We start from the raw sequence: 63,027 nt of genomic DNA on the forward strand, positions 1-63,027 counted from the left end.
GGAGCAATATGGCCTTAGTTGCTAATGCTCCAAATAACAAACAAACAACCAGGGACTGAAGCAATTCAAAGGTTTGCTGTTACCACGTTGCACTGTGCATCAGATATAACATTCCTTCAAATGATTGAGCTTACTTGAAATGGCAATATTAGATATATTTTTTTTATTTTCAGTTATAATAACAATGCTTATATAGCAGCTCAATTTAGTAAGGAAATAATTATCAAGACATCTACTGATATACCTTTTACCCTAAAGTATATTGAACCTTGTTACATGTAGCACTTTGACATTTTCAAACTAATGGAAATTTACTGCTTCCTTTTATCTTTTGATAATAAGACTACATCTAGCACCTTCTCTAGTGAAGGTGGAGATTTCTGTCACAGCAGAGATGATACTCTCTCCTACCACTTTTTGGATGACTCCTTGTATCCATTGGCCATTCTCAAAACAAGATGCTACTTTCATCTTGTTTTGAGAATGGCCAATGGATACAAGAGTGTCTGCTTGCCTTAGCACATCCTACTTGCAAAAAAACTTAATCTATGTGGTCTCAGCACTTTCCATTAAGTACTGATAATTGTGTAAATAGTTCTCATCCTATCTTTCATGGTGTTCTATTGGGTGAATTTGTGTGCTTGAAGAAATGTCACTGCCTTCAAAGGAATTAATTTGGGGAACTTGCCAAGAAGTCAACTGCTTGCCTTAACATTGGAGCCTATCCCTTGTGCATCTAGCTGCACGTGCAATTAGCACAAGTAGGATGTGCTTGTCCCACAGGAGGTAGTTATTTCTGGAGACTACAATCAGGGAAACTGGGAATATTTTATGTAACAAGGATAAGTGGATTTAGGACCAGCACAAGTCTGCCAGCTGCAAAAGTTGATATTGTTTTAAAAGTTAATAGAAAAGTTAATTTTAAAAGTTTTATTGTTCAAAAGGTGATATTTAATGTTAACACTAATATTAAGAGTAAAAGATCTGAGGAGTTAACAAGTACAAGGCATTTCTGAGAAAAATATGCAAGTTAAGATTAAATTCATTTGGCCCTAATGAGGTTCATTAGGGCCAATTCAAGGTTCATGGAGTAAACTTTTTTTATTCATATGAATTTTTCTTCTGTGTTTGTTAACAGTGTTTTTAAAGAATGAGACCCTTAAATGAAAGGGATACATGTTTGCTGATGCTATCAAGGCAGTGTTAGGCGGTTTGCAACACTACTAGTTTGGGGGATGTATGCACTAATAGTTTAACAGCAGCCACAACTAGTGAGACTGATTTTTTGCAGTACTTCTATTGGGATATCCAGCAGCCTGTAGGTCAAGGTGTGTGGGGGTACAAGGCCTGCTGGGGATTTTCATGGTAAGTGGATAACCAGCTGTGTGTTATGAGTGGTATAGATCTCACCTCTCTTTTGAATAAATTAAAACCTTTATTATTTGATAAAACCAACATTAGCCTGGTTTCCTTTGTTGTTGGTAACTATATTAGTTATCAAACACCTGTATTTTAATTAATAACCTGTTAATTCTACCAACAAGGACTGAAACCAGTAGAATCAAACAAATATTATTCAAAATTAGAGTTACAATATTAAAAACCTTAAGAAAAGCCCACCCACTCGTAAATAGCATAGAAGAAGCCACGTAGATGTACATGCCACATAAGCCTAGGCTAGCATGCACAGTATAGCGGTAGATTTCCGTTGTAAGGTCAAGAAAGGGTCAAGAATTGACTATCTTCCCTCGTAAACATGCAAGAGCTCCACGAGTTTGGGATGACACCAGAACGGGGGTAGAGTAGGGAAAAATTGTTTTCCCACGTGTACAGCAAATACCTTGAGCTCTCTAAAGCGTTTTGATGTTAAGTAAAACTCTTGCTTGGTCAAAGTGGTGCATGTGATGCGCAGAGCCACATTGGTAACTATACGAAAGGAGTCGTGACATACCCATTGTTCAGTGGTCGTGAAAATTCCTGAAAGATGAGGCAATGAATTCCTTATCCATCACGTGCTGTTCAGACCACCTGTTTGTTTGTTTGTTATTTGGTTTTTAGGAGCATTAGCAACTAAGGCCATATTGCTCCGGGAGATGCGGTGGTCATTTCCTGACCTTTCCGCATCTTCCGTATTTGGTGGTGACGGGCTCGAACCCCGGTCTAATCAAGAAGCGTGTGCTACGCACCGCTGCTCCTTCCCACCTGGCTACGGAGGCGCCCTCAGACCACCTGGGATCGGACCCTGGACTTACAACATCCAATGAGAGGGAGTAGTCGTCAAAACATAGAAGAGCTGCTCCTGGTTTAAAAAGGGGTCCTTAACGGGACCAGAGAGAGGTGGTTGTCGTGATTATTGGTAATTGTGCTAGTGGGTAACAAGCGCTAGTCAGTGAGTGCCAGTACCAGCGGCTTTGCAGAGAACCAAGCAAAAAGGAAACGCCCAAGTTAGAGAAGTCAGCTCAGAGAATCAAGGAAGAAGATAGAAAAAGGGTAAACTGAAATAGTACTAGTAGTAGTGGTGGCATGTGATGCAAGAAAGCAAATGTATGAGCTTATGCAGCATCAGCCAAAAAAAAAAAAAAAATCACACCATTCCCTCCAAATGCCTGTCCAGTTCCTCCTTAAATTTATTCAACCTATCAACTTCCACAACGACAGATGGAAGTTTGTTCCAGCAATTAACCACCCGCTGGCTAAAGGCAAATTTCCGCACATCTATTCTACATCTGTCCTTTCGTAATTTGAATTTATGCCCTCTTAGGTTCGTAATCTGAACAAGTGGAAGGATTCCATCAGAATTCAGTGTGCTGAACCCATTCAAGGCCTTATACACCTCAATCAGATCACCGCGCAGGTGCCTAGTCTCCAGCCACTGCAATTTGCAGAACTTAAGCCTCTCTTGATAAGAGGATCCCTTCATTCCCCTCACCAATCTTGTTGCCCTTCTCTGTACACGCTCAAGTAAATCTACATCCTTCCTAAAATGAGGAATCCAGACCTGTACGCAGTACTCAAGGCGTGGCCTGACCATTGCCTTATACAGAGGGATAATCACCTCCTTTTCGCTGCTAGCAAAATTCCTATATATCATTGACAAAACCCCATGACCTGCGCTGGCAGCCTGTCTGCATTGCTCAGAAAACTTCATATCTGCCTGCACAATTACTCCCAGGTCTTTTTCATTTTCTACCACCTTAAGTGTAGTACCACACAGTTGGTACATTTCTCTGGGGTTACTTCTACCCATATGCAGTACTTTGCATTTGTCAAGGTTAAACTTCAGTTTCCACTTCTTAGCCCATCTTACCAAATTATCTAGATCCTGTTGCAGTAGCACACTGCCATTACTGTCATTAACAACCCTGCCAACCTTTGTATCATCTGCAAACTTCGACATTAAGCCTGATATACTTTCATCAATATCATTGATAAATATACAAAACAACAGTGGACCTAACACCGAACCCTGTGGGACTCCACTAATAACATTAGTCCAAGAAGAGCAGCACCCATTGATTACCACCCTCTGTCTTCTCGCACTTAACCATCCTTTTATCCATTGTAGCAACTTACCCTTAATACCATTCTGCTCCAATTTGTACAATAGTCTTCCATGCGCAACAGTGTCAAAAGCTTTCCTGAAATCCAAATATATGACATCAAAATTATTTTTTGCATCCAGTTCCTTTGTAACCACATCATAATATCCTATCAAATTTGTTAGACAAGACTTTCCCTTAACAAACCCATGCTGTGTCTGAATTATTGCTGCAGTCCTGTGTAGATGATCCTGCAATGCATCTTTAACCAGCGACTCCATTATTTTACCCGGAACAGAAGTTAAACTAACTGGTCTGTAATTACTCGTGTCACCCTTCGATCCCCCTTTGTGAATTGGGGATACATTTGCACATCTCTAGTCCGTGGGAACCTCCCCTGAGTCCAAGGATGCTCTCATAATTATGGCTAAGGGTTTGCTTAGTTGCTTTGCCGCCTCCTTTAATATAACTGGATAGATCCCATCCACCCCAGGTGCTTTTCTTACGTTTAACTTCAACAATTTCTCTTCCACTTTGCTCTCAGTTATTACAAAATCATTAAGTATCCTGCTACAATTTGATAACCTTCTGCCATTTTCAAACCTTAATAATTCCTCACGTGTGAATGTAGATGCAAAATACTCATTCAGTTTGTTTGCTATCTGAGCATGATCATCAACATTCGAACCATCGATGTCAAGTGGACCAATCAGATTCATCCCCTTCCTTTTAGAGTTTATATAAGTAAAGAAATCCTTGCTGTTTTTCTTAGCATCTTTTGCCAAGGATTTCTCGTAATCTGCCTTCGCCTGCCGAACCTCCTTTGTGACCTGATTACAGATTAACTTATATCTGCCATAGGCTTCTGAGTCGTTTGATAATTTATATGCATTCCATGCATTTTTCTTCTCTGTTACGAGTCATTAGTTCATTTGACAACCATTTAGGCCTAAACCTTGAACAATATTTCTTAATAGGTATGAAACTTTTAGTAGCTTCCACGATTAATTTCTTGAATGCTTCCCACTTAGAATTTACTGTTGATAACATCGTCAGTTGATCCCACTGTACAGAATTTAAAAACTGTCGGAGACCACTGTACTCGCCTTTACGGAAGCAAAAACCCTTTCCTTTACCCCTGATGGTAATTAAATCTTTAAGTAAATCCCACGTCAGTACACTGTGATCACTGCCACCTAGTGGTTCTTTTATCTGCAAATTCCTAATACATGAATGATCACTACTGATAACCAGATCAAGAGTATTACTTTCTCTGGTTGCCTCTCGAACATGCTGCTGCAGAAAACAATCATCCAATAAATCCAAAAAGTCTGACTAGTGTGTGAGTGCCCAACCCACAAGTTCCAGTCAATATCTGGGAAGTTAAAATCCTCCATTATAAGACATTCCGATTTACTAGCCCACTCTATTTCTCTGTACAATTGTTCATTGTACTCATTCGAGTCATTAGGCCTATAACACACTCCTACTCTTATTTTTGCTTTCGCAGTGCTTATGTCACACCAAACTGACTCAACAGTGCACTGTTCATCTATATCAACTGGACGCACTTCTTTTGATTTTATGTTTTTCTTTATTAACAGCATAACACCTCCTCCCTTCCTATCCTATGTTTTACTATGTGTGTGTATGTGAAGGGCAGATCTTTAAGTGGAATAATAATGGAATGACTTAAGTTTTAAAAGAAGATGATTTCTTTCTATGATATGCATGATATGTATTATATGTCGCAATAGAGTATTTTGGTATTATGGATATTAATTGTTTAACACAAAAGTTTGATTATCCCATTTGCCTAAATATTATACAAAGGGATAAATTGAGGGAAAGACGCTGATATTTAGCAATGACGATGGCCACGTATATATACATATATAAGAATTTTATATATTACTATGTTAATGGTATGACCCTTTGTAAAAGGGGTGTAATCTTAATAAAGGAATCATTGTAACGCTATACTGATATAATTGATGTCTTAATAACCTAAAAAGAAAGATAATAAGGGATTAAGAGTGGTGTATACATGTGTTTTTTTTTTTTTTTTTTTTTTATAGCCAATAAATGCTTATGTTGAAATTTTGCCTCATTGCTAAGCTCCCAATCACACCAGTAATTGCCAGAGTTGATTAAGTTCATGACAATATCGGTTATTACATTAACGGAACTTAATTCCATTAAGTTCCTCCTTATTTACACAATGCAAAAAGGTCCAAACTGCGGCATTGGGGGGAGGTGTTACTCTTCTCTCTCTTATGTTGAGGGTATACGAGACCTTGTCCTAATCAAAACCACAGACACATTACGCCGAATCTGCACTGAGGGTGTAAAATGACTGGGGGTTTCCCATTTTTCTGAAGTGCGAAGGTGTAATGCAAGTGCCACATCAGAGGGTCCAGGTAACACCTGTGGGTGGGGTGGATCGGTTACCTAAAATATACAGAGGAAAGATAATGTAATTCCAATAAATTCAGATAGTAGATATACTAAAAATCTAAATTTCTTTCTTCACCCCCCCCCCCACACACACGTGTTAGAGTTACTAAGAGAAGCCAGGTAAACATGTACACTGATAAGAGGTGCTCAGTAAATAAATTTAACCTTGAAATACTGTTTGTCATTAAATGTCATCTTGAATATGCTGTTCTGACATTGTAGTTGTGGAATTTAAATATGGTGTTTGTATTATGTATGAATAGTTATGTTTAATTTTCTAGATACTGATTGGAACTAGTGCATTTGTAGCAGAAACACTTCTTGATTTGATGACCCTTAAATGAAAGTACCCCATGCTTTCTACACAAATATTAAGGAAGCAACAATAGAAAGCATGATGAGCAGGTCCATCCCTGATTCTGTCTAAGCATTATGTTATTACATAAGATGGGGGTCTTCATTTGCCTTTAAACATGTCTCCTGCAAACAGAAGCATGCAGGCTTATGTCTATGGAGGAGGGCCTTGATGTCATCAACATTCCCTCTGAATCCACAGCAATTTAGTGTATGAATTTGGCTATTTGCACTTTATGGGTCCATCAGACTGCTTCCGAAGTGCTAAGGACTTTGCTTTCTCAACCTTGAATTTACCCTTTTTGAGGAAGTTTGCCAATGTCCACTCACATAAATTTCCAAGACTGTCATCGTCATTTGTTTCTATCTACCTCTTTGCATTTGTTGAGAGTCATGTTTTTAGTTTTCTCCATATTATTTTGTCTAGTTAGAGGTGGAGCAGTAAGTGGCATCAATATGGGAGTGGCAGCTGATTGAGTATTCTGTACTCCTTTGAGTGTTCAATAAATTAGTGTGCAGTGGGAGTAAAGGATTCTTTTGGTGGAACTGTCATATCAGTTTGGGTTCCATCAGATTGTTTTCCTCCAGTCTTCTGAACATGTGGGCTTATTACCACTTATTGACATTGCCAGTTTTCTTGCCTCCTGATAAGGAATATCTCTAGCTCTGCTTTGTGTCATTGTATTTGCTTTTGTTTCCACTGCTGGAATGCCCTTGAGTAGTCAGGATGTTCACCTTGACAACCTAATAAAATTAGGTTTGGTGCCTACAGGCTTTTGTAGTCTTTTGCACCATAACAAGCACATGCAAGTACTCCATGGCAGGCCATCTTTAAATTCCCATATTTCTGGGATTTGAAGCATTGTAGTGGGCTTGGGAATGTATGGCGTTATGTTGCAATTTATGTATCTGGCATTTATAGAATTCGAAAATGTTGGAGAATTGAATGTAAGGATGATGTTTCTAGTTGTTACTAATTTTTCATCCCTATATGCAGAAACTCTTCTAACAACTATTGCTCCCTATCATTTTAGCTCAGAGCAGATTTCCTCAAGGAGCTCCCACTCTGAGATAACACCTCTTGGTGAATTTAATGTTCTGTGCAGTGTCACAGTAATTGGCATTCCTCTTGTGTTGCTTGAAGTGCCTGTCATTTTTGGTTTCAATTTAAAAGATCTCTAGCACAGTCTCTTAACTGATTTCAAGGAACCTGTTAAACCCTTCTGTATGAAAAATGCAACTTTTTTTTTTTTTTTTTCTCGATAGGTTTTCCAGTGTTAGACTGCATAATGAAGAATCTTGGTATGGGACCCGAGGGTACTTCAGTTTGGGATTGCATTGATGTCTGGATCTTTTGTTTTTATTTTGAGATAGGGACTCTTGGGATCCCCTGAGGAAATAACTTCCTATCAGGATTCAGTGTGCAAGCTCCCCCACCTACCGTGGAGCCAAAATGGGACAGCAAGTAATAAATGTGCTTGGCAGTGGGATTCCAGGGCTACCTAGATACCATCCCAGTCCCCACTAATAATGAACCATTGGGCATCACACAAATGTGGCAAATTCCAAAAAAAAATGCATTTTGTTCCACATTACAACAAGAATAAACATTTAGCAAGCACACAATCTTGACCTCCATAATGTCAATCTTTCTCAGATGCCGACTCTGAATGTTATTATAAACTTAACTCTGAAAGTATTATTGAAATAGCAAACATCCTAAAATAGTGCTCTATATATAACTTTGTTTTTTTAATCCAGGGATATTTAGGAAACCTACTATAAATGATTTCATTGGGAACACTTTCTCTATTTCTGAGAATGCAAGTGCCCTAACATCCATTGCTACTTCTGTACAAACTACCTTTTATTACTAGATCAAAATTGATAAATTCCTCCCAATATACAGTACAATCCCTAGTGTAGAATACATTCCCTCCAGGGAATGGAAATACTTTATTACCCCATTTTCTTGTAAGAAAGTTGGCAGAATGAGTTGTCCATCTTTACATACCAAATGCATTACAAGGGAATTTTTTTTTTTTTTTTTGTGCAGCCTGTAACACGTAATCTCTCCTATGCATGTACTCTAAAATCAATTAAGAAAGCAAGAAAGAGAGAGAGAAGCAATGTGTTTAGAAAGGAAAGGTTCTGGCTATTCTTTAGTCTAAGATATGCCATTCCATTGGGAGGCTGACAGAAACAGCCACCTGGAGTAGCCCTGCCCTACCCAACTTACAACTTCATTTCAGACTAACGCTCTATTGCAAGAGGAAATCTTAAGATTAATCATAAAAACAAGGTAATAAAACAAAAATTTGTAAGAATCTCAAAACTATTACTTGAGGTAAATAAGTAACCTTGCTTAATAATAATAAAATTCTATTTATTAATAGAAATGTACAGGGACATTATTCCTGCTACAGGCAACCAGAGAAATAATTAATTCCAAACGTTACCTGCAAAAAAATGCTAAATGCTAAAATTTATCATCACGGTATACCTAGTTAATCTGCAAATTATTGGTAGCTGACACAATCTACACATGAAGCATGCAGTCACCAAAACTTCTAGCCTAATATAGATGCCTACAAACATTCAACTGTGAAATTCTTGCTGCCAACAATTTTTTTTTATTTTTCCTGACTAATTCTGAAATTTTAACTCGTTGATTAAAAACCTAATTAAGTGTGTTCTTTTTTTCTCTCATGGCTTTAGTAAGCTATCCCTTTTTCCAAACGTGCTAGGAGTTATATTTTTTGTAAAAGGTACAAATCTGATTTGCAAACTGACACAAGTCCAAAGTTGTTCTTTTGGTACAAAAAGAACATTGTTTCTGGTTCCCTTGAAATTTTACTAATTATATTTTACTTCATTTACAGGCAAGTTCTTATAACCAATTCTCACCTGGTCAGATATTTCTTAGTTGAGGGAAGTGGGCCAGTTGTGGGGAGCCCCATCCCATGCCAAAATGTCAATGAATAAAATGCAGATTTTTTGCCATTTAGGAAAAGAAACTTTAATTTATATAATTTTTTTTAATCATACTAATTAAGATGCTTCACAAGTTCTTTTATTTACATTTATTTGAGACATCAGCCATTTTTCATCCACTGCAGGATTGAAGGCCTTTCGCATGAGGAGTTATTCAGGAAGGAGAATGATGTAGGTAAAGTAAACATTGACAGTGAGCTGGATGATTTTGTAATAACTGAGAGGAAAGTGGAGGAGAGATTGTTGAGGATAAACATAAAAAAGGCACCTGGGGTGGATGGGATCTATCCAGTTATATTAAAGGAGGCAGCAAAGGAAGTATGCAAACCCCTAGCCATAATTATGAGAGCTTCTTTGGACTCAGGGGAGGTACCCATAGACTGGAGATGTGCAAATGTAACCCCAATTCACAAAGGAGGATCAAAGGCTGACACAAATAATTATAGACCTGTTAGTTTAACTTCTGTTCCAGGTAAATTAATGGAGGCACTGGTTAAAGAAGCACTGCAGGATCATCTAGACAAGAATTCAGTTATAGCTCAGACGCAGCATGGTTTTGTTAAGGGCAGGTCTTGCCTGACCAATTTGATTGGATACTATGATGTAGTCACAAAAGAACTGGATGCAAGGAATAACTTTGATATTATATATTTGGATCTTAGAAAGGCTTTTGATACTGTTGCACATGGAAGACTGCTGCACAAATTGGAGCAGTGTGGTATTGGAGGCAAATTGCTGCTATGGATAAGGGGATGGTTGAGTGGCAGAAGACAGAGAGTGGTAATCAATGGACACTGCTCAACGTGGACTAATGTTATTAGTGGAGTTCCTCAAGGTTCAGTGTTGGGTCCGTTGTTGTTTTCGGTGTTTATGAATGATATTGATGATGGTATATCAAGTTTAATGTCCAAGTTCGCAGATGATACAAAGATTGGCAGGGTCGTTAAGGACACTACTGATGCTATGCTGCTGCAACAGGATCTGGAAAGGTTGAACAGATGGGCTGAGAGGTGGCAAATGAAGTTTAACATTGACAAATGTAAAGTACTACATATGGGAAACAGTAACCCCAGAGCAACGTATCAACTCTGCGGTACTACACTGACAGTGGTGGAGAATGAAAAGGACCTGGGGGTAATTGTGCAGGCAGATATGAAGTTCTCTGAGCAGTGCAGACGAGCTGCAAGAGTAGCTCATGGTGTCTTGTCAATGATATACAGGAATTTTTCTAGCAGGGATAAGGAGGTGATTATTCCCTTGTATAAGGCAATGGTTAGGCCACATCTTGAGTACTGTATACAGGTCTGGAGGCCTCATTTCAAGAAGGATGTAGAGCTGCTGGAACGGGTACAGAGAAGGGCAACAAGATTAGTGAATGGAACAAAGGGTTGCTCTTATGAAGAAAGGCTTAAATTTTGCAAATTACAGAGTCTGGAGACTAGGCACCGGCGAGGTGATCTGATAGAGGTGTATAAGGCTTTGAATGGTTTGAGCATGCTCAATGCCAATGGGATTCTTCATCTTGCTCAGAATAATCACCTCAGAGGGCATAAATTCAAATTGAGGAAGGATGGATGTCGGATAGATGTGCGGAAATTTGCCTTTGGCCAGCGGGTGGTTGGTTGGTGGAACCGACTTCCATCACTTGTTGTTGAAGTTGATAGCCTAAACAAATTTAAAGCTCAACTGGACAGGTATTTCGAACGAACGGAGGGGTGAAATGGGAGTGGGTTTTTTTTTTTTTTTTTTGGCTGATGCTGAATAAGCTTGCTTTCTTGCATCATATGCCTCTACTAATGCTAATGCTTCTCTTTTGTGCAATAGCCATCCATTTATTACCCACAAACTCATGAATTTCATCTGTCCATTGCCGTTGTTGTCTGCCAGGGTTTCCTCTTAGTTCCTCTTGGGTACCATTCTGTTATTTTCTTTCTTAGTCTATCTGTCATGTCTTCGAGCTATGTGTCCTGCCCAAGACCATTTAATTTTTTAGTTTTGATAACAATGTCCCTTACTTGAGTTTGTTGCCTAATCCATGTGTCTCTTATCAAACAATCTGATTCCCAATATAATTTGTTCCATTCTTTGATGTGTAGTTCTCAGCTTCTCTTCCATTCTTCTGGTGAGTGCCCAAGTTTCACTTCCATAAGTCATGGTGGGGAGTATACATTGGTTCATTATTTTGTTTCAGACAAACTGGGATATTGCTCCTCAGTATGTGACTATATTTCTTGAATACTATCCATCCAAAATTTATTCTTCTCTTGACTTCTAGCCATTTATCATTATTACAGCTAATGACTTATCCCAGATAAGTGACTCCACCTTTTCAATTACTGCCCCTTCGATCATTATATCCCTTTCTGTGGCATACTTGTTCATTATTACTTTTGTTTTAGCCATATTCAACTTTAGTCCAAAATCTTTGACTGCATAACTGATTAAGATTTTCCTCTAATTCTTTGGGATTGTGGCTTATGACCACAATGTCATCTGCAAATCGTAAATGGTTTAGGTACTCTCCATTCACATTGACTCCTTTTAGCAACCAGTCTAATCTTCTGAAAGCTTCCTCAAGGGCAGCAGTAAACAACTTAGGAGATATTGTCTCCTTGTTGAACTCCTTTCTCAATTTTAAATTTACTACTGTCTTTGTCTAGTCTAATAAAGGAGGTAGCATTCTCATATTTTCTTCAAAATCATAATATATGGGGTATCTATGCCTTGTCTTTCCAGTGCCCGAAACAGTGCCTTATGCTGTATGGAGTCAAATGCCCTTTCATAATCCACAAATGCCAGACATAACGGTGTTATATTCATCTGCTTTCTACATTAGCTGTGATATTACGTGAAGGTGATCCATAGTTGAGAATCCTGTCCTAAAGCCAGCCTGCTCTTTCGGTTGATTCTCATCAAGTATTCTTTCTAATGTGTTAGTAAGATAGTTGGAAACAAAGGTATAATGTAAGTAGGAGTAATCTACAGACCAAGTGATTGTGAAGATTATGACAAAAGCCTCTACATGCAAATGGAATGGGCAAGTTACCATCAATGTCTTATTATGGGCGATTTCAATTTGTCTCTAATTGATTGGAGTAAATGGGAAGGAAACTCTACATGGGGAACAAAATTTATAAATAACAGTCAATCAACTAGTTAAATCTAGTTGATTTAACACTCAGTGAGGAATCTACTAGAGAAAAGAATATCCTAGACCTCATCATCACCCATGAATCAATGATATTGTAACAAGGCTGACAGTAGAGGAACCAGTAGCAGGAAGTGATTGAGTTCTACGATGGATGATGAAGAGAGAGGTAGCAGTAGTAAAAGGCAAAGGAATGGGTTATAATTTCAGAAAAGAAAATTACGATGCCTTAAGGTGCTACATGGCCTCTATTAACTGGGTAGATATTGCACAGAGAACAAATACAATTTAACTGTGGCATGCTTTTAAAACATTAATCACAGACGCCTTGAATGCATATTTACCATTAAAAAAAATACTCCACGAGGAGGGTTCCAAGTTGGATGAATATAGTGAAGTTGCCACATTACTTGAGCAGAAAAAGGTGGCATGGAAAAGTTAGAGCAATAAAAAGTACTGAAGCCTATAACAGCTACAAGATGATCTGTAATAGAACCACAGAAAAGGTTCGACAGGCAAAGGCAGTTTATGAGAAATCACTAGCAAACAGAGCAAAGAGGGGGATAAGGAATTCTTCACATATATAAATGCTAAGAAGAGCAGAATAAACTAGATCGGACCTTTACGTAAGGGAAAGGGTATAGTATTAAATAGTTCAGCTGCTGTTACAGATGAACTCAACAGTTATTTTGCATCGATATTTACAGATGAAAAACCTTTTGTGGCAATGGGAAATTGTGGGAGCGAAGTTGAAAAATATGTAATTAATGATACAGAAATTTCGCAAGATTATTTAATGAAAACATTCGAGCCTACAGGCCAGTAAGGCTCCTGGAGTTGATGGAATACACCCTATAATTTTAAGGTAGGCGGCAAGTGAGACCATTGAGTCTATGCAAGCATCACCAGACTCTGGGGAGATTCCGTTGGATTGGAAAAGTGCCAATGTATCTCCCCTTCATAAGGGTGGTTCTAAGAGAAGTGAGAAATTATCGACCTGTTAGTCTCACTTCAGTGGTAGGGAAACTCATGGAGGCAATGATCAAGGGTGGAATTCAAGATCATTTGGATAGAATTAATTCTCAAGAATACTCAGCACTGACCCTTTTGTTTTGGCATAGTTTTTTATAGCCGGGTGCCCTTCCTGACACCAACCCTCACCATTCATCCCAGCTTGGGACCAGCACCTACTGAGGCTGGCTTGCCCCCTCGGTGGCTGGTTTCCTCCTAAATTTACAATATATTTGGCATTGGCTTATTCATTTCCATAAGCACTGTAATTGTGCCTATTTTTTTTTTTTTTTCACTGGGATATTTTTCATAGCATCTTAAGTTTTATTTCTATCACTTTCCCCCATTTTGACAATATGTTTTTCAAAGGTTCATCCAATATTTCTGATGGAAAGCAGTCAATGGTTATCAACTTACAAAAATTGCCCATTAGTTGAGACACCAACTGCCTCTTTTTAAAGATCAGCCCTTCTAAATCCAGATCTCTGATCCTGTTTGAAAAGACTACATGAACTTTATTCCCTGGTAAAGGTGTAAATTCCTGCACGTTGTTTTCTCCATAAATATCAACCAAGCAATCTAGGAAGTCTATAATTTCCTTCTCACTATCTAATAAAAACTCTACTGTTCTTTCTCTCTGAACAAGATAACTCCTTTTTGAATACTGATGTTAAGAATTTTAAACTTGCTAAACTGCACTACTTGTGCAAAAACAAAAGAGAAACTCCCTCCAGCAGCACCAATGTTGGCTTAAAAAAAAAAAAAAAAAAAAAAAAGGGCTTGGGAATACCCTTAAAATTTACTAAACAATTGAACAAACAACTTTATCAATAAATTCAAATGAGAAATGCAGCTGATAAGAACAGACTTTATTTGAAGATATAAGTTTTACTCTTTCCTCTAGGGTGTGATAATTATGAATTTCTTTTATTGCGTCGGCCATGTCGATGTACCACCTATACTGATCAGAATTACATTAACAATGACCAGCTTGCCCTGGGACAACTAATGAGACAGCTTTAGGGACTTACAGTACATAGGAACATAAGTTTAGAACAGTGTTTCTCAAATGTTTTTTTTTTAAATTATCGCCCTCTAAAGGACTTTTTTTAGGCAATTTTTTTTTTTTTTTTTTTTTTTTTTTTCAATTGCCCCCATGAAATTTTAAACAAGAAAATACTTTATAGTTACACTTTTTTTTTATTCAATGGGATCTCTGAGCCTGGTGCTTCTTAGCTAAAAGTTCACTGTTTGGTATGATATTAGTAAGTTTAATTCTGTCTCCTCTTGAACTAGTCAATTCTGTTCCTTTCCTTTGTTAATACATGTATTTTATTTACTGAACTAAAACAACTTTCAACCATATAAGATGTTGGAAAACAAAGAAGTACTTTGGCCATTTCAGACCACACTTGGATAAAGAAGTTGTTTTTGATCCCTACAACTCATCCATTCCACCTTTTTTGAATTTGTTTACATTCTTCGTTACATTAATTCAACGAATTCATCATGAATTTCTTCACTTGCAGACCTGGCATCTCATCCAATTGGATCTAACATACATGACTTCACTTCAAAAGAAAAATCCATCTTTAATTTCACCTTTTAAAGAACACAAATGATCTGAATAATCCTTAAGACCATTCTCAGTGAGAAATTTCATTGATTTCAGCTAACCATACCATGAAATTGTTTTCAAATATTTCCAGTATTTCAGTGAATGCTTTTAATACGCATTTGCAATCTATCACCATAATTAATTTCTCTTGAATTTGAAGTGATACTTCAAGTTTTTGAAAAATCCAAGCCATATAGTATAAGTTTTTTTTTTTTTTTTTTTGTGTGTTTGATGATTTCCTTTGCTAAATCTGTCTCCTTTGCTTTCTAAAAAACTAATTTATCATATCAAAGATTTTACAATTGTTAGTTTTCTTTAGAAAGTCATCTGACTTCTGTATGTAAAAGAAGCCTTACATGCTGTTCTTCGTTATAAACAATTATCTGAAAGGCAGCCGACCGGGCTAGCCGGGTAGGTAAAGTGCCTGCCTGGCAACCCAAAGGTCGCGGGTTCGATTCCCGCCTCGGGCTGGATATCACGATGGTGCCGAACCAACCGGTTGGTTGGATATCCTGGCCACAATACACGAAAGAAGCAAGAAAAAAACTGGTTCCTTCGTGTATTGATCACATCATACGAAATAAATAAATAAATCTGAAAGGCAGTCATATTTGCTATGTGACTTTATTTTATTGATAGTTTTTATAACAATACTGAGAGATTGATAAAGAACTAGGATAATATTGGTGCACAATGCATTGAAAGAACTTTAGACATATTTCCTTTTAAGTGGGCTATAAAACCTGTCTTCCAACCATGGAGGCAGCACAGGATACCAAATTTTCTAATGGTACTTGGTTTTTCACAAACCATGTTTTCACAGCAGCAAAAATTGGTGCACCAGTACAATCAGTTTCTATATATTTTACAAACATCTTTTTGCAATTCACAATCGCCATCGAAATAAGTTTGCCATTAAAGAGCAGTTTTGTCAGTAACTGTGGAATCATCAATCTGAGTACAAAATTCTCTTTTAGTTTGTCAATCAGCTGCTCTTCACCGTTAACTGACATCTCTTATCCTTAAATGACATCCTTATCCGACTGAAATTCTTATCCTTCCTAGTGCCAAGAATGGTGCTAGGAAGAAGGATAAGGATTTTCATAGAAAATCCGATTGTAGAAGATCAACAAAGTAAGCAAGTCCTTTTCAGGTAACTGCTTCAGCATAATGTAATGAATACCATCTAGGCCTACGGCACTATTGGATGATCTATTTAATGATTCTTTGAGTTCTGTTAATGTAAAAGGATGGTTGTACGGGAAGGAGCACCATGTGAAGAAGTTGATTTTATGCCATTCTGCAGCTGCTTTGATGTTTTGGAAGGTGGATGCGTAGGAAGCAAAGCAGCGATTGTGGCAAACAATTCTGAAAGTGCATTAGCAACTTCTTCAGATGTAGACAAATCTTTCCAATGAAGTATTTGAGAGGGCAGCAGAGCAAATTTGCTATTTAAGGCCTGTATCTTTCTCCAGATGAACTGGGTGTCAGTGTCTTTGGTGATGGTTGAGGCAAAGGCAATCCATGAATCGCGTTTTGCTTTCCATCTAATTTGCTTTGTTTAAGCTTTGTCTCTTATAAGTGATTTAAGTTAGTTGTGGTAGGATACTTTCAGAAATTATTCCACGCATGGTTTTTCTCCTTTTTGGCATGAAGGAAGTCTGTATTCCACCAGCGATTCTGGTGAATGCGATATGCCTTGGATTTTGAAATAGATCCATCAAATGCTGTCAGAATGATTGGTTATGTATGCAGTTACATCATTAATGGGTTGTTTTTGAACATAAAGTCTGTCTAGATATATTTGGGCAGAATAGCTAGAGTTCTAAACTTCCAAGTGGATCATTAGTCTGGATTTACAGTTACCTCTTTGTAATGTGCAAATGATCGCTATTAAAGGGATCAATTAACACAGACCATGTCATGATCGTGAAAAATGGACGGTGAGCAAGTTGACAAGTCAATTAGAGAATTGGATCCTGTAGGTATGTGGGAGATCCAGAGTTTAGTAAATTTAGATCATTGTTATTCAAAAACTCCTCAATCAATTTGCCTCTTGCTTCCATTGTAGTGGATCCCCCACAATGAACGGAGGCCATTAAAATCACCGAAAAGGCAAATTGGTGTTGGGAGTTGTGTGAGGAGATTGTCCAATTCTGAATGAAGAAACGGCAGAGTGGAATGTAAATAGAAACAAGGGTAACTGAATTACCAACTTCAATACAAGCTGCCACAACTTCTAGGGAGGTTTGTAACTGGATGAGCCTCGAAGGAATATTTGAATTAACAAGAATAGCTACTCCAGATGCAGGAGATTCTGATCTATCTCGTCTGTACATGATATAATTTAAATTTTGGTGAGATCTGCGGTGACAGGAATGTTTCCTGTAGGCATACACCTATAGGATTAATTGGGTGAGTAAATCTTTCAAGTCATCTGAATGGCTTCTTAGTCCTCTGCAGACTGGTTCCTCATAACCTTAGTGTTCATCCACTTCCATACTGTTAGTGGGTGCTTCGGTTTTCTTAGTCTTTAGCAGTTTAATTTTTCTATGTCACTGGAGACTGTTGGAATACTGATTGGAGTGTTAGTGGCTTCACTTCATTAATTTATTTTTAGGAGTGTCTTTTCCAGATGTTGATAGGGTTGCCTTAACCCAGTTAGCAAGAGAAGTGCCGGGCGGAATTGACTCATCTGTTTGAACTGCAGTTGACTAATAGCTCTCCGTGCGAGATACATATGATCAACTAGGCATGGTCAACATAATCTGTCTGTGTGCCTCAAGATATTTGACTTTATACGTTCAATTTTGTATTTTTGAATTTTTTTTTTCCAGTTTTTCACATGCTTTGGAAAAAGCGAGGTGGCTTCCTTTGCAGTTGGGGCAAATAGGAGTTGAGGCTGAACAATCTGTGTATGGTGTTTTGGTCCACAAATTGGACAGATGGCATGCCTGCTGAGTCTTCATATTTCTGCCATTTAAAGCAATGAATCGGGTTTGGGATGCAAGGGCAAATCCGGCAACTTAAATAGCCAGCTTTTACTGTGGATGGCAATTCTGGAGTGCTAAATGTTATGATGGAACTAGTAGGAATGAGATTTCCATCTTATTTTTGTCATTATTCGTTTGGCACTGATCACTTTTTGACTGCTAAGCTCTTGAACTAGTTCTTCCTCAAAGACTAAATAGGTCCCACTCTGTGATAACACATTTGGATAAATTTAAGGTGTTGTGGAGAGTGACAGATACTGTCAGCCTGCCAAACATCTTTGTTTTTAGAAGCCATTCAGAATGTTTAGAGGAAGCAGTTTTGATCAGGAGGTTTCCCAATTGCAGTTGTTTTACCATTTTTGGTAATCCGGAAATGGATTCTAAATATCTTTGAATTAGAAATGGTGATAGCTTGCCTACAGGCTGTGTGGATAGGGAGTGTATTACCAAAATGTCTGGCAAGTCATGGAATGTTCTTCCCTCCATTGGTTTCTGTCATTATCGGTTGCTGTGTCTGGCCTTCAGTTTAAAGCCTCTAAAAGTAGATACTCATTTATATCCATGGTTGCTCCTTTTTACCCTGGAGGATAACTTTTCCACCAGGTTACCAGCCCCACCCCGTGGAGGCAGGAGCTAGTGCCACCTAGTGACCAAGCAGCTAGCAAAATTAGTTGGTTAGCGAGAAAGCTAATAAATATAAAAAAAAAGAAAGGTGGTTTCCCTTTCTGGGTTCTCACTCAAAATCTGTTAAGTACAGAACCACTTACAGTGAACTGATAATAATAAAAGCACTAGAAATTAAACAAAACGAAATTGCTGTCAAAAATCGCTCTATATATCGTTTGGGAAAAATCGCTTGCTTGGTACTCGGGGCCTTTTTCAGATAAAATTGTGTTGTAGCATTCAGTTGTGTCTTTAACTTTGGCTTAACTTTTGTTGCACGATCATGAAGATCATTCTTACAAAAAATATTCAAGTGCTTGGTCAATTTTCTCAAGGGAAAAGGTTTAATTTTCAAATCCTCGTAACTGCGTGTGCTCGGATAATGAATACTCGAATACCGGGAGGCCCCCTGTATGTAGGGGGTCTTAAAACTTTTCAGATTTTTGAAGGAGTCTGTAAACCTCAGTAGTTTGGGAACCGCTGATTTATTTCACTTATCTATAATGATTTTACTGTTTGTTTTAAGTTATACTGAATTCATTTGTTTGTCCTGAATGCAAATGTTCTAGCCCTGCATATTGCACCCGCATTGTAAATAAGAGTGGCATACAAGATGTACATAAAATAAGTAAAAATTTATGAAAAACACAACGAAACTGCGTGCGCTATGCTGCAGACACTTAATTTTGCTGGAATATATACACTATTACTTAAAAAGTAATAGTACCAAAGAAATAAAACTACACAGATATAGTAAGAGGGTAGAGATATAGTGACCGTAAAACTTAGTTATACTTAGAAAAACAAAAGGAAAAAACCGAGAACGATTTAGAATCAAAGATTCTTTGATTGGCGCGCAATTTTCTATGGAGAACTGCGCGCCAGGTGCCACGGGAATAGTAATAAACAGAAATGGCGCGAAAGAAATTAGTGACGTCCATTGCGGGCTACAGATGTCGGAATCACCAGAACCATCTGAGTAAGCCCACATCCAAAATAAATATATATGAAATTTATTTGATTCTAGATAATTCTCGGTTTTTGCATATGTTCACTATACCTCTGCCTTTTTAATATACAGTATTTTTAGTTTAAATTGGGCTTATTTTAAACAATTCCAAACTGTTGTTGGATGACTTTAGTTTTAACAAAATATGAACACACTTACTTTCATTAGGCATGTTTCTGCTGGGCTGAACCTGCTTGCTTATTCCGATCCTGGGTATTCGAAGAAATGAATATTGAACTTGCACTATTTATAGGCTTTTTTTTTTATATATATATATATATATAGCGAGCGTTACCGCCACTAAGGTGGTTGTATGGAGAGTCTGCAAGTTTTTCAGAACTTGTGCTTCTTCGTGATCACATTCTAATGTTATCCAACTTATTTATCTCTATAACAATTTTCCTTTATGAAAATGCCTCGCTGTGCCATCAAGAATTGCTTTCACCTGCTCTCATCGGTCTATACAAACTAAGAACAAAACCAATTGTAAGTGCATGCGATATTGCCTCAAGCCACGTGTTTTTTCGGCAAATATCATAATCCGCACAATTGCACGGCATGAAGCATAGCAGATCCGACCGTGCAGGCGCCTCCGTGGGCAGGAGCAGCGGTGCGTAGCACCCGCTTCTTGATTAGACCGGGGTTCGAGCCCGTGCCCACCAAATACGGAGGATGCGGAAAGGTCAGGGAATGACCACCGCATATCCCCGGAGCAATATGGCCTTAGTTGCTACTTCTCCTAAAAACCAAACAACCGACCGTGTATGGTACGGTACGGCGCTGCGCAATTAATTTAAAAAAATAATAATAATTAATAACTTTTCATACTTTATTGTGGGGAGCGCTCGCATTCAAAATATTTAACTTTTCAGTGCTCTATATTATTTGCTGCTTATATTTCCCATTACTTACCTCTTCCCCACCTCACCATGCTTTCTTCCACCGACTTTTTAAATGCTCTGTGTTATTTGCTATATATATATAACCCCAGGGGCTCACATCTGGTGAGTATGGGCTTGGCACACCCAGGGTCCTCAGCTGGATATCATCATTCTTCTCTTTCTTGGTGATTTCCTTCTATCTCTCTCTCTCTCTCTCTCTCTCACACACACACAGTGTAACTCAGAAATTTATTTTGGCTGGTGCAGCATAAGCCTCAGGCTTCCTTGCACCATATGGCTAATAATAATAATATTGGTTATTTTTTCCTTCTCCCTCCCCACACGCTCTCCTGTAAATGAATCCTCCCGAAAAGTTTTCTCATAAAACAAAAACCCTAAAGATTAATTCTCCTGGAAGAAATAATAAATGAAAATTGTTGTTATAATAAAGCGACATCAACATTTTTTTACTTTACAGTAGTTTACACTTTTATCATGTACAGTTATCAGTGTTTGAAGAGGTTATAAAATAGAGGGCATAAGTATAGTTGAGTCCAAAGAAGAGTAATTCCGATATATATTTCTGATATTAACAGAAATATTTATCATAGATGTCATAAAAATTATACATTTATTAACGTAGTATACTGCTGGAATGGAAGGGAAGGAATTTTTTTTTTATGTATAAATACATATATAAAATGTAGTTGGAAGGACGTTGCGTGGTTGTTATCCATTGAAAATTATTACTATGTATATAATTAACCACTCTTTTACCACGTGGAGGTTTTAATATATACAGTATTTTATTAAGCATAGCCTAAACTAATATATACATTAGTGTGACGTTTCTGTTATCTTGCCTGTACCCATCATCAGACCGTGCTGTTTGGGAATAGAGAAAATCAAAAAGGTGAAGGTTACTAATTAATTTACATTGAGCAGTTCTAAATTACAATCAATTTTTTTAACCAAGAATCAGTTATAAGATGTATTAACAATTGGTCATTTCTAATTTTCAATAAAGCCAGTGAGTAGATATACTATATCTTATAAAATAGGCTTAAAGTAACTTAAATTGTTCAGTGTAACCAAGTTCTGCTCATATAGTGTAATAGTTACATAGAAATGCTCCTTTGTCATCCTATATTCCTAGAGATGCTAAATTTGTTATTATAACTTAGAATTATTTATCTACTCACGGTCATTATTGAAAATTAAAAAGACCAAATAACCTTCACCTTTTTAATTTTATCTCTATTCCCAAACAGTCCGGTCTGATGATGGTATCGGCAAGATACCCGAAACGCCACACTATTGTATATATTAGTTTAGGCTATGCTTAATAAAATATATATTAAACTCCACGTGGTAAAAGTGGTTAATTTTACATATTAATAATTCCTTAATGCATTTATAAAATTATTTTTTATAAATATAAACTAAATGTAAAATATAAATCTCGTGAATGATAGGGAAAGTGAATATTTATAGTACTATCTTAATTGTTAATATGCATAGTAATGTTATCTGTATACCAGCAATTAATTAATCTAGAGCAGCGGTTCTCAAACTGTGCGTGCCAACGCCCTAAGTAGGCGCCATAATTTACCAGGACGATGTAATAGTTTATTTAAGATTTTCATGGCAAATATTGAGAATGATATTTTTATTTTTTTTACTATCAGATATCTACTACTATTTGATCTGTATTATTAATGTAAATAAGTGTAGAAAATATTTGGGTTATTTTTGAAGAGAGCGCATTATTTTCCCTGACCATATTCTTGGGATCCGGTTACTACGAGCAATTGGAAAAGAAGAAACTGCACAATTATAGATGTTTTATTTCAAGGGAGGCGCTGGAAAAATTTTACAGGTCAAGGGAGCCGTGGGTTCAGAAAATTTGAGAAGTTAATTATGGAATTACTGATCTACAGTAATTCCATAACTACCATGTTCTATTAATCTTGAACTATTGTTCAAGATTAATCCATAAGCCCTACCATATTTTTCTTTCTTTCAGGTGCTGGTTTTTAGTATTTTAGTAATAAATAGAATATTTAATCTATTCTGAATACCTGCAGGGTATTTATTTGCCGCTGTTTTAAAATCGGAAAACGAGTTCCCGAATTTAAAACAGTGGCAAGGGGGAGGGATAACACCCTAACTAAGACTAACAACGGCGGGCTATGCATGTCAATTGGAAGGGGTACCAGATTGTAAAGACTAACCTTAGATTTATTGCCGATTATTAAAAATAAATTTAATTATTAAAAATTAAATTTTAAAACAAAGCCTGAAAAACTTTGATGCAATTGCGCTTAACCAAATCATTACTTAAATAGTATTAAGGTCTATATTCAAGTCTCTTTGAAGATTTGGGGGACTGGGTAGCCCCTTAAACTCCCTCTCGTCAAGCCTGTTACGTGTTCTAAGCAAAATACAAACAAGCGAAAATATTATTAGTTGGAACAACGCCTGACAACTTGCGAACCTGCAATTTTTAGACCTATTGGTGAATTCTGAACGATTTTTGGAATTCCACCTAGTTAATTAATATTACACAAAACTCTTAGAAAAAATGAAATCCAGATGAATTTCCCTCAGAGGTGTTGAGTTGTTAAAATGTACGAAAGTTATCTGCTAAGAACACAACATTACTTAATCCTATAACCAGCGCCGGCCACAAGCATGTTCAACTGGTTCTGCCGAACAGGGCCCCGCGCACAAAATGATCTAAATAATAATATCATCTGTCTTTTAACAAAGAATTTCCATGTAACGAAAAAGAGCGGATTACGAGAGACTTAACTGGAAACGCGTTTTTTTTTTTTTTTTTTTTTTTTTTTCACACGTCTGGCCTTCAGGCAATTAGTGTTCCTGCTGCTAAGCATGAATTAAGAGTCAATGGGATTACCATGCTGCAACTTATTAGTTTAGTGGTATTGATAAAACTTATCCAACCGCCTGTCCCAGAAGTCGCGCTGGTCGGATAACATTTACCTGTATTCAACACGGCAGGCAAATAATTTATTTGAAATAAAAAGTACATGAAATTGCAGACTTGCGTTAATTTTCTTATTATCTGGATCTGTTTCCTATTTATATTTTTGCAGTTACAAAATAGCTCGTTTATACCATATTTCAATTTTTTCTCAAGGTAAGTAATTTTTATAATGAAAAACTAGGGGGTTCCACTCGCTTTGCTCGCCAACCTCTGTGCATGCTTTTCTACGTAATATGTAGAGGTATGACGGAGTAAGTCGAATGTTTTCTACGTAAAAGACATGTCGAAATGCACTGATCGATATCTAATATATAAAATAAAATAGGAAGTGTAAGAAATAACTATGAAAAGTAAAATTGTGAATGTTGAATGACAGTTATTAATTGCATGTTTTATCTTAGCCTCTTCACCGCACATCCTGATGGCTATGTGGTATTCCGATAAATACCCTTTTGCCTGGTGGCTCACCCACCACCCATTTTCAACTCCCACCCTTTGGACCAGGATGGGCATCCTGTACCACCCATTTTCAACTCCTACCCTCTGGACCAGGATATACCCTTACTCTCTCCCCTTTCAAATCAGGCGGGTGCCTCAACTACTTCCCCCTTTAGTCTCTACCCCTTTTATCCCACCTCTTCCTATCTTCTTTCCAATAAAAAAAAAATTTGGTAAAATCCAGATGAATTAAACTCCAGCAAAACAGTGATTGACAAGTTCACTCCGCCCATTGTCCGCCTAGGGTGTCCCCCCCCCACTTGCTGCTGTTTTTAGATCACGAAATCATTTTCCGATTAAAAAACAGCGGGATGGGGGTAAACACCCTACATAAGCTAGGCAACCCCTCCTCGACTACACAAAACAATCAGAAAGAAAACGCCTCCACAATAGTCACCCAATCACAGAATTCCTCCGTATAATCTGTTCTACCACGCCCACTAAATGAGTACAATCACAGCACTGAGTGGGAAGTACCTTCACCCGTCAATCACAGCCCTCTTTCCTCGCTTTTATCTGTGTACTGGATCCAGCCAAATTTTTTTTTTTGGGTTACCCTAGGGTTCGCCCCGCCAGAGCTTTCTTCTCTCGTAATGTATCCTGGCCCCCCCTCCCCGGGGCGGTGACAGAAACTAGCCCTAGGCTGGCTAAGTGGCCAAAGGAACAACAAACCCCACTAACACGCACTCTGGCCTTAGCAGAGTACTGTACTGTACTGTACTGTACTGTATTGTATTGTATTCTACACAGTAAGAACGCGGAGTTTGTGGGGACCCCCGGTGCCGCCTGGCAAAAAACACTGTCACTAGGATCGATATCTAATCAGGAAATGACCTATGTAATTATTTACCTGTGCACTTGTAGTGCGCGGCATTCTCAAGGTCAAATAAATATCAATATGTTATTATTTATACCATGTACCTTATTTACCTAGTTATTATTTACATAGGTCACTTAGGAATAGACCTTTTGCTTCGGGTTCCACAATGCGTGAGGAATATTGTTGCATCCGAAAGAGCAGGACTAAAATATTTAATTGAAATATTTACAAATATGCAATATTCATTAACGTACAAAAAACATTACAATGAGAAGTTTGATGCCAATTAGATAGTGAAGCATGTGCACGAGGTGGTGAACATTATGGAGACAGTTGTCAACAATTAATTGCATTTGTAGTGATGCAATTGCCTCGCTCTCTTCTCCCATTGGCTCGAATAAATATTAAGAGGAAAACTTTTTTAATGTATAGCGATTTATAACGATGTGAAACTTATTTGTTAGCATATGCTAACAAATTATTTACAACTTCTCTATGCCGAAATTTAACGGATATTATGCAGCATGCAATAAATTTTTGAATTGCTTTGTGGCACACTACAGAAAATGGTTTACCACCACTGATTTAGAAGAATGAAAACTTGTATAGATGCAAGGGTGGATACTTTGAGAAAGTAAAACTTTGTATGTAACTTTAAATAAAATTATCATTGCCAAAACTTGAAGTCGCCCTTGTATTTGCAATAGTGCTGACAATGATTTATAATTGTACTCATATTTTCATCCGAAGTGTATCAGTAACCACTCATTTTTGGTGTGAACCTGTAAGGTGTTTATTTATATTTTGAGGCTATTATTTCATGCAATTAAATAGCTCCATGTGAGAATTATTTTGTGATTTTTCTGTTTGTTTTTCTTTTTTTTAAATAAAAATTTGAACTCTTTAGTCAAAGAAACGATATTAACATTCACAACGAAAGAACTTTGCCTTCACAACGCGTTGCAGTGGTATTGTACTACTTCAAATAAATGGCATCGGAAAGAAGGCAGTTTAACTCATGCTGGCTGTAGAAAAGTATGAAAGGACAAGATGTACCTGGCTACTTCATATGACTTAAAAGACCTAACATTTTTAATAATGCAAATTAACTTTTTTTAAAAAACAGAACTATGACGTTGTGTTTGATTTATTTCTTAGTTATAAATATTTTAGACATCAACAATTTTGAGAGGCATTACTTCGTGAGGGGCGGAACTATAAATTCCCATCCCCTCGCTACCTGCTGTCATACTTAAAAACATAACGAATTCCTTGCTTTTTGTAACTTCAGAATTAAGTTTCCTATTTTAAGCATTTGGACTTCAATACGATGACGTATCTGCGCAATTAAAACCACATTTTGCCAAGCTAGATGCTCGTAGTTATATACCTAGTGGCAGGGGCGTTCCTAGGGTTTGTGGCGCCCGGGTGCCAATTTAAATTTGACTCCCCCTTTAAAATTTTCTTCCTACGTGTATGTAAGTTTCAGATTTTCAGGCGCCCCTTGAACGTTGGCAGCCACGGGAAGGCCTATCCCTGCCTAGGTTGAGCAGTTTCAGGGGAGCACATTTCAATATATACTTAACACAAATACATGAATTTTATTGTTCCCATTACAGATTGCTTGATATCTAATGAGAGAGTTATCCCCAGAACAGCTTATCATAGTAGTCTCGTCTTCAAATGGTGCTCACAGCAGAACAAATTAGTTGCCTTGATATTGCTACTTTCAAACTGATGAAAACTTATGCCATTATATATGCAATTGAAATCCTGCTGGCCGCAGAAACAAGTATTAGCATTGGCCACATGGTTATGAGGACAATGCTAATACTGAAGTAAAAAATAAATAATAAAATAAATCTGTTTCCCTCCTCCCGTAGGTAACTATCCAGCTGACCTTCGAATATCCCCAAACTGTCAGCCTCTACCACCCATTGTTGGTAACTTACTCCAGTAATGTGAAAGGACAAGATAATCTTGCAAGCACCTTATAAAGAAAAATGTCATCACTCTTTTTATACGGATTCTTAAACACAAATGCGATCGTTAATACGAGTTCCAGATTTCTTAATGTTTCAGAAGTGCAAAATCTATACAACTATGAAAAATAAAATCATCTTGTTAATTCGACAAAAAATTAAAAATGGTTAATAACAAGCAATAACATTACTCAATTGATGTTTAATTCAAACGCTGTTATATCTCACTAAAGAGGTTCTGAATCAGAGAGGAAACCATATTTCTGATGACGCACTAATCATCTTCAATATTAAGAGTTTTCTGAGGATTTCTGTATTTCATCAGTATTGGCTCCAGAAACCAGGAAAGGCTGGAAAGCACTCCAAGACTACCCAGAACATAGAAAACTCCATTATAGCTGCCTACATGATCACGGAAGAAACCTGCACGAAAAGAAAAAAGAAACAATAGCTTTTTAGAATTTTTGCAAATTATAATGGAAAGTAGGAGGCCTTTTCTCGTCCTGTCATATGTATTTGTAGTTGAAAGCATTTAGACTGCTCAGTTATTGCAATGATCGCAGATGAGCAACTTTATTTATTATTATATTTTCTTTTTTGTCTACCACATTGACGAAGTTTGGGTTGCCAAAAGTTTGGATAACGTTGTCTTTCAAACAGGAAAATGGTAGAGCCAAATAGTCATGTTTAAATTTTATATATAAAACTTCTTTTTTTTTTTTTTCTTTTTTTTACTTCCGAGAAGTGATTAAAAAAATAAAAGTGTGTAAAAATAGCATTTTTAAATACAGTAGAACTTGGATAAGGAGTTTTCCATACTGTAGGTTTAGAACTTCTTATGCGGGATAACTTCTTAGAAGGGAAAATGACGTGGGGGCAGTAGCGTATCCAGGTAACATCGTAAGGGGGTGTGGCGACCAGGCTTTTGAGTTTTTTTTTTTTTTTTTTTTTTTAAAGAATGCCTCCTGCGTTTTTTCTTTAATTTCAAATTTTTGGTTAAAAGAGGGCATATTCCACCTCTGAATATGCCCCTGTCTAGGGGTATGAAATATTAACTACATAAATAAAAATGAAAAGATGCACATAAGTTAAAGATCATTTTTAAGTATTTCAGAATTTATAAATATTTTACTCCGTCTAGAGGAAACTGGTAGACTGGTTGCAAGGAGAAGGGGAGAATAGGGGAAACGCCGGAGCCCGCAAAAATTTAATAGAATAATTTGGTTGCAAGGAAGGTCCATGGTGTCCTATCGATGATTTATCGAACAGTCGCTAGTAGAGATAAGGACGTCATAATCCCATTATATAAGGCTATTGTTAGACCACACTTGGAATTGTGTTCAAGAATGGAGACCGCACCTAAAGAAAGACATTGTTCTTGAAAGGGGCCAAAGACGGGGAACTCGCCTGGTGAGATCGGCAAAAGGGCGTCCATATGAGGAAAGGCTTCGAATATGTAGGTTGCAAAGCTTGGAAACTAGGCACCTTAGAGGAGACTTGATTGAGGCGTTTAAGGCTCTGAGAGGCATAAGCAAAATTTATAAGGACGAAATTTTCACGGTTATAAATTATTCTACAGGGTGTCTCAAAAATATTGGTACAAACGTTTAGGGGAGGTAGGTAACATCTAAAGGAATGTGAATCGCATAGGAACCCATAACCGGAAACGTCACGGGAAAGTAGTAGCAGAGGCACAAGAAACAGTAATGACACAAGACAGCAATTAGTGGCAAACATTTATTTGACATAATATTAACAATGGAGTACGAGATGGATGCATTTCATGATGTTACAACAGATGCTCGAAGGTTCCACCATGACACGCGATGAATGCGTGACACCGACGCAGCATGGATTGGCGGACACGGTCGAACACACCTGGAGTTTCTTTGACAGTAGCAGCAGCGCAGACGAGTCTCGCCACGAGATCCACTTCCGTCTCCACAGGCGATTCATACACGATAGGTTTGAGGGCCCCCCACAGAAAGAAATCAAGGCTCGATAAATCAGGTGAGCGTGGGGACCAGGCAACGGGTTCACCACGGTCAATCCATCGACGCCCAAAACGCCTGTTCAAATGGTCACGAACACACCTTCCATAATGGGCAGACGTACCGTCATGTTGAAACCAAATGTTGCGTCTCACATTTGCTGGAACATCGTCAAGTAACCCTGGTAGAACTTGTTCAAGAATGATCCGATATTTAGCGGAGTTCATTCGGGATGGTAACAGGTATGGGCCGACTAAGCAGTCATTATTGCGAAGCGACGTTGTGCCGCATGGGGGCGCACACCGTGTGGGTTGTCGTGAGCCCAGCATGAGCATTGTGCTGATTGAATAAGCCTTCCCGAGTGAAATAAGCCTCATCCGTGAACAAAACATAGGCTGGAAAATTCAAGTCTTGAACACTTTCTTGGAGAAACCACTGTGCAAAAGCCACACGTGCAGGATGATCTTGGGGAGCAGTAACTGAACCCTTTGGAGATGAAAGGGGTGTAAGGAATCGTCGTGCCAGACACGCTGTACACTGCAACGAGACACTCCTAAGGCAAAGGCACGTGTGCTGGTAGTAGGATTATTCTGGATGGCATTCAACACACTTTCTTCCATGGCGGGAGTTCGCGTTGAACGTGGTCTGCTCGCACTACTCCTGTTACCTCTAATTGATAATTGATAATTTATTTATCCCTATTTTGTGTTACAATTGTTGGGAGATAACAGCAAGAAGGGAGGGAGAACACATAAGCCAGAGGCTTTTTAGGGGGTGTTCCCTTTGAAAAAGATAACAATAAAAACAGATACATCATGAATCGGACATGTATCTACCTTCCATTACAGAGACTTAGTAAATCAACCACACATGTCGCGTGGTTAACAACAGTACTTGTAATTACATTGTGAGTACTTTTACAATAACAAGTATGAAAGAAAAAAATATGAAATAATTGCGTAGAGTGTTACAAGCTTTTTGACAGCTATTCCTTCAACTTGTTTACACAATTTCCAAACTGGTATGCATTGTGGAAAGTTCAGGAGTTGAGTGGAAGGTGATTTAGATCAGACATCCCTGGTGATGTGTTCAGTCAGGAGCTTCTTGAACTTGTTTAGTGAAATGGCATTTTTGATGTTTTCAGGAAGATTATTCCAGGTTTTTGCGCCTCTGTATTTTATATTTTTCTGGCCTATGGCTTTTCTGAAAAGCGGAACCTTCAGGTTCGCTTCATTTCTTAAATTATATCTTATTCCTTCTTCTTCTATTGTTATAAAAAAGGATCTGAAGAGAGGAGGAAATTTCGGTGTTTTCAAAGCATTGTAGACAAAGACCGCCTCAGCTTTTTGTATCAGTTGGTAGATGTTTAAGAGTCTCGCTTCCTTATATCTCGAAGTCACCGATGCATTCCAGGGAAGGCCCAAAATTGAACGAACACATCGATTGACAATTGAATTGATTCTCGTAAGGTTATATTGACTGGTCGTACCCCATGAGATGATTCCATATGTGAAGTGAGGCTGTATTAAGGAAAGGAATACTAGTCTGAGAAGGGAAGGAGGTACCTAGGCAGAGGCTCGGGCGAGTATTCCTGCTAGTGACGAAGTTTTCTTTCGTAAGGTGATCATTTGTTTATCCCAACTCAGCTTGTCATCTAGCCAGATTCCTAGAAACTTGGTATCATTCACCCTTTCCAGTTGTTTTCCTTTGTATGTTATTTCGAAATCAATATTTAATGGTTTATTTTTCGTCCTAAACACCATATATTTGGATTTTTCTGGGTTTAGTATCAGCTGATTCTTTTGAAGCCAACTGCATTTCAGAGAGCAGGGCAGAGATCTTGCATTGAAGTTGGTTAGGGTCTTTATCAGTGATTAGAATGGAAATGTCATCGGCATACGCTACTAGGTGGGAAGATGGAAAATGAGAGAGAAATTCATTAATGTAAAGAACAAATAGGATAGGTCCGAGAAGTGAGCCTTGAGGCACTCCCCTGGAGAAATAAGAAATGTCTGAAAAAGACTGGTTTGTTTTAACGACAAATGGCCTATCAGTAACGTAGTCTTCAAGGAGAAGGTTAATTTTTCCTCTCAAGCCAAGATTGTTGAGCTTGTTGAGTAGGATATTATGATTTATGCAGTCAAAAGCTTTTGATAGGTCTAGAAACAGTGCTATTGCATAGTGACCCTTTTCAAGACGGTCCGTGATCCTAGAGCAGAAGTCAACAATTGCCAGGTCAGTGGATCTTTTTGAACGAAAAGCGTACTGTTGTTGATGGATAAGCTGATTGACTTCCAGGAAGCCCATGAGTCTGCCGTGAAGAATTTTTTCGAATAATTTTGCAAAAACTGAGAGTAGAGCTATTGGACGAAAATTGTTGATAGAGTTACAATTTTCCCCCTTAGGAATAGGAACAATGACTGCTTTTTTGAATTGAGACGGGAATTTACCAGATTGAACGGAAAGATTGTAAATATACTTCAGTGGTGAATTAAATATACTTGATCAGGTAGAATTGAGTTAAGGACCTTTTTCAGCAGAGCAGGAGATATTTCATCAAAGCCAGGGGCTCCCTTTTCTTTTAATTGATGTCCTGCTTCTAAAATCTCTTGATCTGAGAGCGGAGCGAGGAAAAAAGAGCTGCTCATTGAGTGCTTGACAGATTCTCTCATTGCATTATCTCTAGAGTCAACTTCGTCTTTAAAAAGGTTATTCAAGCTTGAGATAAAGTGATTACGGAATGCTGCGGCTTTTTCCTGGTCATCCGAAATGAGTACCTCGTTCTCAACTACATCTCCAACGTAGCTCTGTGATTTCGTTTTTCTTCCAGGTAGTAGCTTGTCCAAGACTGTCCACTTTTCCTTGCTTGTAATGACGCCTTTAAGTTGGGAACTATAATATTTCCTTTTCTCCGACCTAATACTGTCGGTGACTTTGTTTCTGTACGTTGTGTATTTGTTTTTATCCGCCTCCTTTCCTGTTTCTCTAGCAATTCTTGCAAGTTTGTCCCTTTTCTTTAGCATGTTACAAATTTTGTTTGACATAAATGGGCATAATTTCCATCTTGGCCTAGTGGTCTTTTTATTCCCTGGGATCCTGATGTATGACGCTCGTTTTTCGTAACTATTTAGGATATGCTCAAAGAAGAAGTTCGTCGCAATTTCAGGATCATCTGTAGCAGCCACCCCATCCCACGAAGACTGCTGGAGATCATAACAGAGCTGATTGAGAGAGCCTGGAGTCACAGATCTGTAAGTGTGCATGATCTCTTCCACAATTTCTTCATTTTCAATTACCATTAAGATGAGACGATGATCAGAAATGGTTGCATCCAGTACTGCATAGGTTAGTGAGCATTCCCCAATTGCGAAGTCAAGAAGGGAATTGTGGGACTCTCCCATTCTAGTTGGGATAATTCCGTCAGTCAGAAGAGAAAAACCATTGGAAGAAATGACATCTAGGTCTTGCACTTGAGAGGAAGAGCTTTGAAGTATGTTAATATTAAAGTCTCCCATCAGCAGAAGACTAAGGGATTTGCTTGTGAAGTGAGATAGAATATTGTCAAGAGTTACAAGGAAACTGTTGACTGAAGCTGAGGGAGGTCGGTATAGACACCCAATCACCAGAGAAGCAATGCGGATAAAAGTGATTTCACAAGCTTGATCAGGCAGATTTGTGATAGGAAAGGCAGAGCATCGCAGATGATTGTGAACGTAAATAGCAACTCCACCCCCTTTAGAATCACATCTGCAACTGTGAAAGAGAGCATAGTCTTGAAATCGGACTGAAACTTCAGGGGAGAACCAGGTCTCAGTAAAAACCATCAGGTCTGGATGGAGATTCCATGATGTCAGTTGAGCGAGGATTTCATCATTATGTTTTACAAGACTGCGTGCGTTCATATAGAATACAGTAATTGCATCTTTTGATGCTGTAGTAAGGCATAAGTTATTTGGTTTAATTGTTGGCAAGTGACATGGCAGAAAGGTATTTTCACAAGAGTTAGAGTCATTCAAATTCTGGTAGGATGAAGAGATAGATGAATCATTTATAGAAGTTCTTCCCAGTTGAGATTCCAGAATATCTGAAAAATGCTCGATATGTCATTCCCGTTGACTAGTTTCGATTGCTAAGTCACTGGCTGATGACCCAGTACGAGGAAGAGGGGGGCGTCCATAGAAAGGCCGAATAATGGCTCCTCAGGCCAGCAGTGATCCTTTAGTAATAGATCAAAATCCGTTTGTTGACACTGAATATAGAAAGAGCTGTACGAATCGTGTTTGGAATTCATTTTTATTACGTTTACTTCTATCTGCAGTTGAGTTCTGATATGCTGCTCTACTTCTGTACCGCACAGTTGGGGTTCGAGTCGCGAGACGAAAATACCCTTGGTTGAACTTTTAGTTCTAGGGACTGCTCTGATTGAAGAGTTGGTAGCTGTTCCCACAACAGCAGGGGTGTGTCGATGTCTTCCTGCCTGATTAGAGGCAGATTGATTCCGTTGTCCTCTGATGTGATCTCTAAATGACCCATAATCGCACAAATTTTGATGCACACGCGCAAACAAACGGTGGTCCGGTACATGTCTGTCTGGGAAGCGTTCTCCATAAATTCGTTGAGCGGCTCGTCCATTGCCCTCTGCTAATCCATACACTAGGTGCATGTCTGCCAGCTCACAGTTCGTATATCGATGCATGCTCTTTGTGCGGCGACTACTGCTTGAATGAGTAAACAAGAAATTTTCCCTCTCGCGATCTGATGAACAGCGCCGTCTACGAACTTACGGTGACGTTTCTGGTTATGGGTTCCTATGCGATTCACATTCCTTTAGATGTTACCTACCACCCCTAAACTTTTGTAACAATATTTTTGAGACACCCTGTAGAACTAGGGGACATAATTTCGAGTTACGGGGGGAGTTGTTTAGACTGGATTGCAGGAAGTTTTATTTTAGCCAGCGAGTTATAAATTACTGGAATAAGTTACCTACATCGGTGGTAAAGGCTGACAGTCTTGGGGAAATTCAAAGGTCAGCTGGATAATTACCTAAGGGAGGAGGGAAATGCATAGGTTGTCCATTTCCTTTTCTCTTATTAATTTTTATCATCGTTATTTTTTTAAATTTTCTTATTATTAATTCGTTTTTATTCTTATTTATTTTATGTGTTTTTTGTTATTTTATTTATTTATGTTTTTTTGGCTGGTGCAGCATAACCCTTGCATCATGTGGCCATCACTAATATCTCCATTATATTTAAATGTTTATACTAAAAAGGTTTTAACGCTGAAAGGCGCAGACTACGGAAAATTCATTAATGGAACAAGTAAGTGTCAAGCATAATTTTAGTTCGTAGTAAATCACCGATCGAAGTAGGTGAAATGGTATCGTTTCTTTTAAATTTCTTATGTGTATGTAAGTTTCAGGCGTACCTTGAACGCCTGAAACTTACATACACATAAGAAAATTTTAAAAGGGCGCCACATACCCTAAAACTCCCCTGTATCTCATATTGCGAATGTCTTCACAACGAGTTGCCCTGATATTGAACTACCTCGAATAAGGTAGTTCAATATTTTCAATAGAAAATTGAAAAAAACAGGAGACAGCCAAAGACGCCGAGCCCCTAAAGGGCCCCGGCCCAGAGGCAATTGCCTTGCCTGCCTACACTGCGAACAACCTAATAAACCAGGGGTGGTGGCAGTGCCGTACCTAGGTACGGGCGAACCGGGCTGGAGCCCGGGAATGTAGGGGCCTGAATTCCGATGATATTTTAATTATTTTTAAATAAAAAAAATAATAAAAAAAAACACTTTCATTGTACAAAAAAAAAATTCAATATTGGCTTATTTCTATTACAGTAAATTTTATTTATTTTATAATCAGTGTTAAACGAAATTAATTTTTTGGGACAAATAGAGTATAAGCAAGAATTTTACAAGAAAATAGAAGAGCTTTTTATGTTCCGTGTGTCGTGCATAATTTAAATTTCGTTTTATCTGATTCAGCACATCTTCAACAACAACAGAATTATTTTTTTGGAACATTTCAAAGATTATACAAGATTTGCGCTGCTTCTCCAAGTAGGTGGGATATTTTAAAAAGACACGTAAAAATGACTGAAATCTCTATCAGAAACAAGGTGGGAAGGAAAGATAAAAGCTGTTGCAACAGTACGATATCAGTTTCTGGATATTACAACTGCATTAAATGAAATCAAGGAACAGGCCAAAGGAAAAGATGCAAAACTGCGGTCTGAACTACAAGGTTTGTTAACGGAAATTACTTCTTTTAAGTTTATTATAAGTGTAGTTGTTTGATATGAAATATTGAGTATTATAAATAAAGTAATAAAGCCATGCAAAGTAGTATAATTGATATGAACACTGCAATTATATTGATGGTGTTCTTAGTTAACAAAATGAATTTAGAATAGCAAGATTTAAATTGTGTGTGGTTAAAGCTCTATAGACATTGCAACCATCGGTGTTACCAGAAGTGGGAGTTTACCTATGAAACTTCATCAGATGAACACTATTGATCCAACCAGGAGGTTTGAAACGGATATATATATATATATATATATATATATATATATTTTTTTTTTTTTTTTTTTTCTTAGTATAGTGATCGATATAGTTAGCTTTAGCTTTCAAGAAAGATTTGATCAGGTGAATAAAATATCCTCGGCTTTTCATCTTATTCTATAATCAGAAAACTTTATGAATTAAATTGAAAGCTCAAAAGAAATTGAAAGAATTTTAATAGCGAAGACTGGAGCAGCAATATCAATGCCAAAGAGATACTACAAGAAATCCAATCTTTGCAGCATGTTTTAAAAGGAAAAAAAATTGGTTGCTTTTAATTATTGACATTTATTCAAGAAAAAACTTAGTTGAATGATATGCCAACATCACCATTTCGGATATTATTAACATTGCCAATTATGGTTGCGCCTGGAGAGGGGAGTTTAAGACTCAAAATGAGTAAAACATATTCACGAGCAACAATTGGCCAAGAAAGATTTAATGGATTGGCCATGCCAATAGAACAAGATGTACTAAAAGATAATCCTATGAATTTCAGTACAGTAGGCCCATTTATTATGATTTGAATAATATTTGGGTGTTTCCTTTATTTTTCAATTTTACGAATTCCACATTACATTTTTTTCCAGAGGGGGGCCCCAGATGAATATTTCGCCAGGAGAGAAGTCTAGGTACAGTACTGGGGTGGTGGTATCCGCCGAGAATAAGTTACATTATCCTTCTCCACTGGCGAAGCGTTGCTTATTCGAGGTAGTGCAATATCAGGCTAACTCGTTGTGAAGGCATTCCATTAACAATATGAGATGTAACAAAAACGATGGCATTTCACCTACTTCGGTGATTTACTATGAACTAAAATGATGCTTGGCACTAACTTGTACGATTACCAAAATGTTTATATGTTTTTAATATAAAAGAAAGATTCTGTATTTAAAAAACGTATTAAGTGGGAAAATGTCATTATAATGATACTGTGTATTCTTTATCACGCACTTGTTATGCGGGAAAACTTTTTACCCAGGAAACTTACGCGGGAAAATAATAATTACAACATGTAGAGTTGAAATTGGGACTTAAGAAACCAAACCTAGTATAGAGGAAAACTTCTTATGCGGGAATTTCTTATCCGGGTTCTACTGTATTTACTTTTTGATTAAAAAAAATACAAAAGTTGCAAAAAGTATTGCAATTCATTAAGAATATATGAAATTTGTAACGCCGGAGAAAAATTCTAAAGAAAAAAAAAAGTTTCCAGAAATTAAAAATAACAATTGGCACCTGTGAGAGACCGAGCTACTTTTGTATTGGTTCCAGAAACGACTGGAAAGCACTCCAAGGTGCCAGATTAAAATTTGAAACGTTTTGGTTTCCTTTTAATTTGACATTTTTTCATTAATCAATTGTATATTGAGTATATACAATAAACTAATATGAATAAACAATTGTTATTTTAAACCCTATTACATACACTAGTGTTCAAAGAAAGTGCATCACCCCTTAAAATTGTAATTGTCGTCCGAGTATATGGCAATATTTCTTACAGATTGCATCAGATAAGATTGACATGCGTAGCTGATGACGTAATATTGCATCAGATAAGATTGACACGCTTAGCTGATGACGTAATATCGCATCAGCTGTTACTTTCAGCTATATGAGCACGCTCTAGGCGCCTCCGTTGCCAGGTGGCAAAGCAGCAGTGCGTAGCACACGCTTCTTGATTAGACCGGGGTTCGAGCCCGTGACCACCAAATAAGGAGGATACGGAAAGGTCAGGGAATGACCACAGCATATCCCCGGAACAATATGGCCTTCGTTGCTAATGCTCGTAAAAGCCAAATAACAACAACAGCACCCTCTGCAAGGGTTGCAGTCATTCCTTGCTTGTGTCAGGATGGTGAGTTACGTGAAGTTCACGCCACGAAGAAAGAGTGCTACTGTTGCTTTACGTGAGGAAGGATGTTCTTCCCGTCATATTGCTTATAGTATCTTGTAATCAGTCGACAGTGAGTAGATTTCTTTCCAAACTCAAGAATACTGGTTCTGCTGATAGGAAAAAAGGAACCGGACGCAAACGAGTCTACGCCAAAACAGGATCGCGCTTTGAAGCACTTAATGTCACCGTAAAGCTTTTTCGTCTGAGCTGAAAAGAGAATGGGAAGAACATACAGGAGTGGTAGCAAGTGCAGTAACAGTCAGACACCTCTTCAAAAATGTACTTGTACCCGTCGTCCTAAGAAGAAGCCCCTCCTCACACAAAAAATGAAAAAGGCCCGATTAATTTGGTGTAAGGAGCATGTCAAATGGACCCCTTAGCAGTGGAAGTCGGTTATTTTCTCGGATGAGAAGAAATTCAACCTGCATGGCTCTGATGGAAGACAAACGATTCGTCGTAGACGTGGTGAAGAATACCATCCAAACTGTATGGTGTCTACAGTGAAATTCCCTACCAGCCAAATCATATGGGGGTGCATTTCGTATCGCGGAGTAGGTCACCTGCAATTTATAAAAATGCCAATGGATACCTGGCTATATTGGAAGGCAAATTGCTGCCAACCGTTAGAGACCATTTCAACCTGCCAAGTAACTGCATCTTTCAGGACGATTCTGCTCCTTGTCATGGGCGAAAAGTGTAAGCAGGCACTTCTGTAGTTACTTTAGCTTCATTTCTGCATTAGAGGTTCGACAGTAATGTGTTGACATTTGTTACAGGTGAAAAAATGGTTGGAAAAACTGTCCATTACAACTGTTAGCTGGCCAGGAAACAGTCCGGACCTGAATCCTATAGAGAACTGTTGGCATCGTGTGGAATCTGAAGTAGCCAGAAAGAAACCAAAGACTCTTCGTGAAATTCATAATTGGAGTTTTGAACCACGATCTATCAGTTGATTATCTTAGAAATTGATCTTGTCAATGCCTCGACGGTGTGCTGCTGTCATCAGGGCCAGAGGCGGATGAACTAAATATTAGTTTGCATCTGGTGAACTTTTCATTTTGTTTTCAATTTAAAATGATAAACTGAAGCAAATTGATAACATTTTTCAGCCATAATTGTCGTGTTTACCAAAACTGTTGTATAAAGGTTACAAATTCTCATTTTGGAATATTTTGAGAGCACCTGTCAAATATTACTTAGCTTTGCCTTGACTATTAATAAATATCTTTTGTTTATATTTCTGTTTGTGATACTAGTCATTAATCTAACATACCATCGCGAAAAAGGGTTAGAAATGTGAAATTCCTAGGCACTTTCTTTGAACACCAGTGTATATACAAAATTAAAAATACATAATATTAAATGATTTTTAATCTTTAAAATTATTGCGATGATTTTAATGCTGATTACAGAATAACTTTTCCATCACAACGAGTTGCCATGCATTTTGGTAGAGTGAGAGGGAGCAACTAGGGCCAGCTCCTACGTATGGGCTAAAGGGGTTATAACCCCCTCATGGACAAAAAAATGTTGAACATGATTTCCCAGAACACCTATTTAGCCCCGCGTTTAGAAGATGCTGGATCGCCCTTGGGCGCAACAATCTTACCACGATTCCTCACATAAAGAGTACGTAAAGTACTAATTCTCTTGTACCTATAGTAATAATACTTACCAATCATGGGAGACATTCCAAAAGACAGAATGCCAGACAGGAAGCATTTGCATCCCATTGCATGCGATTGTTGGTCAGGTCTCAAGTAGTGACCAGTTAGAGGTCCGATCATTATGAGTACGCTTCCTTCTCCAAGTCCATAAAGTACAGCTAGTCCAACAAAGCCATCAAAACTGCTGGCTGCGGGAAATAGAAGAATCGCCACTCCCAGAATGAGAAAACTGATCATCACAAAATTTCGTTGAGTCATGATTCCTTTGTCCGTGACCCACCCGAGACCTAAGCGACCAATGAGATCACCACAACTGAATGCAGAGATGATGTACTTTGCCTTAGTTTCAGGTATTCCTTTATCTGATGCGAAGTCGATTACCACAGTGAGGAAGCAAGCTAAGGTGAATGACCAAAATGCATGGTTACAGCTAATGAGCAGGAACATCGGGTCTGTGATAAGTTTCAACATATTCTTTAGATAATGAATGAAACTGCATTGCTCGCAGCGACGTCTAGTAGTGGCAGCTACATGGGAAGCCCGTCGCTGTATCGGCTCTGTAATGTTATACATACTCAGTTTGCGTGTGTAAACGTGCTTGTCGGGACAAATTGAACTATTTGTTGGTATAATAGAAATGCTGAGGGAATCTTCTTGGCAACTTAAATTATCATCTTCAGTGTCCATGACGTTGCTGTATTTTGAACTGGTGTCCTTACGATAGCATCTGTGGTCATTGCCACAACTTTTCGCACATTCATGTAACTCACAATTACGAAATACCATGTTATGTGGGTTCAGAATTTGTTCAAACTGAAAAGACCTCAGTCCATCTACATTACTGTTGTTCTGTGAATTAGGTAGTGGCATATTGGTGCCAAGCAAATATGGAATGGCTTCGTTGCTCTCGTCGTGGCTAAATGCATCGTTGTCCATATTGGTGCATCCGCATGATGGAATACTTTGGGTGTCTCTGAAGATATTTTGAATATACTGCTGTTGGTCACTTTCCTTCTTTGGTAGTCCATCGTTTGGATAATTGTTTCCAGTGAAACAGCTGTTTGTTTGGTAAGCTAATGATTGATTACTCTTTGGGTTGCAGACGAGTTCACTTACTGTTGTCAGCTGCGTGTCTAGCTGTGTGCACTGCATGGATTTTTTGTTTTTGGTTTTCATCCATGAGGGTGTGCGCAGCAAGAGTCCTGCTGGAATTATATTCAGCAATATTCCTCCCAAGATAAAAAATGTACCGCGCAGGCCAAAGCTGATTAGTAGGTTTTCTAGGAGCACTGACATTAGGAATGCACCAAAACAAGATCCGGACGAAGCTATTCCTGAGGCAGTAGCTCTATACTTGACAAAATACTGGTTGATGGAGACCTTCATTAGCATTGTACACAATCCAAATCCCAGTCCTGTGCAAGAGAAAAACAGTAAATAAGCAAGAATAAGTAATATAAAATTTAATTACACGAGTTAACTTAAACCTACTGCATGTTAATACAATATTATACACTATGGTACAACAAGTACTGGAAAATATAGAAAAGACAAAATGATCGACAGATCAATGTAGGACCACCTTGCTGTAGCAAAGCATGTAATCATAAGGGAAGTTTTTCATCTACTGGTAACACGTATCGACGGATCTCAATTCAATTGGGCTGAGATCGGGCTAGTTCTTTAGCATCATATAATGCACTCCAAATCCCCTCAAGTAATATGGAGGTTAAGATCGTTGACACACCTTGTGGAAACGGGCTAATTAGAATCCCTTACAGATGCAGAAATTTTATGGCCTCTTTTCACCGTGGCCTTGTTATTCTGTTCCCAGGTATAGACTTTACTTGTGTGGAAAAGAAAAGCATGGTGCTCTAGTGGCAGTACTCCAGTCTGCGAAAAATGATGATTCAGTAGCAGTGCTTCAGGCAATGAACAGAGTTCCGGATTTCTATTTTCAGCATGCCGGAAACCTTCTTCATTCCATACTTGCATGTTCGTGTTCGTGTCATTCCATACTTGCAGTGACAGAACATTGCTATTGACTTTTTATGGTTTTAGCAAGATGGAAATCACAACTACATTGCACTTAAAGCCATTTAAGTTCCGCTGTCAACATGTTCCTAGCAGGCTGATATTTCTAAGGGTGGCATCTTATGGGTAGAGCGAGACCTCTGCTGAAATAGATCTGTAACGGGGGAGTCATTAAAACACAAAATATATCATATGATGTATTGCTGAACTTTTGGACAAGAGACATTTTCACTGACATTGTCTATCTGATGATGGATGAACGGTAGACTCAGTCCTAGCCAGCTAACAACACAAAATAACATTTTAAATGGAAATATTAAACAAGGGCCAGTTGACGATACTTGAGTTATACAATGCACCTGTGCTATTTAACTCATTTTTCATGGCTAACGTTATTTATAGTGACTTACCGTTTACTCCTCCCCAGAGGACTGAAATCCATAACATATCACAAGTGAGGAAGCACAGGACGCTTCCCAAGGAGACGATGATTCCTCCTAGTATGGTGATCTTACGCACCCCATATAGATGGCCAAGCACACCAACTATTGGACCTGCAAGAATTTGGAAAATTGCAGTTATTCAGATATTTATTCATTGTATGCGTTCTTTATCATAAAGTACATTGCAACACTAAAGCATTCTGTTTTAACCAATTTATTTAATTGGTTAAAATATAATTAATTTATTATATAATTATTTTTGGCACTTACATAGTGTGTCGACTTCAAATAAGTTTGGAAAGGGTTTGGGGGGACCCGCTGGGGCCAGTGCACCCCTAGCCAGAAAAGAGGCAAACCTCTTTTTGACGGCATTCGAAAGGATGGTGATTATATCAACTGTGCTACCCACGAGAGCATGGTAGTCTACACCAGATGCCCCGGTACCAGTATCTTGAAAACTGCAATCCTGCTGGGATTTTCACTTCCTACTCTGTATCGAGATTGGTTCAACAATTGGCGCCTCTGTAGAGTGGACTAATGTCTTATTCTTTTGCCAGGTTTACCGTAAGGGCATAATATCTAGTAAAGTACGCAGTTTTTCTTCTGAAGATAAATATATTTCAAATCAGAATACCTTCTCAGCTTTATAGGAATATGCTACATTGGTTTTTAATAGACCGAGTGAATTACTTGACACTATCGCTTCTGGAACACCTTTAATTTGGAAGTCTTCTGAATTAAATCCTTTTACTGATGTTTAATCCTCGTGAATAGCAGAGTTAGTATAATCACCGTCCTCCCCAACCGGATGGAAAAGACCGAAGTTTGAATCCCGTCAATGACGCGAAGAATTTTTAGGGGTCTTTTTCACAACGTGGATGAGTTGGTTGGTCTCAGGCGAAGGTAGATGGTATTTCCTCCCGGAAATTCGGGAGAAAAAACCTTATTAGAAAATTTATTATTGTGTAAGCAGGGCTCAATGGATAAGTAATACTTCCCTGCTTACATAGCATCGTTTTAATGATTTCATTTTCGATTGAATCACTGAGTCTGTTTATTTGCATTACAAAATGGAGGTCTTCTTCCCCAATAAATAATACGAACCGTACTTACCAATTAGATTTCTCACGCAGTTTCTCAGGCTGAATGGAAAGGTCGCCTCTCCTCTACTAGCCCCATAAACCTCTATGAATTCTACGTAGAGCACTCCAGAGGTCCGACGAACGCCTGCCACAACCAGGCTTAGAGAAAAGCAGGCAAAGGTTACAAGCCAGCTCCATCCCTGATCGGGACCTTCCTTGGGTTTACTTTCCGGCATGTCCGCACTGCTATCTATGATCAGATGGATGGTCGTTTATGGAACTGAAGTCGTTCGATGCATTCACACAAGACGAAGTCTAAAGGGGTTTACTGTCGGGCCCTGATTTAATTTATGCGTCGAAACGGAGGCAATCTCATGTACGCCGTATCACCTTGTCATTGACCTTGAACTGTGATCAAAAAATACGGTAGCGTTTCGTCGTGTTACACTTCTCTCACGAGAATGTTGTTTCCTTCTTTCTCCTCTTAATTTCTCGTCTGTGGAAAGAAGTAATATAATCATCTTCGTCTCGTGTTCTTTTGGTTAAATACTTTTTTTTTCAGAATAAAAGAACACGTGATAGTTTATCTAAAGAAACAAAAAAAAAAAAAAAAAAAAATAGCTCCAAGAAAATATTGAGTGGTGTGTCTTGTAAGATGAATGCCCATCTACCAGTTCTCAAAAACACAGCTATAACAAAGAAATCTAAAATGTTTATCAGAAATAAGTCCAATGTAACGTGTTGCGCCTACCACACTCACTGGCCAAAAAATTATAAGCTTTTTTCATTTGGTGTCAACAGAAAATTAAACGTTAGGTATGCAAATACAAGTTGTCACATGGTATGATCACAAGTTACTTGGTATCAGACAAATACGGTACTCTTTCCTGGAACTTATTAGTCGATCTGGTAATGGGAAAGACAGGTGATAGTACCGATTTTCAGAAAGGTGTTACTATTAAAGCACGTTTTTTAGCAGGGAGCACAACTGAGAAAACAAAGGAAGTCACTGGTGTGTCAAAAGCAACTTCAAGAGTATTTCAAATCGCAGTAATTTAAAGCAAGTTGTGCTTCAGAAGGTTCAGTGTACAGCAAATGACTGAAAATTTTAATTTAAGCAAAGAGCTAATAATGCGCTGGAAACTGAAAAATCTTCAGAACTAGTAGTCGTGTCCGTATACGAAAGCCACTTTCTTTCTGTAAAAAATCGAGAGATTCGACTGGAATGGCGAAGCCAACGCCAAGACCGGACTGTGGAACAGTGGAAAAGAATCATGCGATCTGACGGGTCTCAATTTACACTTTTTGCACCAATGGTAAGGTGAAATTGCGGCTTGAACCTCATGAAGCCATGTACCCAGACTGTCTCCTGTCCACCACTCAAGCGGCTGGAGGTATCTTGGCCTGGGGGTACGTTCTGTTGGTACGGACTGGGTCCGCTCATATGGTTAGAAGGTAATGTTACCTCCAATGAATATTTTTCCGTCTTATCGTACCAGCAGTGCTTCGTTTCTACCTGGATTTTGATGGATTCTTTCAAAACGACAACGCAACTATCCACCTTGCAAAAATTGTATCTAAGTAGTTCGAGGAATATTCTCAAGATTTCCAACATCTACCCTGGTTGCTTAATTCTCCAGATCTGAATCCAACTGAGAATGCCTGGGCTATATTAGAACGGGAAGTTTGGCTTCGCAGTTCTGTACAGACCACAATATAGCAGCTGACATATAACCTGATGGAAGAGAGGTCAAATATGGAAACGGTCTCTTTGCCACTTAGTTAAGTCCATACCTCGCAAACGGTGACCCTACTAGATACTGAATAAAGGTTTCTAACCCCTTGGCTTGTGATTGTATATACTGAAATACTATGTCCAAGTAGAGACTGCACCTAAAAAAAGGATATGGACCTTCTTCAAAGGTGGGCAGGCAACCCACTTAAAGAGATATACAAAAATACACCTACATGAGGTAAAACTTCGAAATGCGGGGTATAGAGCTTAGGAAACTTGACCGACCTCAACCAGGCAATTTAGAGCAAGGCATTGAGGTCTAGATGACTGAGGGGTTATTATTGTTGTTGTTGTAGGGTTTTAGGAGCTTTAGCGACTAAGGCCATAATTGCTCAGTGTATACTGTCTGTAAATTGCGGGTGTTCCGAGGTCGATTTTCTGTTTGCTGGACGAAAATCCGAGTTTCCGGGAGAAAACCATGCTACCCTTGCCTGAGACTGCCTAATTCAGTCACGTTGCGAAGAAGGCCCATAAAAATTCCTCCCGTCATCGACGGGACTCGAACTCAGGTCTTTTCCATCTGGTGTGGGGAAGACTGCGATTCTACCAACTGTGCTGCTCACGAGGACACGCCGAGAGGGTACAGTAAAAGGAATGAAAGTAATTTGAATTTATTGAGTCAATAAATTCAAATTAAGAGGGGAGAGGTTCAAACTGGATTACACGAAGTTCTCTTTTAGCCAGAGAGTTATTAATTATTGGGAATAAGTGCCTCTATGATTGTTGGAGGCTGATTTTTTGCAAAATTCAAAACTCCGCTGGAACTTCCTCCTCCTCTGTTTTCCTTCTCACCTATGTGAGAAGGAAAACAGAGGTAAATACTAATAACAGATTTCTAAAGATATTCTCTTCTAAATATTTTCATGTATTTTATATTTATTTTTTTAAATTTATATATTTATTTCATTATAAAAAGGTGTACGTTATCCATTGTACCGTACCTTTTTAATTTTGTGGTGATCTTTATTTAGTACCCCTATATAAAGAATAAAATTATTATATGGGTATACATTAAAAGGTCGAAAACCACTGTTTAGGTATTTCTTTTGGCCTAGGGTTGCCATGAAAAAATTACTGGGAAACTAAGGGCGCCGTGAACCGAGAAAGTTTGGGAACCTCTGGGTTAAGGGTTAACGCGAAAAAGAAAAACAAGAAATAAAGAAGGAATATTATAAACAGAGCAGCGTACTAGGTTCTTAGGTTCAGAGGATTTAAATTACGTGGTCGTGCGTGGTTGTTTAGTAAAATTTTGTTTTGCTATGAAGAGCTTTCCTTGAGTCAAAGCAGTTTGTTAGAATTAATTTGAAAGATCGGTTGGCGGTGAGAGGCACATAATGCCACGAGGTGCATTCCTGCACGTCCTCTTTAATTATGACGTGAGAGGTCTGTACGCTTCGAGTAAAAGTTAGAGATGTTTCTAGTTAACTAGTATACGAATTATAAGATGGACTGTGTTCCTCCTAAATTGAAGTTCTGTTCCTCCCAGTAATTTTGAAAATTAAAAAAAAATATATATATATATTAATTAATTACAGTAAACCCTGTAAAATCTGGAATTTTACAAACCAGCATTCTTTAATATCTACCGCGTAAAAAAAAAAAAAAAAAAACCAGTATTTTACAATCCTACACTGGCATCAACGATTTATCTTTTGTGAATTATTAAATTCACAAAAAAAAAAAAAAAAGAAAAGTAATAATTCTTTATAAGATGCTTGCAGAACTATTTTGTCCTTTGATCTGTTTCTGCTGCCAGAAGAATTTAAATAAATAGATAATATGATTGTCTTAATTCCCATAACAGAAACTTTTCTTTTCAAAGAGTTGCCGTGGTATTGCACTATTGGCCATTTGTTAAAAACACGAGTCTGCTATCACAGCCTGCTTCAGGATCAACTGTTCCTCAGCCGATGGAAAGTAACCTCTAGTGACAATACGTACACTTGTAGAGAAATTTTTCGATATGAGCTGCCCGGGGGGGTTATGAAATGAAAGTTGTAATCTGTAGCTTATAAGTAGTACAATACCAGGTCAACTCGTTACAAAGGCTAATTCGGTCTGCTATAAGAATTAAGGCCACCACATTATCCATGCAATTGAAATCGACTCCCCACAAACTGATGAAGGATGAGGTAGTCAGCATAAATGTTTACAGATATAAATAGGTTTAGTTGTTTGTGTTTAATATTTATTGAACGTGTTCCTCTAAAACTGCTCAACCACTACGTATATCTCTAAAATATGGATAAATTCAAAATCCTGCACTTCTCAAACCCCAGGGATGCAAGATTTTAGTTTACTGTACCTTATAACCCCCCCCCCCCCAACTTAGATTTCGATGTATGCTAGAATAAAATATGACTTTTTTTTTCTTTTTCTTTTTTTAACATTGAAAATCACTCTGTAGTAATTTTTTTGAAAATTTGAGGTTGAAGACCATTATGAAATGGAAACGGTCCTCAATATCAGCATACGTAACTTAAAAAATAGAAAAAATATATATGTTTATAAATTATCTTCTCACAAGATAGAGAGAGAGAGAGACATGATGCAATTTTATTGAAATTGCATCATGTCTTTTTGCAACCAGCAGGATTTAAACTGCTGCAATGATGATCGTAATTAATAATCATTGCCTTCACAACGAGTTGCCCTTATACCGTACTATTTTCAAACAAACCGGATTGCCAAAGATTAATCTAACAGATTTTAAAGTGCACTACTGTGTTAGGTACCACTACAATCAGGGCCGGCTCTTCGGATGCGCAAGAAAGATACTTGCCACAGGCACTGTCTAATTTAGGAACCGCGCTCACTGCATATCTACAGTATATGCCTGATACAATATGAATTAGGCGCCGTTACAAGGTGTAGTTAGGATGGGTACTCAGAGCGGCCTGCGGCTATGCAGCTCCATTTTCAGCAGGGTTCGATGTACTGTGTGTTGTGACACATTACTCCCATCACCAGCATTCCAATTACCGGAAAGTTTCGCCACAGTCGCTTTTCTGTTGCCACGTACCATCCAGGAGAGCCTTCACTCACCTCGAGCATCGATCAGCCGTGGTCGTTCAACACTTCGCGGGCGGTTTGGGGGTTTTCACTCCTTGGACCACTTTCGATTGGTACTACCACGGCTGACTGTGAGCATCCCACCAGCCGTGCTGTTTCGAATATGCTCTGACCCAGTCGTCTGGCCATTACAATTTGCCCTTTGTCAAACTCGCTTAAGTCCGCTGACTTTCCCATCTGAAGAACAAGAGTAACACTGATTAAAGGAGCTCAGTGTCTCGACCCACGTGCGTAGGGTTAAGTTCACCTGCAGTTGCTTGGATTTGCATAACCAAACGCTGGTCAATGTTTTGGCTCATCGGTGTATTTCAGTCACTGAACGCTATCACAGAAACGTGTTAATGGGTATCCCTATACGATTCGAACCAGAGAGAAATACAAGGAACAGCACTCAAATTATAAAATATGTCATGGCCACTGCCCTCTATAAGTTCAGTTGCATATTTGCATATAGTCTAGACCCGTCGATTTTTGAAGAGTTGTTTAAATTTGCATTTTATTATATTAGTTTAAAATAAGAGGCACAATAAATAAATACGCAATTTCTCTGAAATTTGAAACAATATTTCATAACAATTGTACGTATTACGTAATCCTGAAACTTATGTATTACGTAAACAGAAAAGCGATGAAACATCAAGAGAACAAATCAGCTTTTATTACAGTGTCGAACCTCCACTGGCACGGACTGAAAGCATACAGATTCCGCAGAACACTTGAGAATTTAATAAATTTTCTATTTATTCCGGATTTTTCTTCCTTTCCAAAAAAAACTATTGCATCAGATTTTCACTAAGAGATAATACAAGAAACAGCACCGTATTTAGCAGTCACTGTTTGAACCGCAGTCATTCTTATGAGTCGACAGAAGTAATTCTCCATCCCTTCAACACATTTAAATTTATACTCCGGCACGACAACCAAGTCAGTAGAGTTTACAATAAATCGTCAATACAAATATTTATCGTATTTAGTAGTCACGGGGCTTGAACCGCGGTCCACTCAAGGAACGCGTGCTATGCACTCTCGCTCCTGACCACTGGGCTACGTTCGGCTTTGGGTAAGCGAAGTCATCTACACGTCTTTTCAATTCCTCCCACACTGGTTTTGTTGAAAAGCACGAGTACAAACACAAATTGAACCAGACTTTCACAAAGAGGAAATGAATGAAATGGAAATCTACTGACAGATTTCCAGCTCAACCCACCACCCACCCTATGAGCTTCCTCTTCACGGATGGATACGCCAAATCCCAACTACGCATGACATTGTGTAGAAAATAATCTCGTGTCCTCCAATCCGCCTAACGGTCATATTCGCTACAACAGTGTGCTGCTACAATTGGGTACCCAACATACCCATCGCTCATCCCTAAAGAATCTTAAATCTATTGGGGCAGCGAAATGTGTGATGTCACCAATTAATTCTAACACTGGAACAATTCACAGCTAGAAAATTATAGCTGATGAATTCGTTTATCAGTGTTTAATTTATATTTAATAATTCTTAGTAAAAATATTAAAATAAATCATTTGGATAAATTAAAGCTAGTTTTTCTTGTGTATTTATTGGGTAATGATAAAATCCTACTTGGTCTAGCAAACTGGAACCTTCGGAGAGATTACCCATAAGGAAAGACATCAGAAATAACAGACAGTTTACCGTTCCCTCCCCCAACCTCACGGTCAGATATCTGCCACACTAATGCCCCACTATCACCTGGTTCCAGAACTAGATTAGACTCTCAGTCCGGCTACTAAACAACAACAAAAAAAATATATAAAAATACTCGTCACATAATTAACAGTATCCATGAACATCATTTATTTTGTTGAGTTTTAGGCGCGTCAGCGACTTAGACTACATTGCGCCATTCTGTATTATAAATGTATAAGCGTGTGTACACGGGCCGATTTGCATGTATGCGGGATGAAAAACCTGGAATAATTACAGGGAAAAATCGCGCTGCCTCCGTCTGAGATCGGCTAACTACAACCTCGATTGAAGAAGTCTTTAGAAATTCCTCCAGTCTATGACGGGATTCGAACCCAGACCTCTCCAAAAAGAGGGACAAGTGGCGAAACCACCACACTGTCAGCGAAGGCAATATAATTTTTTCACCCTTTGAGAAAATCTCTAGAGAAAGTTCAGTGGCAAGCCCGAATACCCTCAAGACAACACCCAATGGCTAATTAGTGCACTGAACTTCTGATCAGTCGAGGTTTTGGATGTTATATTTATACTCTATATTAGTATTGTGACGTGCAGAGTTACAATTGATAATTTGTACAGGAAACTCAGGATACTTCAACAATGAGAAAAAAAATATATTTTGAGAATTACAGAATGTCTGTTTTAATTGCAATTATTGGACAAAGACCATCGCAGAGTGGAAAAAAGCAAAAAACCTTGACAGAATTACACATTGAGAAACACGAGTTCGGGTTTAACTTAGCTACGACGGTAGCCACGAAAAACGCTAATGGTTATTTTGAGAACAGATAGTTTACCTGAGCTATTCTGCTTAAGAACATCTTAATCTTAAGTAAAACTTGCTTCTCTTGCCTTCATCCAGATCACAGTTAATATACGGTACGCAGAACAATACATTTTAATAATCAATTAAATTTTTAATCTTCACTTGGAAAGGTGGATATAGGGAAGAAAATTTTGATACCATCTTCAATAAGTAAGAAAAACTAATGCCCTCGGTCCAAGTAAATATCATTGAAAAAAATTCCAAACATAAGTGGAACAGTGAAGGACACTGTTCCACTTTTGTTTGGAATTTTTGACACCCCTGTTTAATTGAAATGGATAGATGGAAACAGCACACTTGCATAGAGATGATGTACGAGCAATTAAAAGGCATAGCAGCCAGTTAAAGGGCTAAACCCTTGCCATAATTACGCCGTTTAAGGCTAGAAAAATTAGATGGTCAGAAATTTCAAACTATCAAGAGACCGATGACGGAAGTTGTTTGAGGGATAAGTAATCCATACTGACTTATATGGGGTTTCATATATAAGTTTGGGTAAGCGAAGTCATCTACCCGTCTTTCCAATTCCTCCCACACTGGTTTTGTTGAAAAGTACGAGTACAAACACAACCCAAAAAACTACTGAACCAGAGTTTCACGAAGAGGAAATTAATGAAATGGAAATCTACTGACAGATTTCGGGTTTAACTTAGCTACGACGGTAGCCACGAAAAACGCTAATTGGTTATTTTGAGAACAGATAGTTTACCTGAGCTATTCTGCTTAAGAACCTTTACTTCTTAAGATGTTCTTAAGAAGTAAAACTTCCCATCTTCACCAAGCAGATCTTGCCCAGTAATCCAGCCCAAATTCACTACTCCCTTCCAAACAGATGAACGATCACCAATCTGCTAGCCACCACGAATACTATCTTGTCAGCATTCGAGAAAAGGCACGAAGTAGCTGTTACTTATTTAGACATTGAGGCTGCATTTGATGCCGTCCAAGTAAACCAACTACTCACTCTCCTGCAATGCCACTTCCAGATCACAGGGAATATATGCTTTCTCTCCTCTCTTCTGAATAACAGAGTTATAAAGCTTCATACAGGAGATCGCACCCTTACTAGATCCGTCACAGCAGGAGTCCCACAAGGAGGGGTCCTTTCCGGCCTTCTGTTCTCATCTATTATCTTCCCACTGGTTGCACATTCTCGATGTCTACTGAGCTATGCAGATGATATCAAGATACTCACTCCCGTCATCCCTGGTCAAGACCTTGATCTGGTAAAAACGGAAATTAACAACACTCTCACTGCAGTCACATCCTACTTCTGCCAGTTTGGGCTCAAAATCAATCCTGCTGAGTCCGAATTCATGGTGTATTCATTGAAGCGAACTCCTTCTTCTCTCCAGCCTTCGGTCGGCAACGTCCTCATCCCAATTGTGTTCAGCCATCGTGATCTGGGCGTTGTATTCGACTCCAAACTTCGATTCAACGCCCACATAGACATGCTCCTCACACGTGCTTCGAGATAAAAAGACAACCGTGAGGTACATAAGAACAATTATCTTTCCACCTTTACTCTATGCTGCTGAAATTTGGGCGTCAACGGCACCGTCAATAAAGAAACCACTCTTTGCCACAGAATTCTGGCTCCTAAAGTGGGTCAACAGGAAGCATAACCTTCCAGCTCTGATTCGTACCACGCAGCTTGTCAACTCTCTCGGGATTCCACGGCTTCCCACCTTAGTCGACGACCAACGCCTCCTAGCAACAGTCAAGATGATAACAGACATAATTGCAACACCTTCATTCTGGGATACCTGTGGCTGGAGGATTCCACCTGCTGCCCTTAGGGCCAGTCCCGAGCTCTACTCGCATTCAGCACGACTCTGTCTCTTGGACAGGTTCCTCCCTCAGCAGATGCTCAAGCAAATCCAGGCACTTGACGCCGACCAGAACAAATTCGCTGTTGACCGGACTTACCAGAAAAAAATTATGACTAGTAGGACTAATCAGCAATGACTGATGTGTACCTTGCATCTGTTCCTGTCTGATTGAACTGGTGCTCTTAACTCGATATTAAGTCAGCTCAATCAAACTTAACTCTCGTAAGGAGTTCTCTCCTTTGTATCAAATTATGTTTTCATTTGTAAAATTACTTTTTTTTGTAAATAATTCTTCGATTTTCCCGGAAGTTTCAGGATTCTGTAAAAATGTAAACCCCTGGCTTTTTGGCCGTGAAGGGCATTAAAGATTATCTCTCTCTCGCTCTCTCTCTCTCTCTTAGATTTTCAGCTCAACCCACCACCCACCCTATGAGCTTCCTCTTCACGGATGGATACGCCAAATCCCAACTACGCATGACATTGTGTAGAAAATAATCTCGTGTCCTCCAATCCGCCTAACGGTCATATTCGCTACAACAGTGTGCTGCTACAATTGGGTACTCGACATACCCATCGCTCATCCCTAAAGAATCTTAAATCTACTGGGACAGTGAAATGTGTGATGTCACCAATTAATTATAACACTGGAACAATTCACAGCTAGAAAATTATTGCTGATGAATTCGTTTATCAGTGTTTAATTTACAGTTAATAATTCTCACTGAAAATATTAAAATAAATCATTTGGATAAATTGAAACTAGTTTTTCTTGTGTATTGGCTGGGTAATGATAAAATCCTACTTGGTCTAGCAAACTGGAACCTTCGGAGAGATTACCCATAAGGAAAGACATCAGAAATAACAGACAGTTTACCGTTCCCTCCCCCAACCTCACGGTCAGATATCTGCCACACTAATGCCCCACTATCACCTGGTTCCAGAACTAGATTAGACTCTCAGTCCGGCTACTAAACAACAACAAAAAAAAAAATATATAAAAATACTCGTCACGTAATTAACAGTATCCATGAACATCATTTATTTTGTTGAGTTTTAGGCGCGTCAGCGACTTAGACTACATTGCGCCATTGTGTATTATAAATGTATAAGCGTGTGTTCACGGGCCGATTTGCATGTATGCGGGATGAAAAACCCGAAATAATTTACCGGGAAAAATCGCGCTGCCTCCGTCTGAGATCGGCTAACTACAGCCCCGATTGAAGAAGCCTTTAGAAATTCCTCCAGCCTATGACTAGATCCGAACCGAGACCTCTCCAAACGAGTGACAAGTGGCAAAACTACCACACTGTCAGGGAAGGCAATATATTTTTTTCACCCGTTGAGAAAATCTCTAGCAAAAGTTCAGTAGGCGCCTCCGTAGCCAGGTGGGCAAGAGCAGCAGTGCGTAGCACACGCTTCTTGATTAGACCGGGGTTCAAACCCGTGACCACCAAAATACGGAGGATGCGGAAGATCAGGGAATGACCACCGCATATCCCTGGAGCAATATGGCCTTAGTTGCTAATGTTCCTAAGAACCAAATAACAACAACAAAAGTTCAGTGGAAAGCCATAAGCCAATGGCAACCCTCAAGATAGCACCCATCCAGTAGCTAATCAGTGCACTGAACTTCTGACCAGTCTAAGTTTTGGATGTTGTATTTAAACCCCAACTAGCATTGTGACGTGTTAGAGTAATTTGTACAGGAAACTCAGGATCCTTCAACAATCAGAAAAATCTTTTAAGAATGCATAGTGTCAGATCTCATTACAATTACTGGGAGAAATACTATGCCAGAGTAGAAACTTGCAAAAAACCGTCATCACAAAATTACATATTGAAAAGCGCCAGTTAGCTGGAACCATGAAGACCACTAACTCACTATTTTGAGATCAGCTATTTTAACTGAACATTTTTTTTTTTTTTTAACTAAGAACACTTTTAAACTCTCTTGCCTTGATCCGGATGTCCAGTGTAATAATATGTCAAGGTTTATTGAGAAATTCATCAACGTGCACATAATAGTATAAATGGATATTCTGAGATTGGATAGCATTTAAACGAGATTTGATATTTAAAAGTAAATTTACCTTAATTGCCATTTGATATTACCTTTGTTATTACATACGCCTCTCACTTTCTCACTAATGTGGTGAGAAAGTGAGGACATAAGGACATAATTATGTCATCGTTGAACGCTTCGACAGAACTCCTACGCACTTTGGAAAACTGACCTGGAAAGACAGCAGTGTCAAGTACGTGATGGTTTTCAGTTCTGGTGAGCCACCTTTTTGGGCTCATTCCGGGATGAAATAATTGCGGGGGAAGGATAATCAACTTCGAGGACCTGACAGTAATAGTTAAAGTCATATTCAATAGAACGCTTATAGATTTTATTGAGGGAAAATTGTTAAATTAAATTTTTTGTGGTATCTTTTTCTGTATTTAATATATAAATAGTTTAATTGAAAATTCTTCTTCTTCTTCCTGTCTAATATTAGGCCTAGTAATCTGTCACGGTCTCTCTTCATCTTTGCAGGGTTCTGTCTCTCTCTCTGTCCTTTAATTAAAAATTAAATACTTTAATATAGTAAAAATCGTTTAACACCCTATGTAAGGTGTTCAGATTTTAATTTTTACTGTTTGAAAAAGGCCGGGGCTTATTTGATTTGTCCACTTCTGGCGGCTAATATTTTAAAACCATCAGTCCCTCTGCATATTTTTTAAACTGTCTTCTCTGTAACCCATAATTTGATTGAATAACTTTTAGTTGAATCTCAGAATACATATGAGGTATGTATTAATCGACGGTGGGGTTAATTTCATTAATAACGTCCCCCAGGATGACAAAAAAAAAAAAAAAAAAAAAAAAAAGAACAACAGCAAAACTATAAATTCTGAACTGTCGGAGAGATATTGGGCATTGGTTAAATCCTATTCCCTGTGCCAGAAATCTGCTAACTCAGCTCTGATTGAAGAAGCTTTTAAAAATTCTCTTAGTCAATTATCTGAACTCCAACATCTCTATGAGTGTGAAATGATGAAACCATTGAACTCTTACGTTCGACTTATATTAACAAATATCGAATAATAAATATTATAAAATAGTTAATTATTAATTATCTATAATTAATATCCCCCATAACCCATTGTCATACATTGATTACAGTCTCAGCTTTGTGATGCAAGCGGCGTAGAACAAATAAAATATGTGGGCCACGTCCGATACACTAGTCTTCGAAAACTCTACTGAAGAATTCGTGCATAGTGGTAGGAGAAACGTGTCTTTTAACTGATTCAGCTTAATTTTAATTATTATGTTTATCTCTACTTGAAAAAATTAATTTGCGCGGAACTTCTGCCAAACGGGCTTATATGGCCAGCGTCTTCGCCAACCAGGGAGCAACCGCAAGGGGATAGCTACTCCCTGATAGCCGTCCCCAGGCACGTAGTACCGGGCATGAATCTACTATCCTGATATACTACTTCATGCACTAAAATCCACCCACCGGAAGTAGTGGTATACCTAGATATTTCACCTCAGATACGAGGGGATCTGCTTTTGGCGGTCGCCCCATATTTGACCGTATCAAAATTCCAAGTTACGCATCTATTCAAGAGAGATCTGCAAGTTGCCATTCAGTAAACTAGATCTATATTTGGCCAACCTGCTTTTTCCTTCTCTCTCTCTCTCTAGGATTAACAGATTAACAGTTGGTAATCAACTGATTTCTACTGCTTGATTGATTTTTATTTTAGAAATTCTATGTTGCTTCCATTTTAAATACTCATACCTTAACCACTCATACTTTAACATCATTTTCAACTTTTTTTTTTTTTGAAAAACAATGTGATATTAATACTATAAACACTCTGATCATAATAAAGACTATATTATGATATAGTCTTTAAAAAAACTGAAATAAAAAATATAAATATAAAAAAAGTCTTATATAAATAAATTCATTGTTCTAAGTCTTTAATTTTATTCGGCGCGAAGCCATACACCATTACGCCTCAGGGCCATCTGACTGAGCCTTATGCACTCAGTCATTTTATCCGGCAATGTCAGTTTATCAGCTGTTTTTAGTTATTTAAAATGTTTAAATATTTTACACGTATTTAAAAGTTACTGTTTTATAAATTTTTTACATATTTTTATTACTGTTCATCTTTAAATATTAATCTCCTCTTTTAAATAATCTGTTTTGGCGCATTATAGCAGTAGTCGCTGATGCGTCAATAAAACCTAAAACAACAACGCCTCTGAGCGCCTCTCCTTTTCTTCCTTTGCTGAACTAGATTAGCTGAATCAATTACCCATCACTACTTGAGAATTCATTTTCTTGATGATAATTCATTTATATAAATAAATGTATTGTTATTAAAATCTCGGCAAAATTACTCATTATATATTGTAAACTAAAATACTGTATTACTCAATATTTTAGTTTACAGTACTGTATTTAATGAGATTTGACACTGTTCATTTTTATCAGTGAATCAATATTTGTCCTAGCAATGCGAAGAGTATTTTTAAAAGTTTACGTCAGAAAAGTCATATACTGTACCAGTATATATTTTGAAAACAACCGCGGGTCGGATTACGCAAGATCGTAAGCCAGAGTTGGCCCACGGGCTGGAAGTTGCCACTCTTGCTTTAAAGGCATGCGAATGTGGGAATTTATTGAAGGTTTACAACAGTTTACACTAAAAACAGACTTGTTTTAAAACAAAACAAGTTTCATTAAAAATTTAGCTGAACATACATAATTACAACCGATATTATGAAATTTTGAGCTCTTGTTATTTAACATAGAGAAAATAATTGCAATTTTAAGAAAACACCATTTTATTGTCTGTATAGTGTTTGTAGTCCTGCTCACTCGAGTGCTGGGATAGCATACTTACCTGGCGCTGGGGAGTCCTTGATCAGTAAGGAGGATCCCCCAGGGAGAGGCTTTCTCATAGCACACCGAGTTGGCTGACCCCTGCCACTTTCCCAAACTGGGATAGATGGAGCGTGGAATTTTTGGTATTTGGGGACTGCGTTCGCGCTAACCCCTTTATTTAAAATCAAAAATTAGATTTCATTTTGTTCTGGAACAGCTTGGCTCGTCACTTTCTTTCATTAAAGAAAGTATTTATGTTTCAGAATAAAGTTTGGACTTCTTACGCGGGAAAACTTCTTAGAATGGATAATGACTTAAGGGTATGAAATATTAACTATACAAATGAAAATATACACATACATAAGTTAAAGATCATTTTAAAGTACTTTATAAATATTTTACTCTGCCTATGGGAAACATTTTTAAACTCAGAATTTCTAATTGTGCTTAACATTCTGTTTATTAAACTCGTCAAATACTCATCAAGTTTGAAGGATGAGTTCCTTTGGAATTTCAACATATCTTAAAACGTCACAATTACAATAAGACAGAGAACAATCCACTAAGTAATTCAGAACTGTTCAGAAAAATCAGAACTCAACACGAAATGCTTGACGTGGTCGAAGCTATCCAGTTATGGATATCGACGAAAACAATTGCAATATGTCACTTCCATTATATTAAAAATTTTATACTCAGAAGGTTTTAAGGCTGAAAGCATCAGACTAAGGAAAATTGACTGATCGAACAAGTTAGTGCCAAGCATCAGTTTAGTTCGCAGTAAATCACCGAAGTAGGTAGGTGAAATGGCATCGTTTCTGTGATATCTCATATTGCGAATGCCTTCACAACGAGTTGCCCTGATATTGAACTACCTAGAATAAGCAACGCTACGACACTGGATTCTCGAATAGGCAACACTTCGCTAGTGGATTCTCGGCCACCACACAGGGGTGGTGGTGGTATCTACAGAGAATAGGTAACATTAGTCTTCTCAGTGGTGAAGCTTATTGGAGGTAGTACAATATCAGGGCAACTCGTTGTGAAGGCATTCACAATATGAGATGTGAAAAACGATGCCATTTCACCTACTTCAGTGGTTTACTACGAATTAAAATGATGCTTGGCAATAACTTGTTTGATTACCAAATGTTTATATTGTTTGATATTTTTTAATATTAAAAATAAAGAATTTCTATATTTAAAAAACCTATTAAGTGGGAAAACGTCATCATAACAATACACTGTATTCTTTATCAGGAACTTTTTATGCGGGAAAACTTTTTACCCGCGTAACTTCTTACGCGGGAAAACAATACATTACAATATGTACAGTAGAACCCCGATAAGAAGTTTTCCAAGGGCCTGGAGTTTTAGAACGCGGGAAAATGACCTAAGGGTACCCAGGGGCTCACATCTGGTGAGTAAGGGCTTGTCACACCCAGGGTCCTAAGCTGGATATCATCATTCTTCTCTTTCTTGGTGATTCCCTTTTACTTCTGACTCTCTCTCTCTCTCTCTCTCTCTCTCTCTCTCTCTTGGGGTAAGGGTAATTCAGAAAATTTTTTTTTTTGGCTGGTGCAGCATAAGCCTCAGGCTTCCTTGCACTTTATGGCTAATAATAATAATAATATTTTTTTAAAAAACCAAAACAAATCACATACATAAGTTAAAGATGATTTTTAAGTACTATTTCAGAATTTATTACTATTTTACTCTCTCTGCCTATGGAAAACATTTTTAAAGTGAGGATTCTAATTGCTTAACATTCTGTTCATTAAACTCATTACCAAGTTGGAAGAATGAGCTCCTTTGGAGTTTCAACATACCTTAAAAGGTTACGATTACAATTAAGACAGAGCAACAATCCACTAATTCAGAACTGTTCACAACCATCAGAACTTACGCTGTTGCCGTATCCAATTATGGATATCGAAGAAAATAATTGCGATATGCCACTTCCACCATATCAAAAATGTTTCTATTAAAAATGTTTTAGCGCTTAAAGCCTCAGAGTAAGGAAGATTCACTAATCGAACGAGTTTGTGCCAAGTATCAGTTTAATTCGTAGTAAATCACCGAAGTAGGTGAAATGGCATCGTTTGTGTTACCTCTCATATTGTGAGTGCCTTCACAACGAGTTGCCCCGATATTGAACTACCTCGAATAAGCAACGCTTCGACAGTGGATTCTCGAATAGGCAACACTTCGCCAATGGATTCTCAGCGGATACCATCACCCCACAACCCCTGAGTGGTGGTATCTGCCGAGAATAAATAAAAATTGTCTTCTCCATTGGCGAAGCGTTGCTTATTAGAGGTAGTGCAATATCACTGCAACTCGTTGTGAAGGCACATGTACTGTATATCAAAAACGATGCCATTTCATCTACTTCGGCGGATTACTACGAGTTAGTGCCAAGCAACTAAAATGATGCTTGGCACTAACTTGATCGATTACCAAATGTTAATATTGTTTAATATTAAAAATAAATAATTTCTATATTTAAAAAAACGTATTGAGTGGGAAAACGTCATTATAATAATACCCTTTACCACGAACTTTTCATGCGGGAAAACTTTTTACCCGGGAAACTTCTTACGCGGGAAAATAATACTTTACAACATACAGAGGTGAAATTGGTGCTTAAGAAACCAAACCTAGTAGGGGGGAAAACTTGTTATTCGGGAATTTCTTATCCGGGTTCTACTGTATTAACTACACAAATGAAAATGAAAAGATACACATACATAAGCTAAAGATAATTTTTAAGTACTATTTCAGAATTTATAAATATTTTACTGTATCTATGGGAAACATTTTTAAACTGAAGATTTCTAATTGCTTAACATTCTGTTCATTAAACTCATTACCAAGTTGGAAAAATGAGCTTACAATAAGACGGATACCATCACCCCACAACCCCCTGGGTGGTGGTATCCGCCGAGAATAATTAACATTTGTTTTCTTCATTGGCGAAGTGTTACTAGTGGAGGTAGTGCAATATCAGGGCAACTCGTTGCGAAGGCATTCACAACGAGTTTCATCATTATCGTTATTACAAGGAAGCCTGAGGCTTTTGCTGCACCAGGCAAAAAAAAAAAAAAAAAAAAAATCTGAGTTACCCTGAGAGAGAGAGAGAGAGAGAGAGAGAAGAAAGGAAGGAAATCACCAAGAAAGAGAAGAAGAATTCAGCTGAGGACCCTGGGTGTGCCAAGCTCATATTCACGAGATGTGAGCCCCTGAGTTGCACTACTTTGGTGGTTTACTATGACCTAAAATGATGTTTGGTAAGAACTTGTTCGATTACCAAATGTTTATATTATTTAATTTTTTTTAATATTAAAAATAAAGAATTTCTATATTTAAAAAAATTAATACACTGTGTATTCTTTATCACAAACTTTTTACCCGGAAAACTTCTTACGCGGGAAAATAATACATTATACAGAGGTGAAAATGGGACTTAAGAAACCAAACCCAGTACTTGGGAAAACTTGTTAGGCGGGAATTTCTTATCCCGGTTCTACTGTAATTATTTTTGTTAAAGACTGGTATGGTAAAGAACTGTCCCAGGAGATTCACATATAAACATCAACAGTCTTACAACAGATGTTTCTGAAAGTTTCATTACTATTTTTCCCGTTATTAGTCCAACCCCAGGGGCTCACATGTGGTGAGTATAGGTGATCGCTCATTCTGCTGGGTTCAAGACCCTCTTCACCTCCACGTGGCTCTAGGAGGGGAGGTGGTGTGGCACCTTTTTCAATTACAATATTCTTAGCCTAAAACGTCATTCCTCTAGCCAGTCCCAGGTGTATGGACCCAAAGGCTCCAAGCACCAGGGACTGGCTAGAGGAATGATGTTTTATGGTGAAATTGTACCAAGGTGTTTGGAGCCTCCAAACTATGGAGCCAAAGGCTCCAAACACCTACAATTTCACCATAGTTTACTTGACATAACCACTCTGTACATTCCATCAGTCCCAGATCTAGGAAGTTGCACATTGCATAATTAATAATATCCACACATATGTGCATATTTGCTGAGCATCGTGTGGTTCGAGACTTCAATCTACCACCCTATCTCTATACTTATAGAAAATGCTGATCCGGGCTCTTCACCCATTAAAGGTTCAGATAATTATTGACCAAGCTACGAGAGGCAGCAGCGCCTCGATCTTATTCTTTTTTCGCAACACTATTGGATTGTGAGCCAGAAACATGCTTCAATTCCGATTATAAGTCAATCTCACTAGTCATAAAATTCCTTGCTCCTGATGTTTCGAATACTGCCTAAAGAGTAAAAATTACTTCTAACTTTTAGATGTTAATAAGTGCCTCTTCGCTGCATCTTTCCTTGGGACAGCGTCCTGTACTGTAATCCTGACCTTCAGTCACCTTGATGACATACTGGCTAAAATCTGTTGCTACATCAAAAACTGTGCGAATCTCTAAAAGAACAAAAGCATGGTGGTCTCCTTCTCTCACTACTTGCTTCAACCACAAACACGACTTTCACAAGATATGGAAAACTACTGTGGTTATCCACGACCGTATTGCTTATTCTAGAGTCAGAGCTGAATTCAATAGAAGTAAAGCCAGTGCAAATATTCTGTTCAAAGAGGAAAACGGCTGTACAACAACTAAAATCAAATCAGCATTCCCCTCATTTCAATCCCACAGAACGACTTGATCTGATTACGAGGTTCTCGAACCAGAAAACACATGACATCAAATATATCAACGTCACTGACTCACTGGTGCCCTAGCACATGTCGCAATCTCTAGGCAACAGCTGATTAAAGCTATTAATATGCTCTTCCGACTGTCACTTCTGGAGCTGATGGGGTGCCACAATGTATAATCATATGCCTAAGTCCTTTCATCTTAGAACTTCTTCTGAACATTTTGAATACAGTCCTTCACCAGAACTTTTTTACTTCGACAGTGGAAGGTGAAGGATACTTAAAAATTCCATTTCAATCACTGCCGGTCCATTTCATGTGCTTAAGTCTACTCAAGGTTCTCGAGAAAACCCTGCTACTTATTCTCACTAAACAATTTCTGGTAGGCAGACCTTCCCAAATACACTACGCAAAATCGTTCTACTACGACCAACCCCCTCTCAATTACGACTACAATTCTCAATGCATTCCAAGACAATTCTGAAATTGCTGTCCCCTACCTAGCCCTGAAATATACTTTCGACTCCGTTGATGTATTAGCACTCCTACTGTGTCAAAGGTATTTTTAACATTTCTGGAATATGCTCTCATTTTTGAACTCCCTGCTCAACAACGGACGCTCCTTCTAAACTGGAGAAACCAAACCTTCACCTGCCAGGTAAGCACAGGTGTCCCACAAGGTGGTGGTGTTGTTGCCAGGCCTATTATTTACTGCTCTGCTTGTTCCTCTGGTACATGGGAGACAAGATATAATTTGCTATGCAGATGATAACAAGCTAATTACGCGTATTAGCTCTACTGATGACATAAATGTCTGTCAAATTAAATGATATTGCAGCATATATATGCCAATTTCAGCTATGTCTCAACCATCTCTATGTCAAAGATATTGGCATCACGAGGAAGTACATCAAAACGGTTGTCCACCCAGAAATCCTGTATGGAGCAGGAACATGGGCTTCGGCGGCCCCCACAACACCCAAACCAGTGCACGCTTCTGAATACTGGCTGCTTAAGTGGGCAGCTCATAAACATGGTGTTCTCCCTATCAGCAGCACTACAGCCCTGGCGTAATCTCTAAAAATCCCAAGGCTGCACAACTTGATCTTTGAGAGAAGACTCAGGGCCAGTTTAAATTCGTGCTAATAGGACGTATTTCAGCTCCTGATCTGTGGGATACTATTCACTGGAGGATCCCACTCTGTACTCTTCAAGCGACTCTTTCCCTAATTGCCCTCGTGGGTAGCACAGTTGGTAGGATCGCCGTCCTCTCCACACCAGGTGAAAAATATCCGAGTTCGAGTCCCGTCCATGATATGAGGAATTTTTATGGGTCTTTTTCACAACGTGGCTGAGTTGGTCGATCTCAGGCGAGGGTAGCATGGTTTTCATCCCGGAAACTCGGGTTTTTCGTCCAGCAAACAGAAAATCGAACTCAGAACACACGCAATTTAAGGACAATATACACAGAGCAATATGGCCTTAGTCGCTGATGCTCCTAAAAACCATAAAACAACTTCCCTAACCAACCAC

The 63,027-nt window shown here is 38.3% G+C and overlaps 1 protein-coding gene and 1 non-coding gene across 2 annotated transcripts; one reads left to right on the forward strand and one right to left on the reverse strand.

Annotated features, from left to right (window-relative positions):
- Positions 1-27,251: 27,251 nt before the first annotated feature.
- LOC150076997 (putative monocarboxylate transporter 5) lies at positions 27,252-42,912 on the reverse strand. Its single transcript, XM_090385752.1, has 4 exons — positions 42,708-42,912; positions 41,562-41,705; positions 39,126-40,532; positions 27,252-27,400 (listed from the first exon to the last, which is right to left on the reverse strand). The coding sequence occupies exons 1-4, from the start codon at positions 42,910-42,912 to the stop codon at positions 27,252-27,254; spliced, it is 1,905 nt and encodes a 634-aa protein (XP_090241878.1).
- Positions 42,913-56,817: 13,905 nt separating this feature from the next.
- Positions 56,818-56,981, forward strand: LOC150076998 (U1 spliceosomal RNA). The gene has a single exon (XR_016547779.1). It is a non-coding gene; the product is annotated as a U1 spliceosomal RNA (small nuclear RNA).
- Positions 56,982-63,027: the final 6,046 nt, after the last annotated feature.

This window comes from Mastigoproctus giganteus, chromosome 12 (assembly GCF_048544385.1).
Source record: "Mastigoproctus giganteus isolate SK-2022 chromosome 12, ASM4854438v1, whole genome shotgun sequence".
NCBI lineage: Eukaryota > Metazoa > Arthropoda > Arachnida > Uropygi > Thelyphonidae > Mastigoproctus > Mastigoproctus giganteus.

Coding starts and splice junctions, on each gene's coding strand:
- LOC150076997 (XM_090385752.1), bottom strand. CDS start 42,912: ATGCCGGAAAGTAAACCCAAGGAAGGTCCCGATCAGGGATGGAGCTGG. Junction 41,706..42,707: donor CTGCGTGAGAAATCTAATTG/GTAAGTACGGTT, acceptor AAATTCTTGCAG/GTCCAATAGTTGGTGTGCTT. Junction 40,533..41,561: donor CCTCTGGGGAGGAGTAAACG/GTAAGTCACTAT, acceptor TCTCTTGCACAG/GACTGGGATTTGGATTGTGT.